This window comes from Carex rostrata, chromosome 3 (assembly GCF_964058835.1).
Source record: "Carex rostrata chromosome 3, lpCarRost1.2, whole genome shotgun sequence".
NCBI classification, from domain to species: Eukaryota; Viridiplantae; Streptophyta; class Magnoliopsida; order Poales; family Cyperaceae; genus Carex; species Carex rostrata.
In genome coordinates, this window is record NC_135920.1 from 6808494 (window position 1) to 6880582 (window position 72089).

Below are 72089 nucleotides of genomic sequence, written 5' to 3' on the forward strand. Positions count from 1 at the left end.
TTGTAGTTTCTTTATATGGCATGGCAATAGGGCATTTACAAACCTAATACAACACTGAAAATGATGGTGTTTGGAGCACTCTTGTAGTGTCTCTATATGGCAAGATAATAGAGTATTTATAACCCTGATATAACACTCAAATTGAAAGTGTTTGGAGCACTCTAGTAGTGTCTTTATATAGCAAGACAATAGGGTATTTACAAACCTAATACAACACTCGAAATGGTGGTGTTTTGGAGCACTCTAGTAGTGTCTCTATATGGCAAAATAATAGGGTATTTACCTCCTAATATAACACTCCAATTGAAGGTGTTTGGGGCACTCTAGTATTGTCTTCATATGGCAAGATAATAGGGCATCTAGAACCCTAATACAGCACTCCAATTAATAGTGTTTGGAGGACTCTAGTAATGTCTCGATATGGCAAGATAATAGGGTATTTAGAACCCTAATACAGCACTCCAATTGAAGGTGTTTGAAGCACTCTTGTAGTGTCTTTCTATGGCAAGACAATAGGGCATTTACAAACCTAATACAACACTGGAAATAATGGTGTTTGGAGCACTCTAGTAGTGTCTCTATATGGCAAGATAATAGTGTATTTACAAACCTAATACAACAATCGAAATGATAGTGTTTTTAACACTCTAGTAGTATCTATATGGCAAGATAATAGGGTATTTATAACCCTGATATAAAACTCCCATTGAAAGTGTTTGGAGCACCCTAGTAGTGTCTTTATATGGCAAGACAATAGGGTATTTACAAACCTAATACAACACTGGAAATGATGGTGTTTTGGAGCACTCTAGTAGTGTATATGGCAAAATAATAGGGTATTTACAACCCAAATACAACACTCCAATTGAAGGTGTTTGGAGCCCTCTAGTAGTGTCTTCATATGGCAAGACAATAGGGCATTTACAAACCTAACGCAGCACTCGAAATGATGGTGTTTTGGAGCACTCTGATAGTATGAGAAGATAATAACATATGTACAACCCTAATACAACACTCCAACTGTAGGTTTTTGGAGCACTCTAGTAGTGGCTTATATGGCAAGACAATAGGGCATTTACAAACCTAATACAACGCTGCATACGATGGTGTTTGAGCACTCTAGTAGTGTCTCTATATGGCAAGATAATACGGTATTTACAACCCTAATACAACACTCCAATTGAAGGTGTTTGGAGCACTCTTGTAGTGTCTTTATATGGCATGACAATAGGGCATTTACAAACCTAATACAACACTCGAAATGATGGTGTTTATAACACTCTAGTAGTGTCTTTATATGGCAAGATAATAGGATATTTGAAACATTAACAAAACACTCAAATTGAATGTGTTTGGAGCACTCTAGTAGTGTCTTTCTATGGCAAGATAATAGGGCATTTACATCCCTAATACAACACTTCAATTAATGGTGTTTGAAGCACTCTAGTAGTGTCTCTAGATTGCAAGATAATATGGCATTTTCAACCCTTATACAACACTCCAATTGAAGGTGTTTGGAGCACTCTAGTAATGTCGCTATATGGCAAGATAATAATTGGTCAAATACAACCCAATTACATCACTCCAATTAATGGTGTTTGGAGTACTCGAGTAGTGTCTCTATATGGCAAAATAATAGGGCATTTAGGATCCTTATACAACAGCCCAATTGAAGGTGTTTGGAGCACTATAGTACTACCTCTATATGTAAAGATAATTGGGCATCTACAACCCAAATACAACACTCCAATTAATGTTGTTTGGATCACTCGAGTAGTGTCTCTATATGGCAAAATAGTAAGCCATTTCCGATCCTTATACAACACACCAATTGAAAGTGTTTTGAGCACTCTAGTACTATCTGTATATGTCAAGATAATAGGGCATCTACAACCCAAATAGAGCACTCCAATTAATGGTATTTGGAGCACTCGAGTAGTGTCTCTATATGGCAAAATAATAGGGCATTTAAGATCCTTACATAACACTCCAATTGAAGATGTTTGGAGCACTTTAGTACTATCTCTATATGTCAAGGTGATTGGGCAATTACAACCCAAATACAACACTCCAATTGCAGGTATTTGGAGCACTCTAGTAGTGTCTCCAGATTGCAAGATTAAATGGTATTTACAACCCAAATACAACACTCCAATTGATGGTGTTTGGAGCACTCTAGTAGTGTCTCTATATGGCAAGATAATAGGTTATTTACAACCCTACACTCCATTTAAATGTCTTTGGAGCTTCCTAGTAGTGTCTCCAGATTGCAAGATAATAGGCCATTTACAACCCGAATACAACACTCCGATTGATGGTGTTTGGCTCTAATAGTGTCTCCGATTGAAGGTGTGTGGAGCACTCTAGTAGTATCTCCAGACGGCAAGATAATGGGGCATTTATAGCCGCAATACAACACTCCAATTGAAGGTATTTCGAGCACTCTTGTAGTGTCTACAGATTGCAAGATAACACCTCCTTTGCAACCCTTATACAACACTCCAATTGAAGGTGTTTGGACCACTTTAATAGTGTCCCTATATGGCAAGATAATAGGGCATTTACAACCCAAATACAATACTCAAATTGAAGGTGTTTGGAGCTTCTTAGTAGTATCTCTATATTGCAAGTTAATAGGGCATTTACAACCCTAATAGTGTCTCTATATGGCAAGATACTTACAACACTCCAATTGAAGGCGTTTGGAGAACTATAGTAGTGTCTCTATATTGCAAGATACTACAACATTTACAACCGTAATATAACACTCCAATTGAAGGTATTCAGAGCACTGTAGTAGTGTCTCCAGATTGCAAGATAATAGGGCATTTACAACCCTTATACAATACTCCAATTGTTGGTGTTTTGAACTTTCTAGTAGTGTCTCTATATTGCATGATAATAGAGCATTTACAGCCTTAAGACAACACTCCAATTGAAGGAATTTTGAGTACTCTAGTAGTATGTCTATATGGCAAGATAATAGGACATTTACAACCCTAATACAACATTCCAATTGATGGTGTATGGATAACTCTTGTAGTTTCTCCAGATTGCAAGACAATATGGCATTTACAACCCTTATACAACACTCCAATTGAAGGTGTTTGGAGCACTCTAATTGTCTCTATATAGCAAGATAATGGTGCATTTACAACATTGATACAATACTCCAATTGAAGGTCTTTGTAGCACTCTAGTTGTATCTCAGTATGGCAAGATAATATGGCCTTTACAAGCATATGACAATAATCCAATTAAAGGTGTTTGGATCACTTTAGTAGTGTCTCCAGATGTCAAGATAATAGGCATTTACAACCCTACTTAACATTCTAATTATAGGTGTTTGGAGCTTCCTAGTAGAGTCTCTATATACAAGATAATAGGGCATTTACAAACCTAATACCACACTCCAATTGAAGGCATTTGGAGGTCTCTAGTAGTGTCTCTATGTGGCAAAATAACAGGACATTTACAACCCTAATAGAACACTCAAATTGAAGATATTTGGAGCACTCTAGTAGTGTCTCCAGATTGCAAGATAATAGAGCATTTACAACCCTTATGGAACACTCCAATTGATGGTGGAAGGAGCACTCTAGTAAGTATCTCCATATGGCAAGATAATAGGGCATTTACAACCTAAATACAACACTCCAATTGAAGTTGTTTGAAGCACTTGAATAGTGTCTCTATATGGCAAGATAATAGGGCATTTACAACACTTATACAACACTCCAATTGAAGGTGTTTGGAGCACTATAGTAGTGTCTCTATATAGTTAGATAATAGGGCATTTAAAACCCTACTACAACACTGCAATTATAGGTGTTTGGAGCACTCTAGTAGTGTCCCTATATGGCAAGATAATAGGGCATTTAAAACCCAAATACAATATCCCAATTGATGGTATTTGGAGCACTCTAGTAGTGTCTCTATAGTCTCTGTATGGCAAAATAATAGGGTATTTACAACCTTAATACAACACTCCAATTGAAGGTGTTTGGACCACTCTAGTACTACCTCTATATGACAAGAGAATAAGGCATCTACAACCCAAATACAACACTCCAATTAATGGTGTTTGGAGCACTCGAGTAGATATGGCAAAATAAAAAGGGCATTTACGATCCTTATACAACACTCCAATTGAAGGTGTTTGGATCACTCTAGTACTATCTCTATATGTCAAGATAATAGGGCATCTACAACCCAAATACAACACTCCAATAAATGGTAATATAATTGGGAATATAATTGGGAATTTTCAACCCTTATACAACACTCCAATTGAACATGTTTGGAGCACTATAGTAGTGTCTCTATATGGAAAATAATAGGGCACTTACAAACCTAATACAACATTCCAATTGATGTTTGGTGAACTAGTAGTGTCTCGAGATGGCAAGATATTAGGGCATTTAAAACCCTACTACAACACTCAAATTATAGGTGTTTGCAGCACTCTAGTAGTGTCCCTATATGGCAAGATAATAGGGCATTTACAACCCAAATACAACACTCCAATTGATGGTGTTTGGAGCACTCTAATAGTGTCTCTATATGGCAAGATAATAGGGTATCTACAACCCAAATACAACACTCCAATTAATGGTGTTTGGAGCACTCGAGTAGTGTCTCTATATGGCAAAATAAAAGGGCATTTACGATCCTTATACAACACTCCAATTGAGGGTGTTTGGAGCACTCTAGTACTATCTCTATATGTCAAGACAATAGGGCATCTACAACCCAAAATACAACACTCCAATTGATGGTGTTTGGAGCACTGTAGTAGTGTCTCCATATAGCAAGATAATAAGGCATTTACAACACTAACAAAACACTCCAATTGATGGCGTTCGAAGCACTCTAATTGTGTCGCTATATGGCAAGATAATAGTGCATTTACCACCTTAATACAACACTACAAATTAATGTCTTTGGAGCACTCTAGTTGTATGGCAAGATAATATGACATTTACAACCATAATACAACACTCCAATTCAAGTTGTTTGATGCACTCTAGTAGTGTCTCTAGATGGCATGATAATAAGGTATTTACAACCCTACTACAACACTCCAATTAAAGGTGTTTGGTGCATTCTAGTAGTGTCCCTATATGGCAAGATAATATGGCATTTACAACCCAAATACAACACTCCCATTGATGGTGTTTGGAGCACTCTAGTAGTGTCTCTATATGGCAAGATAATATGGTATTTACAACGTTAATACAACACTTTAATTGAAGGTCTTTGGAGCTTTCTAGTAGTGTCTCTATATGGCAAGATAATAGGACATTTACAAACCTAGTACAACTCTCCAATTGAAGGCATTTGGAGCGCTCTAGCAGTGCCTCTATATGGCAAGATAATATGGCATTTAGAACCCTAATACAGCACTCCAATTCAAGGTATTTAGTGCAATCTAGTAGTGTCTCTAGATTGCAGGATAATACTGCATTTACAACCCTTATACAACACTTCAATTGAAGGTGTTTGCAGCACTCTAGTGATATCCCTTTATGGCAAGATAATAGGGCATCTATAACCCAAATAAAACACTTCAATTGAAGGTCTTTAGAGATTCCTAGTAGTGTCTCTAAATGTCAAGATAATAGAGAATTTACAAACCTAATACAACACTCTAATTAAAGGCGTTTGGGGTACTCTAGTAGTGTCTCTGTATGGCAAGATAATAAGGCATTTACAACCCTAATACAACACTCCAATTGATGGTGTATGGAGCACTCTAGTAGTTTCCCCAGATTGCAAACTAATATGACATTTACAACCCTTATACAACACTCCAATTGAAGGTGCTTGGAGCCCTCTAATTGTGTCTCTATATAGCAAGATAATGGTGCATTTACAACTTTAATACAATACTTCAATTGAAGGTCTTTGGAGAACTCTAGTTGTATCTCTGTATGGCAAGATAATATGGCCTTTACAAGCATAAGACAACAATCCAATTAAAGGTGTTTGGATCACTCTAATAGTGCCCCTAGATGGCAAGATAATAGGGCATTTACAACCCTACTACAACACTCCAATTATAGGTGTTTCGAGCACTCTCCCTATATGGCAAGATAATCGTGCATTTGCAACCCAAATACAACACTCCAATTGATGGTGTTTGGAGCACTCTAGTAGTGTCTCTATATGGCAAGATAATAGTGTATTTACAACCTTAATAGAACACTCCAATTGAAGGTCTTTGGAGCTTCCTAGTAGTGTCTCTATATGCAAGACAATAGGGCATTTACAAATCTAATACAACACTCCAATTGCAGGCGTTTGGAGGACTCTAGTAGTGTCTCTATATGGCAAGATAACAGGGCATTTACAACTCTCAAATTGAAGATATTTTGAGCACTCTAGTAGTGTCTCCAAATTACAAGATAATAAGGCATTTACAACCCTTATACAATACTCCAATTGATGGTGGAAGGAGTCCTCTAGTAAGTATCTCTATATGGCAAGATAATAGGGCATTTACAACATTAATACAACCTTCCAATTGAAGATATTTCGAGCACTCTAGTGGTGTCTCGAGATTGCAAGATAATAGGGTATTTACAACCCTTATACAACACTCCAATTGAAGGTGTTTGGAGCACTCTAGTAGGGACCATGGATGGTAAGATAATAGGAAATTTATAACCCTACTACAACACTCCAATTATAAGTATTTGGAGCACTCTAGTAGTGTCCCTATATGACAAGATAATAGGACATTTACAACCTAAATACAACACTCCAATTGATGGTGTTTGGAGCACTCTAGTAGTGTCTCTATATAGCAAGATAATATGGCATTTACAACCCTACTACAACATTCCAATTGAAGGCCTTTGGAGCACTCTAATTTTATCTCTATATGGCAAGATAATATGGCATTTACAAACCATATACAACATTCCAATTCATGGTGTTTAGAGCACTCTAGTAGTATCTCTATATGGCAAGATAATAGGGTATTTACAACCCTAATACAACATTTCAATTAAAGGTCTTTGGAGCTTCCTTGTAGTGTCTCTATATGGCAAGATAATAGAGGTTTACAAACCTAGTTCAACACTCCAATTGAAGGCGTTTGGAGCATTCTAGTAGTGTCTCTATATGGCAAGATAAAAGGGCATTTAGAACCCTAATACATCAAGGATGAATTAATACACTGCAATACAACATCATGGATGTGGTCATGAAAGCACAAGACACTGGATAGCTAAAGCATTAACTCAAGATTAAGGATAACGTATATGTAAGATTGGTAAAATAAGCTTGAGATTGACCTAAGTGAGGCCTACCGTTGTCATGGTCCAGTGACTGTGATAACAGAATAAATAAATCTTGTACAAATCCTGTGACGCTTAAAATAGTTTTAGAGTCACCTAACGCTAACTCTTCCAGAGGATTTTCGTGGTGGGAACCGTTGTCACGGTCATCTACCGTGATCAATAGTGACCACCGTTATACTCCAAACCACTCTGATTGACCTATCGTTGTGATGGTCCCCTGTACCGTTACAATGGTCAGCACCACTTACTTTTTTTTTATCAGCTCTCTATAAATAGAAGCTATACCAAGGTTTGGAGTATCACTCTAGCCGCCTCCAACTTCAATATTTCGTATTTACAGATCTAGAGAAAGTCATTGTTGCTTGTGCACTCTAACTTCAATATACACAATCAATCTCAAGCTTATTCAATCAATCAACCAACTCCTAGAGTGATCCTGCGTGATCAAATCATTTACTACTTCAAGCTTTGTGCTCACCTTGCAATCCTTGAAGTCCTTGCGACTCAGATTGTATTGTTAGGGCCGTGTGACTTCCCAGGGCTCACCAGTTCCACCTTGTACTCTTTTCTCATTGGGTAAAGAAAGATGCGCCATCTAGAAGGTCGCGAGCCCCGGAGACGTAGGCGTTAGTGCCGAACTCCGTAAACAACTCTCGTGTCAAGTGTCTCTAAACTCTACTATTTACTTTACATTTAAAGTTATTCTAGTTTCTGCCAAGAATAACTTATAAACACGCTAGAATATTATAACTTAGATCAAAAATGTAAAAAAGGCCTATTCAACCCCCCCCCCCCCCTAGGTGCTTTTGGGACCAACATACAAGTGTTATGCAATAACCTTTAAATGGAGTGTGGTATTCACTTCTCTTGCCATCTAGAGACACTAGTAATGTGCTGCAAAGGCCTTCAATTGGAGTATTTCGTTGGGGTTACAACCACCCTCTTCTCTTGCCATCTGGAGGCACTATTACAGGGCTGCAAACTCCTTCAATTTTATTGTCATATTAGGGTTGCAACCACCCTCTTCTCTTGTAATATGGTGACACTACTAGTGTTCTACAAAGACCTTCAACTGGAGTGTTGTATTGGGGTTGCAACTGCCTCTGGTCATCTACAGACATTACCTGAGTGTTGCAAAGACCTTCAGTTGGAGTGTTGTATTTGTTGGGTTTTGATAGTTCAAACCCATTGATTAGCTTAAGATGCGGAAAGAGAGTAAAATAAAAGTTTTACTTCTAACTTAAGCTGAGGATTAAATGAGGTATGTTGGAAAACTTTCCAAGGCGGTCCACCCTCAGCAGTGTAGTAATATTAGGTTTCTATGCGGTATGCGGAAGGGCACCGCATACCGCATATACGGTATGCGGCCGCATATGCGGATTTCTATGCGGATTTATATATGCGGATTTTAAAATAAGAATTCATATATATTTGAAAATTGAAATACATAGTAATACAAATAGGAATAAGAATTTATGAGTACAAATAGAAATACATAGTAATGACAACATGCCAATATCATCAGTAATAGTAAATTAGTAATACAGAGTAATACAAATAGTAATACATTTCCTTGAGAATTACAGTAACCTGTTACTGTTATTCCGATTCCAACATCAATGAAGTCCAATGGTTGGGATCTAAATAACAGGTTCAAGGAATAACAGCTGATTTATTATCAGTTTGGTCAGGTAAAAACCAACAAGTTCTGTAACAGTACAAATACATAATAATACATAGTAATACAAATACAAATACAAATACAAATAGTTAGAACAAATAACAGGTTCAAGGATTATATGCGGCCTGTTAAAACATATGCGGAACCGCATATTAAACCGCATATTGATTTTCTATACGGTTCGAAACCGCATACGCATATGCGGCCGCATATGTGCCGCATATTACCTAATATTACTACACTGACCCTCAGTATTCCTTTGGCATCAAAACCCAATTTAATCCTTTTACAGATCTACTCCATAATTGATTTGTAAAACTTTAATCTATTTACAAATTAAATAGATTAATATAACATATTTATACCTTGTCTCCAAATTCTAATTGGAATGCAGCCGACCGAGAAGACCGAATCTGAGGAACATCTCGCCTTTGAGTATCAGACGTCTGATAGCTCTATTGGTTATCCACCAGGACTAACCAGAGAGCGGTTTATTTCTTTTGCCAGAAATACCGTAAACTGCAGAATTCTGCAAAGACACTATTAACCAAGAAAAGGACAAAATAACAATATTTACGACCCGTAGTTATTCTGATTCACTAATAAGCAAAAACAAAAACACCACGACTTTCGCAAATATATTATTTCTGAATCCTGTAATAATCGCAACCGAGAAAGAGAGAAAATAGATTACTGAATCGATTTGATATCTCAGAAATTAGTGATCTTCTCTCTACCCCCACCCCTCTATTTATAGGCATTTGAGGAGGTTCGGCCAATGACCAAATACCCCCAAAGTTCGGCCTATTTACAAGAATGCCATGGAGGTGTTCAATTTGGTTTTGTGCACTTTGGTTAGATAAGAACAATGACATGTCATGTGGATAAGGATGACATGTGAAAATACCAAAATGCCCTTGGTCCAAATTCAATTAATATCCATATAATTATTCTGAACAATTATATTTCTTGTGGTTATTGTTTCGGTAACTTTTATACAACGTGTTGTGCACGTTTATAAATTAACCGTTTGTTTCTGCTTGTCATCTTATATGACATTTATAATTTAATTATAACACGTATAATTAATTATAACCATCTTAATATTAATTATAATTAATTTATAATTAATCAATAAGATTCTCCGATTAGCTCCTATACGGTGTGTAGGATCTGTGTTATGTTGATAAATAGAATTAAAATTGTTTTAACTTCTATAATCATAGGAGGCATCTGACATCTGCACTATGACCATCCAATTACATAGATGATGTTGTACTGTACAATACCACAATCCAGTAAATTATTTTACTCATGTTAATTATTTTGTCTCATAGCTATCAGATCAGTTTCAAGATAGGTGTGTGTTATCCTTGCAAACTTAATCTTTTCTTGATCTTAAGCAAATTATCAAATATAATTACCCTTGTAATTATACCGCTAGCAGATAATCTTACTCTACCAAGGGGCCCAGTGATGCTATAACTCGTATAGAGATACGAGGGACAATAGTACTTTTGGTAAACCACTACCTCAGCTAAGCTATATGTATCGAAGAGCTACCGTTGTGACTGTGTTTTACCAACAGCGTTAGATAATAGTCACACATACACATCTCTTAGTAGTAAAGATGAATACCTCATACTTTAGAACTTAACACTGAATGAAAATATTAATGACACGAACACAATTCCATTCAATATTTCATTCGGGGTCTGTCAAATACCATGTGTTGTTCTAGCAATAATCTTTTTAGTCTATTTGACTAATTTGCAAAAACATACAATTATTGAATTTTACGATTTCTTCTATTTTAGAATTATGCAGGTTCAAGTCAAATGGAATTGCAATATGGAATACTTGAACTGAAGAAATCATGAAGACTTATCAATAATGTAAATTGTAAAATCTAAACTTGGTAAAGTGTTTTTGATGTTGTTTCAACAGGATAAAAACGTTGGTAACGTTTGTAAAACGTTATAACGATTATACCTTAAGAAAACGCTGTGAAACAACTTGATCAAAGTCAAAAAAAGTCAAAAAAAGTCAAAAAATGGTGCTGTAACGTTTTAAAACGTTGGTAACGTTTTTGTAACGTTTTAAAACGTTGGTAACGTTTTAAAACGTTGGTAACGTTTTAATTAATTTCCAAACTTCAGAAATTCCTGATTTTGATCAAGTTTTTACAGTGCAAAACGTTTATAAACGTTGTAACGTTTTATAAACGTTGTAACGTTTTTGGAACGTTTGTGTAACGTTTTGGTGCAGCTCTCGGACTTTTGAAGGCTCATAAAACGTTACCAACGTTTCTGGAAAACGTTGTAACGTTTTAGCTCAATCAGCTCATTTTTGAGCTGCCACTATAAATAGACCGAAGGGATCACTTTCAAATCAAACCTAGCCGTCCCTAAACTTCAAAAAAGGCGATTTTCTGAGAGCTTGGTTCCACCATTGTTGATTGAGCTTAAAACTTCAATATCTCTCAATCAATCTCAAACAACCTCAAATCCACTTCACTAATCTCTAATTAGATTAGGTTAGAGTGATCTATTGAGTGTTTCTCTTGTTCTTGAGTAGCTCGTGTGACTTCCCTTGGTTGTAAGGGCTCGCCGGCGCTCATCTCTCGTTGGCCGTGACTTCCCGTTTTGTAAGGGCTCACGGTTCACAATTGTAATCCTTTCATATTGGGTAATAGAAAGGCGCACCTAGAAAGAGGTTGCGACGCCCCGGAGACGTAGGCCATTGTTTTGCCGAACTCCGTTATCATCCCGCGTGTCAATTTCTCTAAACTCATCTCTTTTACTTTCAATTGCAATTTATTTTCAGTTTTTGTTCAATTAGAGGTGCCCCTTAGTGTAACAAAGTGGTATCAGAGCAAGTTACTCAAATTAAGACACACTTAATTAGAGTTAGATCAACTTGTCAAATGGCACCCTATAGACCCGTGAAGGAACCCCTAATTTTTGGCAATTCGACCAAAAATTTTATGCATTGGAAGAAAACCATGATCAATTATTTAAACATTCTTGAGTTATGGGATGTGGTTAACAAGGGATATACACCAATATTCACTACCACTACCACCGACATTAAAATCGAGACTCCCGAATCCAAACAAACCAAGAAAGACAATGATCTTGCAATTAATGCCATAATTAACTTGGTTAGTGAATCGGTTGCCTTAATCTTTGGTAGCTCTTCAACCGCAAAAGAAATGTGGGATGCTCTTGTAAACCGGTATGAGGGAAATACCCAAATTAAACGAACCAAATTAACCGGTTTAGAAGCCAAATTTGAAACCTTTAAGGTTGAAGATGGCGAAAGCATTGAGGATATGTATAATAGACTTATGCATATCCAAAATGAATTTACCGAATTGGGAGAACCGCTTTCTAACAATAAAATTGTAGGAAAGCTATTGAGGATCATGCTCATGAGAGACAAATGGTCCGGCTTGGTGAGTGCGCTAGAAGCAATTCAAGGCACACATGACTCACTCACACCGGATGACCTCTATGCACACTTACGAAGCTTCGAAGAGAAACTTCGGCGATCCGGAAACCCAAAGCAAAGTTCAAAATTCAAAACCATGGCATTTCCGGCTCAAAACCGAAAACCTTCTAGCTCCTCAAATACTTGTCTCTTAAATGATCAATTTATAAACAAAATTGATCATGAGACCTCCAAAAATACCCTTCTCCTATCCAAAATGTTTCAAGACATGCTTGATCTCGAAATAAATTACAACAAGGAACGAGAAGAGAAGAACAAAAGAGTGATGTGCTTCGCATGTCATAGAAAAGGGCACACCACTCAAACTTGCTTCCAATTGGACGGGTACAAGGCCAAGAAAAAGGCTAAAGCCTTGCAAGCCTTATTCTTGGATGAGAGCGAGGCGGAGCAATCCGACAAGGAGTCGGAAAATGAACAAAAGACAAACCTTGCATTGATGGCAAGTGTAGATGAAGGTCTCTCGGCAATTGATGTCGACTCAATTATCGCAAGCAAGAATATCACCGATGAGACCACCATCGAATTCCTTAAAGACCTTGTCAAATCAAGAAACATCAACAAGGAAGGTGATGAAATTGAAGCCTCAACTAGCTTCGCTAATGAGGTACATTTAAATTTTGGTCTTAATGATTTTGATACCGAAGATGAATTGACCAATGAGGAAGAAGGTGGTGAAAAATATAATGATTCAATTGATGAGACCAAAATTGTCTTGTGTACCAATCGGTTAGAAACCAATGATACAAGCAATTTCACAAATGAGATTCTAACACGGTATGATGATGAACCTAGGTGGCAATCTCTCATTGATGAGTCCAATAGAATCTTGGTTGAAAAGGAAGGTATTATTCAAAAATTAATTGCTAAAAATGACATGTTAGAATGTGAAGTTAGGAATTTAAAAACATTGCACATAGGTGAAATAGGCATATTAAAGGTTAAAGTTCAAACCTTAGAGACCGAAAATAGGGCATTAAGGTCTCTTAGTGAATTTTCAAATGTCACTAGTCTAGATCCTTACTATGTGGATAGTTTGATCAATGGCCAATCTTATCGCAAAATGGATAAAATTGGTCTTGGATTCGAGAAGGGTCAATCCTCATTTGAATCTAACCACATACAAGGCCCGAAAGGAAAAGGGGAACATACTCAAACTTCAAACAACAAAAATTTTAAACTTAATTTTAATTGTGATAAGTATTCTACTTATCAATTTTTTACCAAAAAGGGTAATACTTCCTTGCAAAAGGAGTCAAACAAAGGGAATACCTCTCAAACCTCAAATGCTAAACCAAATCATGCATTTAGGTATAAGTATAATCATAAAAATCATAAGAACAAAAATTTTCAAAATAGTGATAGGAACACATTTAATCCAAAAGGGTCAAACAAAACTTATTTCAAAGGACCGGATGGATGGTTTTATGAACTCAAAAATAAAAATGTTTTACAAAATCAAACTCAAAGAAATGATTTAACAAAGTATGTTCCCCAACATCACAATAGAATTGAGTCTAACAACACCAAAAGTATCTCATCTAGAGTTGCAAATAAGTCGATTGGTAATCATAAGAGTAATTTGCATGAAGTGAAATACCAATACCGATCCACTTTCAAGCAAGGTTCTATTGCTCAAAAGCCATCAATTACATTTTGTAATTATTGTTGCAAAATTGGTCATACCTCCTTAGAGTGTAGGTTTAGGAATGGAGACAACAACCCAAATGTTGTTTGGGTTCCTAAAGCTAAAGTAGCTTAAGTTTATACTAAATCTCCCCTAATTTATTCAAATTGCTAAAAATAAATGGGGAGATTAAACAAGGTAGGAGCGTTTGATTAAATCTCGTAATGAAAATGCTTGGATCATTGATAGTTGTTGCACACAAATTTTATGGATTATCCAAACTCTAAATGATTATGAAATTCGCTTCCGCAACATACCAATTATGTGTGACAACACTAGTGCTAAAATGATTTTCAAAATGTGGTTCCTCACTCTAGAACTAAAAACTCATATATATCGACACCAAAAACCAAATTGTCAATATTTTCACGAAATCCTTGAATTGTTGAGTCTCATGAATTGTGAACTTGTTAAGGGTTTGAATGCAAAAATGTTAATTGCTTGAATTGCTATATCTTAGTTAATTTGGTATTTGTTGTTGGTATGTATGAGATGTATGAATTATTTGAATTGTGTGAATTGATAACTTGTCAAGAGTTAAATTGCAAAATTTGTGAATGAGTAGAATTGTGTATCTCAGAATCTTGACAAGTTGTGTGATATATTGATATGCATTGAATTGATTTGTCGATTGATAATCATTGCTTTAAAATTGCGACATTTAAATAGATTTGTAAAATGTTTGACATGAAGTATTAGAGTAATCCCTCAATTTTATCTCATTTGTGAATTATCGGCATCATATTACTAAATTGAGGGGGAGTGCATATTTTGAGGAGGAGCACTTTTAATTTGTGCTAATTTTTCTCCCTTTCGTCGATTTCCAAAAGGGGGAGAAATGGCTTGACATGCAAAATCACAATTGGGTGAACCAATTTCAAAATTTTTCAATTTATGCACTTACTCGCATTGTATGTTTTTGCAAATCGTCAAAAGGGGGAGATTGTTGTTCTAGCAATAATCTTTTTAGTCTATTTGACTAATTTGCAAAAACATACAATTATTGAATTTTACGATTTCTTCTATTTTAGAATTATGCAGGTTCAAGTCAAATGGAATTGCAATATGGAATACTTGAACTGAAGAAATCATGAAGACTTATCAATAATGTAAATTGTAAAATCTAAACTTGGTAAAGTGTTTTTGATGTTGTTTCAACAGGATAAAAACGTTGGTAACGTTTGTAAAACGTTATAACGATTATACCTTAAGAAAACGCTGTGAAACAACTTGATCAAAGTCAAAAAAAGTCAAAAAAAGTCAAAAAATGGTGCTGTAACGTTTTAAAACGTTGGTAACGTTTTTGTAACGTTTTAAAACGTTTTTGTAACGTTTTAAAACGTTGGTAACGTTTTAAAACGTTGGTAACGTTTTAATTAATTTCCAAACTTCAGAAATTCCTGATTTTGATCAAGTTTTTACAGTGCAAAACGTTTATAAACGTTGTAACGTTTTATAAACGTTGTAACGTTTTTGGAACGTTTGTGTAACGTTTTGGTGCAGCTCTCGGACTTTTGAAGGCTCATAAAACGTTACCAACGTTTCTGGAAAACGTTGTAACGTTTTAGCTCAATCAGCTCATTTTTGAGCTGCCACTATAAATAGACCGAAGTGATCACTTTCAAATCAAACCTAGCCGTCCCTAAACTTCAAAAAAGGCGATTTTCTGAGAGCTTGGTTCCACCATTGTTGATTGAGCTTAAAACTTCAATATCTCTCAATCAATCTCAAACAACCTCAAATCCACTTCACTAATCTCTAATTAGATTAGGTTAGAGTGATCTATTGAGTGTTTCTCTTGTTCTTGAGTAGCTCGTGTGACTTCCCTTGGTTGTAAGGGCTCGCCGGCGCTCATCTCTCGTTGGCCGTGACTTCCCGTTTTGTAAGGGCTCACGGTTCACAATTGTAATCCTTTCATATTGGGTAATAGAAAGGCGCACCTAGAAAGAGGTTGCGACGCCCCGGAGACGTAGGCCATTGTTTTGCCGAACTCCGTTATCATCCCGCGTGTCAATTTCTCTAAACTCATCTCTTTTACTTTCAATTGCAATTTATTTTCAGTTTTTGTTCAATTAGAGGTGCCCCTTAGTGTAACACCATGTTCCTGGAACATGTATCTATGTGATTAAAATGACATCTCTTGTCAAATGGTTTGTAAAACTTAACCATCTTTTAATCCACATACTAACCTTGTAACGGCTAATTAGTGTTCCTGCTAATTACCTTGGTTAGAGACTTTTAAGAATATATATCATCTATATTATGAAGTTTCACAATTCCAGTTATTGACTCTAGTCAGTAAAATAAATGATTCATAAATACAATAATACTCAGGGCAACAAAATGACAGTTTATTAATCACTCAATTCATGAACAAAGCTTTATATGATAATTTATCGTATTATTGACTTCTAGATTATTACAAACTAACAATATTAAGGTTGTAACTACTATCTTCCCTTGTCATTTGGAGACACTACTAGAGTGATGCAAAGACCTTCAATGAGCTAGACATTCCATTTGTATCGGGGACAAAGCATCAGATGTACAAACCCAAATTGAACCATTTCAAAACCATTGAAAAATAGATATGTCATACTGTCCAAAGAAGAAAGCTTGAAGGACCAGTAGATAGGGGTGTTCATGGGTTCGGTTTCGTCGGTTTTGAATTGAACCGAATTAGTTTGGACTAAACGGTTCGATTTTTTATGTTTAATGGCTCGGTTCGGTTTGCTTTTTAAAATCAAATTATAACTTTGGTTCAGTTCGGTTTGAAAATTTTCAAACTTTTATATATTATGAATTTGGTCCGGACTGCCCTGGTTTGTTTCTTAATCAATGCTTTAAATATTTAGGCTTATTTCTTGATACTCCAGTTTATTATAAATCAATTACTTTAAATATTAAAATTAATATATTTCGGTTTGAACCGAACAAACTGAAATAAAACTTTGATTCAGTTCAATTCCGTTGCAATGCTAAATCGATTCGGTTTCGATGAACATCCCTACCAGTAGACCACCATCAACAAAGCATTGAAATTATGAGGATACATAAACCCTTGGGGTTTGCATGCTGCTACGCCCGGTACACTGAGCCTGATCAAGAAAAAGTTGTGCATCCTTGAATATTGCTTGGACTGTAATCAATCTTATCCTCATAAAGTATGTTCACACGGACCTGGCCTTCAAGATTAGTTCTGATCCTTTGAGGTAACTCAAATTTTGAGTTTGGATCTGGACCGTTCGAGTAAAATGCATAGGACCCTTGATATTCAGAGCATCTACATATCTGAAACTATTAAAACTATTCGAGTTTTTAATTTGATGTGGCAATTTCTAATTCAGTTTTAGAAATGTAAGAGAATTTTTTATTTAGAAATTATGCAGTAAAGTTTTTTATTTATAAATTATTTATAAACTTCATTCTAACTAAATGACGGGCTTAAATTATTTCTCCTTTTTAATTTGTTGCTGATGTGGTTTATTAGAAACTCTAAAATAAATTTCAAGAATGTGAGAGTTAAAAACTTTAGAGATCTTAATTTCTAAAAAATAATTAACAGTTATTTAAAAAATCTGTTGAGTTGTTGGGATGCAGATGCTCTCATTTCGAAGCAGAATTGGTCCCTCGTGAGCTTATTGTAAACATCATTCAGAATTTTGTACCTGAGACTTGTTATTTTCAATTGTTCAGGTAACCAAACGGGTGCCTATTTTTACAATCCATATTTAAAAAATGGCATGCTTCTCTCAAACCTGGTGATGAATCGAATGAAATATCACGATTTTGTTGTTTTCTTCTGCACTGATGTCTCCAGATCAGCATCTACTTTACAAATTACCAAGTGTATTCTTTGCCAAAAAAAAAAAAAATCAAGTGTATTGGGAGTCGAAGTGAGAAAATGGCTAATAAGTTTGACTCTATCAACTCATTAATAATTCGCTTATTATCAACTCGCTTGTTAACTTAATAAACTGAGTATAAGCATATTCCAACTCGTTCATTAAAAATTGAGTTACATAAAATCATACCACATCTAATCCCAAATAGTTCTCAACCGGATCCAAACCCAAATTAAATTAAGTCTGATTTTACAACTCGACATGTCAATATGCCAATAGTTTTTATTGAAGGAATTAACTATCACTTATTAGTTTATCTAGTTCTGAATCAAAAAACTCAAAACAAACTTCAAAATTGCCTATAACCTTGATTTCTTAACAAGTCACTTAATAAGCATAAGTCAACTTGAGCATTTAACGAGCAGTTATCAACTCTCAACTCAGTATTGTCTTCTCAACTCGAGTTGACTCGCTCATTAACTCAGTATTGTCTTCTCAACTCGAGTTGACTCGCTCATTAATTTAATGAACCGAGCACAAGCATACTGGATCATTAACCACCACCCCCTCCCAGAATGCAATATCATCACCCTTTGAATATTATTAACAATCCAATAAGTACACAAAATCAAGCCGTAGTCAAAATAGGACCAAAGCATTTATGCTACATGAATATCACAAATCCGGTTTTGACACACAACTGGTTAAAATCTAGAGCCTATATCCGCAATCAAATTACTTTCATAAAATAAAATGTAATAAAAAAACTAACCTCATTGCCTGAGACTAAACAAAAATTCACTTTTCGGATATAAAAATGAACAAAGAGCTAATCCATAAAAATACATTACAATATTTTCACGATTTTTTTTTCTGAAAAGCAACTGAGAAATCTAGACAGTATATGAAGCATCCAACAAGGACCTCCTCTCTGATTTTATTTGTCTCCCAGAATAGCCAGTGCTCACATTCCCCTGCAAACCAAATAAATAAATTCATAGAATCACAAAAATTCCAAGAAACAAAAGATACAAAAAGATCCTGTACCAGGCATGACATCAGTGCGAGCACAAAACTTTAAACTACAGGAATCAATATATAATTATATACACAAAATTACAGATTACTTCTTCTTTTTCCTGAAAATGTATAGAGATCAGTTTCAGAAAATTTGCAAGTATGGGGTAAAATAAGTGTATTTGTAATATTTTTATCAAAAGTACGGCATATATAATATATAGGCGCCAATTGACCCCAATTCTATCTTTATCTGCCATTGCATGGCATCATTTGATTGGGCGTTACATACAGCCACACCTGTAGTGAACTAAGTTGGCAGAAGAATGTAGAGGTACCAACTAGAGTAAGAGGCCTCATAATTACTTTTTTTTCACATTAAAACTTATTATTTAAGCAAAAGTTTTCACTTCAAAAGAAATTTAGGAGAAGATTACACTCAGTTTAGTCACTACCAAGCAGTTGACATTGGACTTTACATAATTCAATGCAAAACATTTGACGGATTGCTTCAAAATTTAACATCTGACTATGTCAGAAATAGGTTCATGATGTCTTGGACATATGAAGATATGTAATAACTGCCCCCTTTTACCTTTGTCCCTTTAGACATCTATTATTTACAATTGGGATTCCATTATGATGTCTAAACTAAACAGCTCCACATTATCACATTTAACAGTAAACTGATAGGAAGAACTTGATCATTGTATAAAACAAATGTGCAGGGGATCAACTCAACAAAAAAAAAACGTACAAGGACCTAACAAGACCAAGGGTACAAGTTCAAACTTCAAAGGTCAATTTTATACTTGCTTCCTACGAAATCCCCAATTACCTGTTCCACCCTGATCTCTCCTTTCTTTTAGAAAATCTCATCTAAGTACAAGACACTACTTCATATTTCAAATTTGCCGATTTTATTAAAAAAAACCTTATTTTCTTACTATTTAGAATAAAAAAGATGCACAAGTTAATTTTTTTTGTGACAGACTTGTAAAATCTCCATTTTAAACTATGGTTGAAGTAAAATTCTATCTTTCCTAGGTATAAGCTAATGAGCAGAACAAGAGTTATTTATCTCTATCCAATGTACTCTCTCTCTCTTTAATACCTTGATGCTGACTCCAAACCAAAAGTATTCCCAAATGATCCTAATTCATCAAAAATCCAACTGCAATTATTCTTCCCACCTCAACAACTTGTAACTAAATATTTCACAATCAACGAACCTGATCTTCTTCACTAGAACGGAGCGAAGCTTGCGCGCCAGTTCCTGAGATCTGACCTTGAGCATGAGTTTCTTCTTCGCAAGCACCTTCTTCTCCGAGTTCTTCAGGTGATAATCGACCCGGCTCTTGATCAGACGCTCCATCCCGCTTGCGCGCATCCGCCGTTCCATCACTCCCAGCGCCATCTCCAAGTTGCCATCCCACACAAACACTCTTATCCCCCTCGCCTGAGCACTTTCGATTTTGTTCGCATTGGCGTTGAGGATCTCTCCGTGGCGTAGGAGGAACGGATGTGTCAGAGATGAGAGTCGCTGCATCACCCGGTTCATCGCCGCCGGTAAGTGCTTCTCTCCCGTTTCTTTGTTTTTCCTTGGTGTTGCTAAACGCGAATTCGGGAAAAGTTTTTCCTTGATCTCTGTTGTAAGCCCGTTTGCAATTGTAATTTTGTAAAAGAGAGAACTGAACCAGACGGGAGGTTTCAGGCTTGGTAGGTTTTCGATGGACTATTGGGCCGATTTGGGCCTTAATTTTAAAAGATTATTAGTATTTTTCTGGTACAGCGAGAAGACTAAATATATTGACAGAACTATTTTATTTCACGCAGCGCACGAACAAAATAAAAGAAGTATATGATTAGTAAAGATAGCCCTGTCGATGTCTTTACAAAAGAGTGACATTATGATCGGAACACTACAATTTCAATTCAATGGTACTTAATAAAAATAATTTCTAATTTAATTTTATTGATCAGAATAAAAATAAAAAAGAATTGAATTCATTTTAAGTTTTTAATTGGAATGTATATATAATAGAAGCAAATGATTTCACTTAAATAAAAATGACACTTTTATCCTTACTTGAGTGTTCCTTTTGTTGAAATAATTTTTAAGCTTAAATTAAATATGATCATAAGGCCTTATTCAAATCATTTTTTTCCTCGATTTTTTGACATGGATCAATTACCCACCGAACTCTGGCACAAAATGTGCATTTTTTTTTTTTTCTTAATTTACACAAAAAAAGGAAAAAAAAAAGAAAAAAAAAACATAAAATACATAAAGAAATGAAACAGAAAAGTAACTATACAAAAATTTAAAACCTAAAAAGAAAAAGAAAAATGACTAGTATATATGTACTGGTATTCCTGTATATATTGGTATTTTTACCAATATGCTTGATTTCAATGGTACAGTTTTGCATTAAATTTCAGTGGTATTATCCGGTACTAATACTGAAATAAACCCGGTTGATTTTGTGAGTTTCTGATGAAAGAAATTATGATGAAAAAAAGTATTTCATTGATTTGATTTTTACATTGTTCCTAGTTCTATTTGTAAAAAAAGGTATTTATTACCGTTACGGCGTTACCCACCTATTGAGTACCGTTTGCTACTGTTTCTATTTATGGTATGCCTTGTACCAAGGTACCAAGGTACCTTTTTACTTTATTACTAAATCTAGAGTTATGCTTGGTACAATCTGAGTCTTTGATCAATAATGAGAATTAATCTAGATCGTTCGTTATTTTCAACAAACCCGCTATACCCAATTTCTTCACTAACTAAACAAAATTTGAAAATAAGTAATGAGCAACATATCTCAACCACATTAATGTTGTTAATGTAGATTATTAGAAAGCTGACCCTTGAGTAAAAAAATCATTACCAAACTCAAATAAATAAAAATAATGTCAATAACTTGTCTTTGATCTAGTAGCAAAGGCACATGTTTTTCATATGGGAGGTTACGAGTTTGAAATCCACAAAGTGAGAAAATTCTCTATAATATACATAGGGATTTGAAAATGTATTAGCTGGCTTGACCTCCAACCCATAATTTCAGAAAAAAAAAAATGCCATCAAAAGTACTCAAGGAGCATGCATTATCAAATGGAATCAGACATAATACGAGTAACTAACATCCATATAGCGCATCTATATTGCATTAACAAAATACAATACTCAAAAGTATTTAAGGAGTTCACTGTTATTTAATTAATTATATGTCATCTATATATGAACAAAAAGACGACATCACTATCCAAAAAAGTACTATCCTTCTACTGTAAGGGCCTATTTGGCAGACCAGTAGGGAATAGAAATGGGTATAGGAAATGAAAATTTTGAACTAGATTTTACTGTTTACGTGGGAAAAAAAATTCAGTCTGAGTGAATTTTTTTTTTCCATGTAAATAGTACTTTCGGGATTACTGCCGAACAGGACTAAAAGTATCACTTAATCATTTGTCAAACTAAAAACTCATTACTTGCCGCTTCAATCTGTCTGGACAACCGAAAGAAGATGTCAGCCTCTTCATTATTAGCTTTGAGAAATTTTACAACAACAAGTAACTTCTAATCGGGAACCCGTGTTTCTCAAGTTCAACATAAATTGTAGTGGCCAAACAAATCATACATGATAACATTGACTAATTGGTGTTTTCCTAAATAAAACTAATTTAACTTCTGACTATTTCAGATACATTATTTATTTGCAGCAAATACAATAGATACCAAAAAAGTTAACAACAAATTAATTCATTTCTTATGATTATTATCAACAAATTAATAACAACTAAGACAAAAAAACGAAAAAATATTCACTATATAATTTGCAAATACAATTGATAAACCTAAAACTTGCTAAAATTGATTAATCAGATAGATTAAGTTAACAATAGGGATTAACATGACCACAGTAGAGTAGAAATTCACAAGATAGTAACCTTTTTAATAAAATATCATTCTAGAATCACCGAAACCTTCTTCAATAAGAGCTTGCCTCCTAGTAATTGCTAATCAATTGGAAACAATGGAAATTGCTAATCGCCATGACTTTCTCCCTCTTCTTTGCTGGAACTTGCCTTCACTTCTTCGCTTTGTAGAGTTTGTAGAGACTAGTTAGGTTGGCGAACATAATATAAATAAGAAGGGTACCGTTGAAAATAAAATACCACCAATTTGTTGGCAAATGAACTCTCGTCAAATCTCTTGATTTTTTTACGGAAATTTTTGCAAGGAAAAATTCCCTCCAAATCGCATCAAACAAAATTATTTCTCATCGCTCACAGCGTTCCAATCTGAAATTTTCAAAATATGTCAATTCTATTTCTCGTTTAATGAGAAAGTTTTGGTTCCCATCAGAGTATGAAGTGTAGAACTGTGACCCCGCCATTCAGTCGCTACTCGACTTTTTTTTCTTTTCTTTATTTTTTTGAGAGAAAACCCTTTTAGGCATTTACTATTACTTTTTGATCTAGAATTACAAATACAAACATCAGTCCTCGAGATTTCCAGTTTCATTCCCGCTCATCTCCTACTAGTAAATGAGACCCTTCTACCAATTACCAAATACCCATGTTTCCATATCTGTCACACTATGCATGTGTATATAGTGCTACACCTGAATAGTGCTCAATACCCCTACTTACTGAAAAATTAAACTACTTTTTTTTTTAAAAAGAGGCACAAAGCCCGTCCATTTATTTAAAAAAGGAAAAACTTACAAGTACTACTACCTACTGACTGAAACATGCATCAGTCACTAGCATCAAAATTCAATACCAAAACATAAAATCTCTTACTCCTACAAACTGAAACAAGCATCAAAATTCAGTAGTATAATGAGTAAGCCAATATCAGAAGAGGCATGTCTCACCAAATTTATTACAAGCAACAAAACTTTTTGAAACAATTCATAAGAGTAACAATAAAATAGTGAGACGGTCCATCTTTGTTTTAAAATCCCTCAAGCAGCAGTGGAGCCCGATTGAAGCTGATACTAGTAGCACTGGGAAGCAAGCCTATAGGGCTAGGCGAGAGCGTCTGAAGGGGAATCATATCCAAATCAACAGGGACCCGAAAAATTAAACTACTAAAACAAAGTAAAAATTGCTAAAATGAAAATAGGTAGAACTCTGATTCCCACTGCTTCATCCCAAATCTCTGTGTGTGTGGGGGGGGTGGGGGGTGGGGGGGGGGGACTTTTGGTGCCAAACCAAACCATTTGTGGGTGGCGGTAACTTTTTGAGATGCTTGGTCGGATAAGTGAAATAACGTAATGGCTCTTTTACCCAACATAATCATGTGGTAAAATCTAAAGCCGCTTAAAAAAACAAAATGAAAAGAAATCTAAATCCGCATTATTTTGTCAGATCCAATTTCAATATTTTCTTCTCGAGTCCAAGTAGAATTCAGATGCAGTGAAGTAACTCAATTTTTGAATTTTAGATTAGAACCATCTGATTTGAATCCACAACAATTCATTTGATAGTGGAGCGTACACATCTCAAGTGACGGATTTGAATCATGAAATGATCTTGAGCAACGGATTCAAATCCGGACCCGTCCAAGTAGGCAGAATGCCTACTACCATTTCAATAACACAGAGGGTTTTTTACAGTCAGGTTATCCCGGAAGCGAAAACGTTTTATAGTAAACGGTCCTGCAATAAGGCACCTTCTGAACCCAAACACCTAATGGCATGATCCGTATTCAAAGCAAAAAAATAATCCAATAACAGTATGATTCAAGTATCCAACTTTACTAAAATCCGACTCAAACTGCTACGCTTATTTACTAGCCAAAAACACTGAAAATCGAGGGCAGTCCGATGGACATTAGACCAAATTTGATCCAATATATGATCAGAACTGTTCAATCCGCATCTAGATTTGCACTGTCTGATATAAGATTTGTACGAATCTTAACGCGGATCCAACTGCTCCTGCCAAGCATCCCACTTCAAAACACTGCGTTGATACTTGATATTAGGGAGAAACCCGTCGAACTTCAAAAAAAAAAAATTGACAGCAAGAAGAAGTCAAAAGATTTATAAGAAAAAGCCCATTTTTTCTTTGTGAGGTAGAAGAAAAGGTCCAATTCCACTGGCGCATGTGCATCTCCTTTCTGACATCAAATCATATCCTTTTCACTGAGGTGTTGTTTGCGTTGCGTTTAACATCCCGGCACGCAAACTTTATTCAATTTGTGCTTTATTTACTTTAATTCAATAAACTCATCCCTAACCCAGCCTAATGCCAACTTTTTATAGTGGAATTCTCTCCACTAATACCATACTCGTTTCCTTTTCTGACCAAGTGACCATGATATTGAACTCGTTTCATGGCTTTAATTATACTGCCAGTAAGCATTTCTGATATGGAAATTTTGGCAACTTTGGGAGATGTGTCGAATTTTCCATGACTCAATTATTAGAGACTAGTTAAAGTAACTTTCGTGCAATCTTAATCCGTTTGTTGGTGCTTCATTATGTGTTGTCATTGGTCACTTTTTTATAAAATGGAGAATATTGACACCTGCATATATTATTAAAAGAGTTCGTAATATGCATATTACGGATCGAATCATGTTATAAATTCATATCTCTATTTTAAAGTTTAAACAGTTGATTCGAACTATTAAACATGATATCGATCTCCATATGAAAATGTACTTGGAAACCAAATTTTATATTTTCTAAATTTTTTTATATATTTTGTTTAATATTTTTTTATATATGTAAAAAATCACTAGTTTGGGATGGTCGAATTTTTTTAAATCTAAGTGATTTTCAATCAATCTTAAAACATAGTAAAAATGTTTCAAAAAATATATAATTTGTTATGCAAGTATATTTTATATATAAATTATGTTAAATGGTTAAAATTAATTATTTAACTTTTAAAAATTAAGATATGAATTGGCAGCACATACCACTATTACACATGTAATATGCATACTAGTATCGTAGCCGTGCCGTGCATTGCAACGGGAATATATTATAAGATTGAATAAAATATGAAGAAACCTTTTTATTTGACATTCACACAAAAGTAAGACAAAATATATTTAAATGAAAAAAAAGACACAAATGAAAAAAAAATGAAAATTCAAATAATAAATAAAAATAAAAGAAACAACAACAACAACAAATGAAAAAAAAGATCAAATATAACATGAAAAAAATTCTTGAAGTATCATTGTGATTTAATATTTAATTTTCTCCACAAACAAGACACGTCATTAAATGATTTAAAGGAGAAATGATCTGTAAAAAAACAAAAATGAGAAAGATATGATTAAATGATTCAAATAAGAATTCTCTCTACATATATATTTTTTGATAAAAATTATTTTAACAATAGAAATTTCTCTACACAAAAGTTCTAGATATTCTTCATTTTCTCTCTAGATTGAAAATATATTATTGTTTTCATCAGCACAAGATCTGTTATTCATCTATTCACAAAGATACAATAGCTCTAAAGAAAATTCAATAAGATATGATTGTTTCTATTTTTATTGTCGAAACTATAGAAAAAAAAAAGGAGAAATGAAACGGAGGAAATAGAGAAATAAGGAAATAATTTAATTGTAGAAATCGTAGATAGTTGTAAGGAGAAATAAGAAAACATATCGCTATGAATTCATTCAATTTTAATTGTGACAAATCATGTAGCAATCTGTGTGACGAGTATATTTTTAATTAAATTTATATTTTTACACATAAAATAGATATATTTAATCAAAAGAAGACGTATTATGTGATTGGAGGGCTGATATTAAATTTAAAAATTCATCTTTTAATCTCATTCGTTGACGGATTAGGACAACAAGGTGCATAATATTACCATGGCCCCCACTATTGTTAAAAATTGTAGATAAAGCCATTCCTTTTCTCAGTAAATTTTAGTTGCCCTAGAAACATCAGAAATCGTATCTAACTGATTGGATCCAAAACAGGAAGCACGTGTGGTTTTTTGTTGGTTCAACGAAATTTAATGTGAAGTATTTAATCGTTTTTATACTTGAAGAATTTAGAATTGTACCTAGCTACCTACTTCCAAATTATAATATTTTTTAAGTTTTCAAATTAAGCTATAAAATCTAACTGAAATTTATTTACACTTAAAACTTTCCAATATATCTTGATTTTAACAGCTCAAAGTTCCTCTTTATATCCTCCAAATTTATTTTTGGATAATGACAAATTTATTTTTGGATAATGACAAATTTATTTTTGGATAATGACAATTTAATTCCTTTCTATATTTGTAATGGCAAACGCAATGCACCTCTGCATGTCAACCTTATATGATGTCATACAAATCCTTCTAATATTAAAAACAGGGATATACAATTAACATTACATATTTTTCAAATCTTGATTGCTTCTCTCACCTTTCTTCTTAAGGAAAATAATTCTTATCATTAAAATGGATATACATAACATATATGTGACATATATATACTGACACTAAGGGTAATTTTCATATATATATAGAGAGAGAGAGATGGGCTATGGTGCATTGCAATGCATGGAGGGGTTTGTGCATTGGATCATAAATCTAAAATTCAAAATTCAAATGACCGATCCAAACCGTTCATCTTGTTCTCCATATTAATATGTGCTTGGAGACCAAATTTTACATTTTTCTAAATTGTTTTACTATTTATTAAGTATTTTACAAAATTGTTGATCCAATGGTGGCTTAACAAAACAGTAAAATCAGCAGCCACCGTTGGATCAACAATTTTGTAAAATACTTAATAAATAGTAAAAAAAATTCAGAAAAATGTAAAATTTGGTCTCCAAGCACATATTAATATGGAGAACAAGATGAACGGTTTGGATCGGCCATTTGAATTTTGAATTTTAGATTTATGGTCCAATGCACAAACTCCTCCATGCATTGCAATGCACCATAGCCCATCTATATATATATATATATATATATAGTATGGCTAAATTGCTACCGGTAACACTTCGACCTAAGTGCTTACGGGGTCATATCTTCGTATTTGATATTCAAACAACAAATCCAAACCATTAGATATTTAATTTATATTAAAATGTTCTTGGAGACCAAATTTTACATTTTTTTGAATTTTTTTTACTATTTATTAAGATGGTTTGAAATCGTTGTTTTTTAATGGTGCAAAATTTTAATAAAAACAGCGATTTTCAAACCATCTTAATAAATAGGAAAAAATTCCAAAAAAATGTAAAATTTGGTCTCCAAACACATTTTAATATAGATTGAACATCTAACGGTTTGAATTTGTTGTTTGAACATCAAATACTAAGATATGACTCTGTAAGTACTTAGATCGAAGTGCTACCAGTAGCAATTTAGCCATACTCATATATATATATATATATATGAGTAAAGCTAGCGTGTGACATGCTCACCAAGAAAGTTTGGTGAGCATAACTCCAAAAGTATATCGGATCGACGTCAAATGTCAAATTCAAACCGTTGAAATCCATGTACTTCATGAGTGATGAATATACATGCAAAATTTTAAAAGTTTCGAGTTTATTTGCTACACGGTCAAGTGGTCAAAGAAATGAACATTTTATTATAAGTTATTTTATATATTCAATTTTTATTATTTCTTTGACCACTTGACCGTGTAGCAAATAAACTCGAAACTTTCAAAATTTTGCATGTATATTCATCACTCATGAAGTACATGGATTTCAACGGTTTGGATTTGACATTTGACGTCGATCCGATATACTTTTGGAGTTATGCTCACCAAACTTTCTTGGTGAGCATGTCACACGCTAGCTTTACTCTATATATATATATATATATATGATTTGGCTAATATGTTATGGGTAGCTAAGAGGCCTCCCGTGCTACGGCTCAATATTCGACTTTTCGAAATCCTAACGGTCGATCCGAACCGTTTATCTTGTTCTCCATATTAATATGTGTTTGGAGACTAAATTTTACATTTTTTGGAAATTTTTTACTATTTTTTTAGATTTATTGAATATCGCTGTTTTTTATGGTCCAGATTTGTCTAAAAAACAGTGATTTTCAATAAATCTAAAAAAATAGTAAAAAATTTCCAAAAAATGTAAAATTTAGTCTCCAAACACATATTAATATGGAGAACAAGATGAACGGTTCGGATCGACCGTTAGGATTTTGAAAAGTCGAATATTGAGCCGTAGCACGGGAGGCCTCTTAGCTACCCATAGCACCGTAGCCAAGTCCTATATATATATATATATATAGAGAGAGAGAGAGAGAGAGAGAGATGGGCTTGGGTGAGATGCGGAGTATACGCGTTTGGTGCTCCATGGTACATTTTAGCCATTTTAAAAATCCAAACAACCGATCCGAACCGCTCAACACGATCTCCATATTGAAATGTGTTTGGAGACCAAATTTTACATTTTTTGAAATTTTTTTACTATTTATTAAGCCACTTTGAAAATCGCTAATCCGGTGGTTCATAAATTTTTACTGTTCACCCAGATTTTCAAAGTGGCTTAATAAATAGTAAAAAAATTCCAAAAAATGTAAAATTTGGTCTCCAAGTACATTTCAATATGGAGATCACATCTAACGGTTCGGATTGGTTGTTTGGACTTTCAAAATAAAAATATGACGTGAAGTACAAACGCGTGGTGCTCCGCGTCTCACCCAAGTCCATCTCTCTCTCTCTCTCTCTCTCTCTCTCTCTCTCTCTCTCTCTCTCTATATATATATATATATATATATCTCTGAGGAAATATTTTTAAAAAAAAGGAATATAGGCGAAAATCCACAGATAGCCAAATAGGTATTGGATTTGGGATTTGTTTTGTTCGGTGAACAAACCCTTTGAGACCTCTCCTTGACTTCGCCAACCCAAAAGTTTCCTTTCATGTTTCATCAAAACAGCCTCTTTGTTGCTAAAACCGCTATATAAACCTTTTCTTTGTCATTACCAAACTGACAGAGAAATTAGAAGGAGACAGATCAAATTTTAAAAGCACACACAACTCCCTCCATAGAGAGTACAGACCCCCAACATAACAATTTAGAGGATCGAGAAGCAACGACCAAGAGTGAAAGAGACGGGCTCAAATGGGGAACTGTCAGGCAGCAGAGGCCGACATGCTGGTGATCCAACATCCTGGTGGCAGGATGGAGCGATACTATTTGTCGATGACAGCTAGCCAGGTCATGGCAGCCAATCCGGGGCACTATGTAGCTGTCATAGTAACCGCACCGTTGTCATCCTCCTCAGCCTCAACTGATCCATCTGGCAAAAAGAAAGGCACTGGTGGTACTGGTACCACCTCAGTGCAGTTGCTCAAGTTGCTCAGCCCTGATGACACCTTGTGCATGGGCCATTTCTACTACCTCGTCTCCTTTGAAGGTACGTCACAGAGTTTGTATTGCTTGGCAACTATACAGATGTTTATTGACATTTTCATGTTATAATCAAGAGCGCTATATTTTGTTCAATATGTTCCTTCGAGATATCATTGTTCAAATTAAGTTTTCTTTCTCAATGTATGAACTCATGCAGATGTACTTAAAGTGTTCGGATCGAAGAAATGCGTAAAGCTGAGCAAATTGCTCGCAAAAGAAGAGAGAAGAAAGAAGAGTAAACGTGAAGATGGTGGCAGAGGCGGGAACGATGTAAAGAAGGACAGCTCGCCGGAGACGGTAAATAATTAATTAAATTTTTTTATCATTTATATTGTCAATATTTTGTGAATATCTAGTTGCTTTTTTCGGGGGCATGGTTGTTTGTTAGCTGTTCCATTAATTTCGCTTTACTCTAATCCTTACCAGTAAACCTTTGCTTCCAGCTGTTGCTATCCAAAACAAAAAAGCATTAAATCAATAACTTCCAAAATCTAAGACAAAACCTTTTGTTTGTGTCCTATGATACATAGTTAATTAGAATACAACAAAGAACACATATTACTTGTTGCATAATTCTGCTCTGTTTCATGATTTCATGAGAGCCGACAGAAAGGAAATTTCCATGTGACTCTAGCTACCTTGTTTTAAAGGTGAAAAATAAAATAAAATAAACCCGTGTTTTTCTTTTCTTTTCTTGTTTCTTTCAGTAAAAGGTTTAGACCTTTTCATAATTTTCCAGGTTTTAGGGGTAAGAGCGCTTGAATTCCAGGTTCCCGGTTCTATTGAAAGTCCAAAGAAAAAATTAACAAAAATTCATTTGAAGTAACATTTTACATTCACCAAAGTTCAAAACTTCAAATGAATAAAAGAATATGAAGTACATTTAGAGAAGTTAAAAAGGCAAATTTATCTCTTCAAAATGTTCCAAAATAATTCATGAAATCGTAAGATATCTCATTCGGAACAGAACATGATATGAAACAAAAATAGATAGGTAGAAATTGTAATTAAAGCATGTCAAATTATTTCTTGCCAGATTTACCAAAAAATAATAATATATATATAAGAAACAGATTGGCAACGGTAAAAGCAAAACACTGTAATCTAAATGACTAAACATAGTTGTAATTATTTAAAGACAACGTCAGAAATTTAATATTGAAGAGACTGAATAAATAAGTGCTCTGTAAATTATTTTATGAGATGGAATAGTAGTATAAAATTTTGTAAAAATTATTTCTTTTAAAAATAAAATATTTTCCCCTCCATTTCTTGTTCGGACTGGAGGGATGGGGAGTCATTTTCTTTCAATTTTAATTAGTTCCTTTCCAAACCGCGGAGCATATTAATCAATGAAGCAACCTTGGATGTACATAACTCGAGACTCTTTGCTTAGAACTAGGGATAGAACAGGGATAGTTAACCACACGGGGAACTATTGTATATTAATCGCAATCTTATTTCACAATTAGTGTATGTACTCGACATCTTTTGTAAATAACTCTTCTTATTAATACAACTGTTGCTCGGCAAATTGCCACAACCTTCAAAAAAAAAAAACAAAATTCACTTCATATATTTAACAAGTCCTGTAGTTTTCAAACGCAACTAAATATTTTTTTTTGAAGTACAAAATCAACTGCATTTTAAATTAAGCTCATTTATGTTTATAGGCCGAGTCATAGAAAATTGACTATGACACGGACACGGGACTGATTCGTCGACGTCTCCTATTTTCGGTGTCTCTGTCCCACTAGCTACCTTCTCTTCTCATTTTTAATTTTATTTCCACTGTATCACGCCATAATTTTCCAATGGTAGTTAATAATCCTGCACACACACATTTATATCCCGACGCTACCAACCACCTCAAATTGACGCACACAAATACAAGACGGAGAAAATAAAGTATCGTTGTCAAGTGCTATATTATAATATGGGAGGTTGACTAAGATTAAAATGATAATTTCTAAGTCTTGATGTCGTCAATTAGTTTTTATGATTTTAAAGTTGAAGTGATTAACATGCTTTTTTTTATATTAAAATGTACTTGGAGATCAAATTTTATATTTTTTGAAAAAAATTTTGTAAGAATTTTTAAAAATCATTGTTTCGGATAATAAAAAATAAATAAATAAATATGAAAAAACAGTGATTTTTAAAAATTCATAAAAACTAGTAAAATAATTTAAAAAATATAAAATTTGGTCTCTAATATATTTTAATATGGAGAACATGTTGAGAACTTCAGTTCGATTATTTGAATTTTGAAAACCGTAAATATAAATTGGTAGCATCTAGACTGAGAAACTATTATTTTGATCTTAGTCAACCTCGTAATATAGACATTAACAGAGGCAGAGTCAAACTTTCAAATTATGGTGGTCAGTTATATATATATATATATATAACTATTGTGAATGAGACTAATTTTACATTATCCGTAATATTTTATTCTAAACTGTATAGAAAATAAGGTATTAATATAAAATTTTGGAAAAAAAAAAAAACGAGAGTCAACTTATCCTATTTCTTAAGAATGGCTTATGTCACTGAACATTTATGTCATTCATGTGAGAGTCAATTGACTCCATTTCGAAAGAACTCATGTATTCCATCATGAGTCCGATTAGTCTGAATTTCTGATCGGACGGTCCGGATCAAAACTCAAAAAATGAGTTACTGAGATACAGACTTCAAGGACCAGGCCGATAATTAATTAAGTAGGTTAATAAAAAAAATTAGGTATACATGATTAATTGAATATGCTTTTATATTGTTTTTCTTAAATCAAGATTGGATCATTGGATATATTTTTTAGCCCACTTGCCCGAATAACGAAGGCGGTGGTGGGTCTTTGTTGTTAGTTTCCATCATCCAACAACACACAATAAAATATGACGTGAATTATATGTAAGCATTAATTATTTTTATTTTCATCCTAAAATTATATGTAGATATAATTTGATTCAAAATAATGTATTTCTCTCTCTAAATGTACATTTTCATGTTTATTCTTCTAAATTAGTTAAGACCACGTCACAATGGCAGTAATTATGTCTTAATTCAAATAGACAAATGTGTACTGATATAATATATGAAGGAATCGAATCTCATAATTGAAGTATGAGTTGTGTCTTCTTAAAATTCAGATACTCTTCATATTTTGTTTATGACCGTTCAAATTTTGAATGGATGAACGTATGGATCCTGTTAGAAAATTTCTTTTGCCCAGATGTGAGCAGGAGATTCAGTTCTATATACAAATGTGTATTAGTATGATACTGAATAATATTTGGAATTTATCCACACAACAACAAAAAATATGAAATGTGTAAAAGTAAATTTATGGAAAGTGTTCATAATGTGAGATCGTAACTGAGGTTATCATTCCTGTTTAAAAATATAAATTAATTAAGAACTATAACATCCTAGAAAAATCTTTAGAATAGAAAGAAGAATAGAAAGAGACAACATTAGTTGCTAAATGCCAAAGCAATGAATTGAACAGGATGACACGCATGTGGTCACATAGGATATATACTAGACGCGGTACCGGTCGGTTAGATCACTAAGCGGCAAATGAATAAATTGACCATCATCATCATCATCATCATCATCATTATTATTATTACTAGTACTAGTATTTCTTTGAAACCATTCATATTAAGTTATTAACTGAAATTAAAGTAACGTAACAATGTGGTTATTCATTTTTTTCCATACCCTTTTTTGTGGAAAAATATGGCCTGATCTTTTAATTTATTGTTAGGGCTTAAGCTGTTATTTATTTATTTATTTGGCAACCGTTTTTTCAGATTTTTTTTTCCATAACCTTTTCAGATTTTTTTATTATAAATTATATATATATATATATATATATATATATAGAGAGAGAGAGAGAGAGAGAGAGTTGGGCTATGATGAGTTGCGAAGTAAAGCGACTATTTTACTTCACACTCATATTTTGCGATTTTAAAGTTCAAAATGTCGATCAGAACCGCTCAACATGATCTCCATATTGAAATGTGCTTGGAGACCAAATTTTACATTTTTTTGAATTTTTTTACTATTTATTAAGCCACTTTGAAAATCGCTGATCCAGCGGTCCATAAATTTTTATTGTTTTTACTGTTCACCCGGATTTTCAGATTTTCAAAGTGGCTTAATAAATAGTAAAAAAAATTGCAAAAAATGTAAAATTTAGTTTTCAAGCATATTTTAATATAGATTAAACATCTAACGATTTGGATCGGCTATTTGAATTTTGAAAATGAAGATATTGCGTGAAGTAAAAACGTGTTTTACTTCACAACTCACCGTAGCCTTACTCTCTCTCTCTCTCTCTCTCTCTCTATATATATATATATATAGATAGATAGATAGATAGATAGATAGAGAGGAGGAGGGGGGGTAGCACAATTGGCTAGGAAAGAGTCATAGGGTTGTTGTACCCAAAGGTCGATAGTTCGATTCTCTCTCACGACTTCGCAGCTTCTGCAAATGTTTTCAAGAGAGAGAGAGAGAGATGAGACATTGCAATCTATAGACATACATCTTTGTGCATTGGACTATAAATCACTGGATTTAAAGTCCAAATTGCCGATTCAAACCATTCAACTTGTTCTCCATATTAATATGTGTTTGGAGATCAAATTTTATATTTTTTGAAATTTTTTTACTATTATTTTATATTTATTGAAAATCGTTGTTTTTCAGACAAATTTAGATCATTAAAAAACAACGATTTTCAATAAATCTAAAAAAATAGTAAAAAAATTTCAAAAAAATATATAATTTGGTCTCCAAACACATATTAATATAGAGAACAAGTTGAACGGTTTGAATCGACTATTTGAATTTTGAATCCGATAATTTATAGTCCAATGCACAAAAATGCTTATACATTGTAATGTACCGTAGCCCATCTCTCTCTATATATATAAATGAGAATTAATTGATCTCTATTTATTGTTTATATATAGATCTGTCTAATAAATTATATTTTATTAGAGAGATCTAATATCAATAGTTATTGGTCAAACTTTTTATTTTTATCATTAAAAAATATAAAGAAATTAATTATAAATTTTGATAAATTTTATTTTTGATACAACCGCAACCGCATTAGAGGGCGGGCACCAACATTTTTTGACTGAAAACCAAAGCTTTGACAAAAAAATTGTTTTGATTGGCCAAAACAAATTGTGGAGCCCACAAAAATCAAAGAATTTCTTTTTTGCTTTGTAACAGAGAACCTGCAGCTGGGACCCATAAAAGAGGGTTATGTTCGATCTCAGCTTTGATTTGACCAAGGAAAAAAGAAAATACTGTGTCCGCTATTTAAAATAACGGACACTCAATTAATATCCGTTTTCTAATGTTGCAGCTATATTAAATATGAAATTGATCAGAATTCGTAGTTAATTATATATATTATTTTAATAGTAAAAAAAATTGGAGTTATTGGAATAAAATATTATAGAATTCTTTGATTTTTTACTTAAATTAACAAATTTAATTGTTAGGTATATTTTATACCATCCTAATTCCGTGACTATAAAAATCATATAATTTTTACTTCATTTAGATCGCCCAAAAAAATAAATTAAACTGTTAATTCGATTTGTTAATTTGTTAACTCTTACATACCGAAATGAATTTAAAATAGTACAATTTTGTATGTATACATAAATGTATGATATGTATAATGAAGACTCAAATGCTCTATTTTTTTCATGTCACACTCATATTTCACATCTTTATCTCCGATTTTAAAGTTCAAACATATAATCCGAACCACTCAACATAATATCTACATTAAAATGTTTTTGGAGACTAAAATTTATAATTTTTTTTTTTTTTTTTTTTTACTATTTTTTAAGATAAGTACAAGATCACTGTTTTTCAGAAGAAAAAATTTGGACCATCTAAAAACAGTGATCTTGTATCCATCTAAAAATAGTAAAAAATATTCAAAAAAATAGAAATTTTGGTCTCCAAGTACATTTTAATATGAATATAATGTTGAGCGGTTAGAATTGTGCCTTTGGATTTTAAAATCGAAGATAAAGATGTGATATGCGATTGGAGCATGAAAGCAGATTCCACCAATTAGTTTTGTTATTTATAAAATAGTTATTTAAAAAACAATTTAAGTAGAACTAATTTGGCACCAAAATCTTTAATATCAGATTCCACCTCGATTTGTTATTTATTTTCTTTACCAGGAAAATATCACAAATAGAAAGCAGCTTGACCCATTACCTACCCAGTACACGTCTATCAATCACATTGAAATGTAATGCATTTATTCACCAAACTAAATAGAATGTCTATTCCAAGTCGTAATCATAAAAAACTAATAGAGCTTTTCATGCACATGAGCATTTTATTTTATCATGCAAAAAAAAAAAATAATAATAATGCTCATGTGCATGAATAGCTCTATTAGTTTCTTTATGATTACGACTCGGAATAGGCATTTTATTACTCCAACTTTTAGAATTTCTTTAAATGGAACTTATTTTATTGTCAACCTTTACAGTCATTTATTTACTGATACTAGTTTGAAAAAGACTAAATACCCAATTATTAAATGTGTAAATTGAGATTGAATTGTCAGCTTCAAGTTAGCTTTGGTATCAAATGTCATATAAAAATAGCTTTCAATAGGGGTGTCAATGTTATAATTCGGTTTAAAAAATAGAACCGAACAAAACCAATTTAGTATTGCAACTGAATCGAATCGAACCGAATCAGAGTTTTATTTCGGTTTGTTCGGTTCAAACCGAAATATATTAATTTTTTTATTTAAACAATTGATTTATAATAAACTGAAGTATATTTGGTATTAACAAATAAAGAGAATATTTAGAGCAATTGATTAAGAAATAAATCAGGTATTAAGAAATAAATCGGAGCGCTCCGGACCAAATTCATAATATATCAAAGTTCGGTCGGTTCGGTTTTGAAAATTTTCAAATCGAACCAAACCGAAGTTATAATTCGGTTTTAAAAAGCAAACCGAACTGAACTATTAAATAAAAAAAACTGAACCGTTTGGTCCAAACTAATTCGGTTCGGTTCAAAACCGATTAAACTGGAACCAATGAACACCCCTAGTTTTCAAGATGTTAAATGTTAAATTTTATATTTTACATTTTTAGTTATTAATTGGGAACAATTTCATTTTCTCTAACTAAAATATGTTTAATTTGAAACAATTTTAAGCTCCGGATTCATAGGTAATATATTTTCAAGCGAATGCATATTCTCTCAATATTATCACCGATTTATGTTTTGTTTCTGGATTTTTATTTATTTTTATTTTAGTTGGTAATATATAAATCCGTACTACTTTCATGCTCATCGTTATTATTTTTATTTAAATCAGAGCAATTTCTATGAACACGTAATTCTAAAAATTGACATGAATTTGACAGAACATATTTAATTAAAAAATGTTCATTGAAAAATTATGAATTTGACAAAGCTGCATTTTCTCCCGTTTTAATGCTGATTGGGCCTACCATCCAAATTCTGATTGAAAAATGACCCCCAATGAAAAATATTGATAATAATTATAATTACAAGGGAACATAAAAAAATAGAAATTTGGTATAAGACAAAAAAAAAATGCAGATGGTTGATACGTTTTAACAACCGTTTAATGTAAATTCACAAGTGTAAATTTAATAAAGGAGAGCAATAATTGAAGTCTTGTTATATAATTTGCAATTGCAATGTACCAGAAGTTTTGGTCATATGAACTTATGTCCTAACAAGAGCTTAGATCCCCTAAAGTGAGGGATCCGGACTGTATGATCAGAGTTTCCACAAATATTAAAGAGATTGCGTGACTTTTTAACTTGAGTTAGTTTGGTTCAAATTTTAATCGGATGGTCTGAATCTAAACTCAGATGTTGTGTTGCTTTAGGAGACCCAGACCCCCTAACAAACTCGGGTCCAGATCCTCTAAAGTATCTCAAATTTTGAGTTTGGATTCCGGACTGTTCGATGAGGATCTGAGTCAATTCGGCTCATGTTGAATTTTACATTACCTCATTAGTTCATGCAGATTCTGATAGAACAGTCCATATCCAAATTTAAAAAACGCTGGCAAAATAAAAAAGCTCTTCTGAAAGAAATTCAACACCATTTGATGCAATTACTTTTGTGTAGGTGGAAGAATCAGAGAAAAACGAAGATGAGGCTTTGGGACTGGAAATTGGCAATGGAATTGGTGTTAAAAAGTGTGGCCAGTGGAAACCAACTCTGCAAAGCATAGCTGAAGTGGGGCAATAAATGAATTTAATAGCTACCAGAGATGCAGCTACATATATGCTCAGAGTTTCTCCAATTATGAAATTTAGGCTTAGTATCTATTGTAAAAAATGTCCGGTTCACGGTTGTTTGTTATGTGACCTGAAAAATGTCCAAATTAGTTTGTAGATCTGTTGTTGTATTCATGTTTTCGTTTACTTCAATATTTACCTAGGTTATTTTACATGTTTAACAAATTATATATGTTTTTTTAAATCAATTTTAAATATCTGTGAACTTTAGTCACTAAATTGAAGATTGATCCTTACTTCCTTATAAATACCACATGTTTATCTTAGATATACCTTTTTATTTGTCTGTCTGTTTGGTTTATCTTCATTAAATACTATTTCATCTCTATACTATTAAAATTGATTATAGTCGTAACTAAAAGATACCTATTAGCCAAATCAAGATTTTTTTTATAAATAAGGCTCATGCTGTCATGCAGTCATGCTAGTACCAAGAGCAAAATAAAATAAAAGGTAGATTTTAAAAAGGAGTCAGAAAAAAGAGGAGTCATGTGCTGCAAAGAGTACAAAGCAGCAACTATATCAAGTGCCCATGAGGACACGAATCTCAATACAGCCCTGCGGCTCTGCCTGTCTCTTCGACGACCTCTCCATCGAATCCGTATCCTCTCCGGTATTGCAGATGATCACTCTCACTTTACGGTTTGAGATTAAATTTCAACCGGTTTGGTATTCGGACCGCAATAGGGGGCAGTATTTTTGGGCTTTGAGATTCGTGCCTAGTTAAAAAGAATGGTTCAGATCTAGTAATTGTAAAAGATTCCCTTATCAGGTATTGGAGAGGATGTGAATTCCTCTCCATCGGCGCTCAAAAGTCAAAACAACTCCATACGAAGGATACAATGGACCGTGATGGCACATTGACAACCAACTACCGTAGCATGGGTTTTTATGGGCCGTCAGTGAAGTTTCAGGAAAGGTGAGTCTAAAAGAGAATATCTCTCGGAAATTTACAAGGAACGCAAAATTTAGTCCAAAATTTTGCGTGACCAACGTGTCCGGTCCAATTTCAGAAGATATCTCTTGGAAATTTACAATGAACACAAAATTCAGTCCGAAATTGACAAGGAAAAGGTGGGTATAAAAGAGCCCATCTCAGAAATTTACAAGGAACACAAAATTTAGACCAAAATAAGATCTGATGGACCAGTTACCATTACCAATGACAAATTGATAATATAGGCGGTGGCGCGGTGCCAGCCAGGCAAGATTGCACAAAAGCAAAATATTTGGAATGGGGAACGTCGGTGCGATGCCCGTTGGAAGTTGGAACCATTAGATTTGCATCAAGAGTTGTTCAGACAGATTCAAGATTTGTGTGGACCAAGTGCGCACGAATACTGATGCAAATTTAACGGTTCCAATTGAACATTGGATCCAATTTGATCCGATGCCCATCGGACCGACCCGTTTTCTTGAAAATATTCATTCCTTGCGGGTATCTTCTTAAAAAAGTATAAAACGAGGGGGCCATCTGCAAAAGGTAGTTAGCTTAGCCTTGCAGACAAAGCCCTGTCGTCTTTCTCGAGAAAAAAGGAGAAAAAAAAAACTCACTCTTCCCTCCATTTCAAATCTGCTCCCGCTTCTTCTACCAGTTTCATTCTCAACTTTTTCACTACCACACCGCCTCCATTAGAGATGCACCGCTTTCTTCTTCTTCTCTTCTCTCTACTCCTCCTCTCCTCCGCACCTCTCTCTTTCTCCGTCGAGTTCACAGGTAAAACTTCTACTCTAAAAGAGCACAAAACCCATTTTGATTCATCTATCAGTACCATTTTATTCTTACCTGATGCAAATTTTGGAACTATTGCAGTTGATTCTCACCCTTCGAGTCTGGTACTCCCCATTGGAGAGTTCATTGAAGGTTCTCCTGGTTCTCGACCTAGTGCTAAACTAACGTGTAATCGGGTCCACATACGTGGCTACTCCAGGCTTCGTTACTTATCCAAGTACGCCAATGCGTTGAAAATTGGGCTCTCTGTTTCCGAGAGTGATGCTATTTTTCGGCTCCAGACTATCGAACTCTGCCTCCACAGGTCTTAAGATCTCCAAAACCCTAGATTTTCATGAAAAGAAAGAAAAATTGATTTTAAATTGATAATAATGTTTTTGTGCAATCGTAGGAATGCTTCAATTGAGGTGGGGATGTGTCCTGCTTCTCGGTGGCAGAAGCTCTCGAAGAGTTCTTGGGTCCAGTCCATCTCACCTTATGAGCATAGAATCTTGGACATACGAATGCCGCCTGATCCTTCAAGAACAATTGAATTGACTACATCAGAAGGTATATCCCTTTAATTAGTATCACTTAGATCTCTTAAATTGATATTTCTCATTAAAGTTTGGTTGTTACCAGCTAAATAAAATAAGAGTTTGATTATTGTGGAAAATGCTGCCACTTTAGTCCCTTAACAATAGGAGCTTATTTTTTTTCTATTAACTTAACTGAGCTATAACATAGCACAATTATTTGGCTGATATATATGTGTAAACATGTACTAAGGCCAAAAGAATAATATCTATGACTATTGAAGTACCAAATTTCCTTGTTTTGTTAAATTCTGGATGAATGAATACATCCATCGGTATGGTCACTACCAGTACAACTGTAACCAGCATCATATTGTAATGATTTATATCAAACATTGTTGCTAATTGTGCTGATATTTTTGCAATTTGCAAACCACACAGAAGATTTATCATATTTCCAATGAAGACTACCATTTTTAGTTATCTGCAAATTGAATTCAACTATAAGATGAGGGAGAAGATGGGCAAATCTTCCCTATTTATTCTATATTAACTCAATAGCTCTATTCGCACACAGTATCATGCAAACTTGTGCAATAATGGGCGCTGTCTATATTTATTTCATTGATTTTTACATCTTTTTGGATAGGGAAAATAAAAAGAGCTTAATGCAGTAATAGGAAAGTTGTTGATATTTAAAAGAATGTATTGATACCTTCATAGATCAAACTAAGCTAACGGTCCGGTACTACTTCCAAGTGAACCTAAAAGTTTTGGATGTCACTTTCAAATTGCAATGTTGCAAAGAGATGCTACAGTTGATCAGCAAAAAGTCCCAATTTGTAATCACTGACAGTTTATTTAACTTCCTCTGTTGCCAGAGTTTCTCCTGCATCGTGTGATATTTCTAATAGTAGGCGTTATTATGATGCTGTTGGCCCATGCACTCAGCGAATCATTGGTTTTCTACTATGGTGGTGCTATGACAATTGGTATCATCCTTGTGGTACTCATTGTTCTCTTTCAGGTAAGACCTTCATATGATTTATTATATCACGAATGGTTGCTGTACAAGTTTATGTAGTATTCTTCTTTCTGTGTCTTGCTAGTAAATCCTGTTATTTGTTTGCAGGGAATGAAGATGTTGCCCACGGGTCGAAAGAGCTCTCTGGCAATTTTTATGTATTCATCTGTTGTAAGTGCTTTTGAGCCTTGAAAATCATATTCCTTCTCTTTTCTCTTGTATCCTTATTGAATTATATTTTCTTTGACTACAGGTCGGGGTGGCGACCTTTCTGCTTCATTATTTGTCTGGATTTGTTCGAGCACTCCTAATTGAGATGGGAATTGGCGAAGACCTGCACATTCCTGTATGTATGTTTCTATGCTTCTTTTAGGGATTATTGCAGAAAGCACCCATTATTTATCTGCAATTTCAGAATGTACCAATTATTCTTATTATTTGGAGGAAAATGTTTATGATTAAAATGGGTTTATCTGGGTTTTGGGAGTGAACATAATAAGGTCCATTTTGTTCCTGATTAAGTTATCTGAAGATAACTTTCAACCCATTTGGACCTTATACCAATATATGGTATTCTCTTCTAATTCATCACTTCTGAATTATTGGTTCTTTTAATTTTGACTCTTTTTTTCTTTCATTTGGACCTTAATTCTTATCACTTATTTGATTGCCAATTATTGAAATAAGCAGTGGTTTTCTGAAGAACAATGGAGAAAATTTGTCCAAGAAAAAATAAATCTATGACATAAAACATTTGATCCCCTAATAATAGGTATTTTTTGCAATTACCAAAATTTAGGGGATTATCTGCAAATAAAAATAATTAGTTCGCCAGTGCGAATGAAGTTCTGATACCTGTTAACTTGATTCCATCAATATACTTAAAAAATATCTTCCAAATGTATATTACTTGCAGTTGGGCACATTTCTTTTGTTGGGCCTTCTACTAGTTGGAGCGTGGTTTGGTTATTGGAGTGTGCGTAAGCTGGTTCTGACAGAAGAAGGCTCGATCGACTCAAGTGTAGCATATTTTGTTGAATGGTCTATTCTAATCGTTTCTGCCATAACAATTCTCCAGGTATATTACTCATACTCAATGGAAAGCATTTGATATATCATGTATAGCATACCGTTTGTTGCTTCTTGAAAGATTACAAAAAATATATACCTCTCTCTCCTCATATTATAATTATCGGCCATGGAGTCTACTTTGTTTAATCTTTTTGAAATGAAAATTTACTTACTTTCTACAAATATAAAAGGCATAAATCATAAATATTGTAAATATTATACTTCGATGTCTAATTTGGTCATTTTAATTCAAAACTAAGCATGCAGTTGAATTAATTCACATGAGTGATTTACTTTAGAAATATAACAAGAAAAAAAATTCATAGTTATAGTCTAGAATTTGAAATTTTAATTAGTTATAAAAGGAGTGGAGGTCATGATGGGGCACAAAAACTTGGGCATCGGACCCCTTATCTTTGATATATTCCTTTTGGGATGCACTTGGAATCACCCCTTGTATTAGTTTTATTGGTATATTTGAATGATATGTTGCTCCTACATTCAGAGTTCTTTAGGTATAATTCTTTACATTTGAACGAGTTGTTTTATACTGAGAAAAAGTTATCTTTACCTCATGCAGAGTTCCTTAGATATAATCCTTTCAAGTATGGCTTTGGCACTCTCTTTTGTTGTCTTAGCTATATCAAGAACTGAAGGGAAGTTAAGATTTTTGCGTCGCATTTTCAGGTATGTCTGTTTTCATTTGTATAGATTGTTTGTTCTTTAATGGAAATAGGAACAAATTTTATGAATTGTGAGAATTCAGTTGACAGTGTAATCCAGTTAGAACTTAGAAGTAAGACTATCATTTAAGTATGTGATGATGGTTAAATTTAGATTCATAGCTGTTGTGAGCTTATTCATTTGCAAAGTTGTGTTTTCCTAAAAATAAGTTAACAATAATAAGATAAGTATGAAAATGCAAGTCTAAAATTTATCTATACCCTTGAAACTTTTGGACCTAACTTTGAATGATTGAACCTACACATCGTGCAATTGAGAATAGTTAAAATTTGGGCAAACAGGCAAATTCATCTATAAACTAAACATGAGAACAAACAAGTGACATGAAAAAAACTATTACTTACCTTTATCTGATAACAGCTTTAATGTTTCTACTTTTTTTCTTTGCCTTTTTTTTCTGTTACTTTTTTGTGACTGCAGGAAGATATTCAAGACTACTAAAGGAACTGTTGAAACATCCAAGTACTCCTATTCGCAATATTCAAGTATGTTACACAGCCCAGAAACCGAGCCTACTGACCTTTACAGCTCATATCTAAGGCGTGCTTCGTTCAGGTCACCTTCTTCAGGTACAACTATCCCCTTCTCCATTTGAGCGCACCTCTGCACAATTATCACCGATTTTTTTATCGGTAGCATAAACGAATATCAAAATTAACCTTTACCATCGATTTCGGACAATTTTTTTTTATACCACACTACTGAATTATTCATCTGTCAAAATCTGTGTTATGAGAGGGTTGGTTCTTCTATAGATGATACCGCAGGTTTCGGCTGCTGAATAATTCAGCAGTTGTGGTATAAAACAAAATTATCTGAAATCGATGGTATAGGTAATTCTTTTTTCTTTTTTTTGCTTCGAATATTTTTTTTGGCAATTATCAGCTGCTTTTTCTTTTTATTTATAATTTTATTGTCTTGCAGGATTGAAGAAACCCATACGAAAACCAGCCGGGGAGGAAACCTACTATTCCAGCTTCCATGATACACCGGAGAGGAAACAATTGTCGAAAGAAGAATGGGACTCATTTACAAAAGAGCACACTGACAGAGGCATGAAGGAACTGGTATCATCGCCTGAGTTCAGCAAATGGGCTCTCGAGAATGCTGATAGGATCTCAGTGACACCACGGGAAAAAAACAGCAGTCAGAAGACGAAACAACAGCAGCGTCTTTTCAGTTGGTTTTAAACAGGTGTCGAGTTTCACATTGGGTTGTAGCCCTGTAGGTGTAGGCTGTAGGTTAGAAGTCAGAACTATTTGACTGAGATTATGTAAAGCCATTGGCGTCTAGGCTTTTCTTCTTCTTTATTTTCGTTTTCTTTTTGTTTATAAATTTGTGATGGGTCTGTATTATAGAGGGCTGACTCGTGAGCTCAAGAGGTTTTTCTGAGATTTGTGCCCCAAGGTATGTGTATTGATTATTTTGAAATACACGATGATGCTTTTAGAGGAATACTAAGTAACTTGGTAACTTGTATGTTTGGAGTTCTTTATTGTCTCAGAGGCCCGTAGGCTTTTGGAGTTATTAAAAATATGTATCTTTTGAAAATTGGTTGGCTCTAATTCAAATGTTTCATGTACATGGATAACAGGATAAGACATGTATGGGTAATGCCTTTTTGTTTTTCTCATCGGGTGTGGATATGAGTAATTTTTTCTTTTTTATTGGGAGAAAGTGTACGGATAAAAATTTATCATCTCTCTTAGTCTTACCATAAATATAAATGGATAATTAATAAAAAATAGAATTATATATAGACGTATATTCATATGGAAATGAGACATGACATGATATAGGTTTATTTATGATTAAAATATATATTATGATAAAACTATTAATGTTTTTTTTTTTTCATTTTTCTCATTTATTTTTTCTTCATCGTTTTTTGAAAAATATTTTATTGGAACCACAAATAGGTGGTGTCAATGGCATCCTCTTACTGCTATTTTATTGGGCATATGAGTAAAGATTTTTTTTTATTAGTTTAATGTGTATGGGTATAAAAATATTTTCATCCTATCCATATCGTACGTACCAGTCAAATTGGGTATAAAAATATTTTTTTTTATTTGTTTGTTTATGAATTTATATCCTCGAATAAGAATTCGCGTCTTCACAGTTAAAATAAGTTAGTTTCAGATTAATTTTCTTAATGTTAGTTAAGAGCACTTCTAGATGGATTTATTATTTGTGTCAAATTGGAGAATTTCAAACCTACCAAGGAAGGTTCCTATAATCCTATCGGACCGGAATACAACTTCCCCAGTTGATAGCAAATTTCAATTCAACTCTGGATAGCCCATAAGAAAAAAGAAAGAAAGAAAGGGACAACCCGTAACTGGTAACTCGGTTCCCAGCAAATAATTTAATTCAAACAATTACATCTAGTCAAATCTAAATTTTGCAATTAAATAGCATCAAATACAAGGATCCTTTCAAGAGAGTTAGGTCATGAGACTCATGACCCGTCAACTTAATTTAGGTATTAAATTATTAAAAAAGTAAAGGAAAAGTTAGGAATTCATTATTTTTAATTTTTCGAACAGCTTAATGCGGGTCCAGTGTACACAACATTTCTTTTTCTTAAAAGCTGAAAGGATCTTCTGTGACATTTCCCCGAGCGATGGTTTATATCGTTGGATGTGAACACGCGTACTCTTGCGTTACTTCTTCAACCAGATGATTTTTTTTATTGTTTAATTGTTTATCTCCTTTCAATTCATTATCCAACAATAACAATTGTAAATGTTTACGAAGAAGGCCTGACCTCAAATCCTTTGCTGTGCTGCAATCTTTTTGACCGTTTGATTGCTTTCAGATTCACACAACAATACATCAAGCTCAAATTTTTTTTTTGTAAAGAGTACCATAAATGACGGAGATTGTTTGACCCCGCAACACACGGTGATTTATGCATCTTTCTTTTCTAACATACTCAAAGACTTACTATGTACAAAAAACTTAAAGATAAATATAAAAAATAAGAGGCTGATAGGAAAATTTTAGCTACCTGGAGATTAGGCCTCTTAAGTTTAGAAGCATCATTCTCAAAATAGAGGACGGTTCAAATGCCTCCTCCATTTTTAAAAACTTAAATAACTCAAAGTTTAAAACTTAAATGTTAAAATAAAATCGTTAGATGTGATCTATGTTATTTTCTCTATGTCCTCATAAAAAATTATCACATTTTGATTTTGCTTTTATGTGAATAAATAAGTTAAAAAATGAACGTCTAGAAATTATCCACATTAATATACATTTTTACAAGCTCAAGATGACAACCAAAACAAAATTGAAATGCCATAATTTGTTATACATGCATAGATAAAATGATGTAATTCATATCTAACGGTTTTATTTTGAGTTTTAAGATTTAAATTTTGAGTTATTAAAGTAAAAAAAAATGAAGGTATGATGGAGGCACAAAAAATAAAGGCATTTGAACCCTCCTCAAAATAATATGTTCAACACGGAGCGCTTTGCTACCTTGGTTTTGTACATTACAAACCGTGGCATAGAAAAGCGCGAGGAAAGATGGGGAATTTAAATTGACCATATTTTTTAATTATAGTAATAAAAATATCAAATTATAGAAAATAAAATAGATTTTTTTTCCTCTATCTTACGGATAAGATCGAACCAATAATTCACATCCATCGGATATCTACTGGAACAAAATTAATCGTTCAATCTCAGTAGTTTATGTAAGTTAGCACGTTATCACTATAGGAAACCCTAAAACCACTGAATGGTCCCAGTAGGGAATGAAATACACAAGTCACCATTGAGAAGAGAACAATCACTCTGATTTTTCACACAGTGTGGTTGCTGGTAAGATTAATTGTAAAAATCGAAGAGACCATAATAGTTTGGTTCCATTCATTTATCAAAAATAAAAAAGTCATTTTGTTTTCAACAAATTAATTCTTGTTGTAAAATTAAAGATAAAGAAAGTAAACAAGATATTGAGAATGCATAACAATGGCTATCTTTTATTGATATGTTTTTCTTGTGTGTATCTCTTTCACATGAGAGGGAGAGAAGAATATATAGAGAAAAAGAATAACAATCTTAGAAACAATCTTCTAAGAAAATCAGGAAACATTATTATGAGAGAATCAGGAAACAATCTTATGAGAAAATCAGGAAACAATCTTATGAACATCCACATAAATCATAATTAATTTGATTTATAACACTTTCCCTTGGATGTTCATATTTCATTATACGCTGTTAATATAATACTTCAGGATCAATATTAATATGATACTTCAGGACCATGCCTCATTAAAAACGTTACCAAGAAAAATCCATTGGGATAAAAACTCGGTTAAGGGAAAAAGAGTACAGTGCGTATAATGCTTCCCCTTATTTTGATATCATTAAACATCCTTCAATCGATGTAGACCTATCTTCTTTGCGAGTTGTACAAAAACCTTTGTCGGTAAAGATTTTGTAAATAGGTCTGCCAGATTGTCGATTGATCGGACTTGGCAAACATCTATTACGCCTTCCTTTTGTAGGTCATGTGTCGAAAAGAACTTGGTGCAATATGTTTAGTTCGGTCTCCTTTGATATATCCTTCTTTCATTTGTGCAATGCATGCTGCATTATCTTCATGTAGCGGAGTAGGATTTGCCTTGATGTTTTCAAGTCCACATTCTTCTTGAATGTTTTGAATCATTGATCGTAACCAAACACATTCTCGACCAGCCTCGTATAAGGCGATTAGCTCGGCATGATTTGATGATGTTGCCGTAAGAGTTTGTTTTGTCAATCGCCATAAAATTGCAGCTCCACAATAGGTGAATACTTATCCTGATTGGGATCGTGCTTTATGTGGATCCAACAAATATCAAGCATCTGCATATCCAATTAAATTGGATTTTGTATCCTTTTGATAGTATAACTCCATATCTCTAGTTCCGCAGAGATACCAAAATACTTGTTTAATTCCATTTCAATGTCTTCTGGTTGGTTTGGAACTATATCTCGCTAACACATTTACTGCAAATGAGATATCGGGTCTTGTATTATTTACAAGATATAATAATGCCCCGATTGCGCTTAAGTATGGCACTTCAGGACCAAGCACTTTTTTATTATTTTATTGCGGGCGAAAATGATCATTTTCTGCATTTAGCGATCGTACGACCATTGGTGTGCTCAAACGATGAGCTTTATCCATATTGAATCTTTTTAATATTTTTTTTCAACATAATTTGCTTGATGGATAAATATTTCATTCTTTAGATGTTCGATCTGCAGGCCGAGACAAAATTTTGTTACAACAAGGTCTTTCATCTCAAATTCATTATTTAACAATTTTGCAGTATTCTCAATCTCTTCAGGAGATCCAATAATGTTTAAATCATCAACATACACTGCAATGATTGTGAAACTTAGATTTGATCCTTTAATGAAAACACACGGACTAATTACATTATTTTTATATCCTTCTTTTAGAAGGTACTCACTCAGTCGATTATACCACATTTGACCAGATTATTTTAGTCCATATAAAGATCTTCTTAATTTTATATAGTACATCTCTTTAGGTTTTGATTTATATGGTTCAGGCATTTTGAATCCTTCAGAGATTTTCATGTATATGTTACTATCAAGTGAACCATATAAATATGTTGTTACGACATCCATAAGTCGCATTTTTAGATTTTCAGTAACTGTGAGACTTATTAGAAACCTGAGAGTTATCGCATCCACTACAGGTGAATACATTTCTTCATAATCGATTCTAGGTATTTGTGTAAAGCCTTGCTTTATATCTCACAATCTCATTTTTCTCATTTTTTTTATGACAAATACCTATTTGTAACCTACAGGGTTAACATCTTTGGGCGTTTGGACTACAGGTCCAAATACTTGTCATTTGTCTAATGAACTTAATTCTGCTTGTATGACATCTTTCCAATTAAGCCAATCATTTCTATGTCTACACTCTTCTAGAGTTTTGGGCACATTATCTTCTTCGTTTATAACATCGCTTGCTATAGCGAATGCAAAGATTTCATCAACATGTGTTGCAATTCTATTTAATATAGTACCATGTGTTACATAATTTATAGAAATCTCATAATCATTTGGTACTTAAGTTTCTTTTGAAATTTCATTAACCTCTTCTGCGGTTTTATAGATCTTCGAAAGTTTTACCATTAATCTCTTCTGGGATTTTATATACTTCTTCAGGAGTTTACTGTCAACCTCTTCTGGGGTTTCATTGACTTCTTCAGGAGTTTTACCATCAACCTCTTCTGGGTTTGGACCAACTGCTTTATTCTGCTCTTTCCTTTTACATGAATTTACATCCTTAGAACTAAGTAATCTTCCACGTTTTCTATGCACATTAGATTCATTAGATATTTTTGTAATGTCAATTCGAGCAGGTACGTTTATAGCTAAAATATATGATTTAGTAACTCTATTCATATCTGTCAATGTATCAAGCAATTCATTTGCAATTCTTTGCAAATTTATGATCTTTTGAACTTCAAGTTCACATTGACTACTTCGGGGGTCAAGATAAGATAAGGATGAATTCCAAGTTACTTGTTTATCGAGTTTTTGTTTTTCTTCCCCTAAATTTGGGAATATTGACTTAAAATGACAATCAGCAAATCTTGCTGTAAAAACATCTCATGTTAATGGTTCTAAATATTTAATAATAGAAGGAGAGTTAAAACCAATATAAATTTCCAGTCTTCTTTGAGGTCCCATTTTTGTGCGTTGTGGAGGAGAAATTAGAACATATACAACACAACCAAATACCTTTAGATGAGACAAATTTGGTTCTCTTCCAGAGACCAATTGTAACGGGAAATACTTATGATCGGCAGATGGTCTTAATCTAATGAGTGCAGTAGCAGGTAATATGGCATGTCCCCAAGCAGAAGACGGTAAACTAGACCTCATGAGTAATGGTTTAGCAATTAATTGTAATCTTTTGATCAACAATTCTGCCATACTATTTTGTGTATGAACATGGGCCACTGGATGTTCTACCATAATTCCAATAGACATGCAATAATCATTAAAAGTTTGAGAATTGAACTCACCTGCATTATCAAGCCGAATTCTTCTGATTTGATAATCCGAAAAATTAGCTCTCTGATGCGCGCAAAAGCGTATGCACAAAGTTTCAGTACAATGAGATGTATCTTTTAAACCTTTAATACGTGTTTGAGTTGAATTGCAAGTGCACAATTCTATCAAAGTAGTATTTGGGGTGTCGAACCACAGGGAGTACGATAAAAACTTAGTTTAAACTTTAGTAATAAATTTCAGAAAATAAAAGGAAAGTAAAGTGCAACAAAAGTAAATTGGGGGGGGGGGGTTTGTTCTAACAATTCCTAAATTTGGGTTCAATACCCGAATAGAGAGTTTTTAAAACAATAAGAGTAAATGAATGAAAGAAAGATTAGATTGCTTTCTAGATGAGAAGATCTAGGGGTCTTTGGTCTACATTCTCTTGCTAACTATATCTATTCGGTATTTGTTTAAGTTCATGTATGATTTGATGAGGTTTCTAACCTAATATGTCATTAAGGGTCACTTTCGTGAATTAATAACGTGTCTAAGTAATTCGGACTTCACGGTTAGGTCCTTCACCCTAGCTACTTAGACCATAAGCTCTTGTTAGTCTCTCCTCTCCTCAAATATTGATACTTCACGATTAAGTCCTTCATACCAATACCCGATTCGATTTGAGATGTCCTAATTAGGGTTTGCCTTCACGGTTAGGTTCTTCACCAAATTCCTAACCTTAATTTCTATAGTTCTGGTTTAGATCACAAATTGGTTACAATCCTAATCTAAACCTAGGGTATTTGCATTCATAAATGGTACTCTCCTCTCGTCCTAACTTCTTTGGATCCTTTGACAAAGAGATACCAAAGCGGGACTACAGCGATTTCAAGTACTAATTATGTAATTAACACAAATGATAAATCACAGAAATTAACATCAAATCCCAATAAAACAATCATAACAAAGACAAATAACCGAATAAGATACAATTAAACAAGTTCATGCATTGACCTAAACCCCTAGAAAGAGGACTACTCCCTCATGGAGAGATCCATTACAAAAATTGGCAAAGTAAGAAGAAATGAAATAAAGGAAGTAATTACACCCTTTGACAAATTAAAAACCTCTATCTTGCCGACTTCTTGCTCAGGAAACTCTTCTTCTCCTTGCTTGAAAGCTTTCCTTTTCTCCAGAATTTATCGCTAAGTATTGTGTATAGAGAGAGAATGAAAGAGATAGGGATGATGTGTGAGATGGGAAGAGATGATCATGTGTGAGAGATTAAACCCCCTATTTTATAGCCAAGGATCATGCCCAATTAAGAGGCTAGGAAGTGGAGTTAGTGGGTGTTATATTTGGATTGTTTTCCAGGATTGTATTGTCCACATTTGGCTGTAAAAACGTGTCATTGGTGCGCCAAAAATAGAAACCGTGTTGAAAACGTGTAATTTTGGCTGTCTGCGAGTTTTGTGCGTCCAACTGACTCCAAATTTCCTTTTTTAGTTTCTCATGTTGTAGATCTTCTTCCTAGCTTTCCAAAAAGTGGTCGCAAGCCTAAATCGGAGTTACGAGTCAAAAGTTATGACTATTTTAAGATCAGGCTCCAGTTATGCGTTATGCTACAGTGCGGTCAGGCCACCCGCACTGCTACAGTACCATCCGCACTGGGATCCGCACTGCGGCTGAACCACCCGCACTGCGGTTGAACCACCCGCACTGCGGTTGCATCGAGATCCGCACTAGGCTCGGACTTTTCCTGTGCGACCAGAGTGCGGCTGCATCGCGATCCGTGCGTCCGCATAGATATCCATGCATCCGCACGGATTTTGATGTATAGCTTATTATATCTTTTTAAAATTGGCGCGCGTCCAGAAATCCATCTAAGTACTTATTTTGGCCATATCACAAACCGTGTGTCCGCAATGAGCAGTTTTCTTCGGTTTTCTTCATTTTTCTTCATTTCCTACAAATTAAAACCAAACAAACGCAGTAACTTGATCCAAGGTGTATTATATTCACTTTATATTCAAAATACAAGATATTTGGTGTTATTTCGTAATAAAAATCAGATCGAATATGTATATAATTTAGGCCTATCACTCTCAATTGGATAATTTGTGCTAATAGTCTAGCAAATGCAACATTTCTTGTTGCTAACAAACTCATATGTGACTAGTGTGTTGATGCATCAATTAACACCACAAAATATCTAAACGGTCCACATGGAGGTGTAATAGGTCCACATATATCTCCTTGAATTCTTTCTAAAAATGAAGGAGCTTCAGGTCCAACTTTATTTGGAGATGGTGTAATTTTCCAAGAGAGCATGCTTCGCATGTCATATCTTTTGATAATAGAATCTTCAGGTCCTTTAGGGGATGCCAATTTGCACTTTCAATTATTCTCATCATCATTATATTTCCTAGATGACCTAGTCTGTCATGCCGCAATGTAAATAACTTTGGATCAACTAACTTCTGGTTAGTAACCATATTTGATTCTATTATACTTGTATAAGTACCATATAGTCCAGAGGACATTGCTTGCATCTTTTCCATTATGATTTTCTGGTTATTCTTAATAGATGTGATATGAAGATATTCGCAATTTCTCTCATTTATAGTTTCAATATGATAACCATTCTTTCGAATATCTTTAAAACTTAGTAGATTTCTTCTGGATCTACTTGAATATAATGCATCATCTATTATTAATTTTGTTCCTTTAGGTAATAAAATACAAGCTCTTCCGGAGCCTTCAATTAAATTACTTGTACCAGATATAGTATGGATATTAGTCTCACCAAGATGCAATTGTGAAAAATATTTCTTACTTTTCAATATGGTATTTGTTGTTCCGCTGTCTACTAGACATGGATCTTCTTTACTTATCATTGCGTCAGTCATTTTCATTTAAAATAAAAGAATGCAATAATAACTCCCACTTATTCATTAACTTTATTTGCATAAAGAAAAATTAAAATGTAAATTTAAACCTTTATTAAACATAAACATAAAATTGTACATTTTATTTTTCTCCTTTAATAAAAGTGTTTATTTCTTCATCCACATTATGGAAGAAATCTGACACATCAAGATGTGTATCCATATGGCATTAATTTCTGGGGTCATTTTCAGTAAAGTTAGTTTTCCCATTTTTCTTAAGTGGCATACAACATGTACATAACCAATAATTTGTCATCCCACATGTGTAACAAACATTTTCAGGGTGTTTTCCTTTCTCATTTCTATTAATATGTATTTATAACAAAATACAACTTCAGGTAATTAATAACATAACTTCAAGTTATGATAAATGAAAATGGAGATAAATTCAAGTTTTGTGAGATTTGCCATATGTACTACAAAATAGATACATATTAATAATTTCAGATTATTAATACCATAACTTTAGGTTATTAATGCCATAAGTTCAGGTTATTAATATCATAACTTCAGGTTATGAAAAGGGAGATAAATAAATATAAATAAAAGAATACGTAAATGCATGAATAAATAAATTTAAATATATTAATAACTTCAGGTTAATATTATATAACTTCAAGTTATAATAAAATATTTTATTTAATAACTTCTGGTTGTTGTTGTTGTTGTTGTTGTAACTAAAGGCTTGGTTGTTAAATTGCTTGGCTAAAGCCTACCCCAACTCGTTTGGGACTAAAGGCTTGGTTGTTGTTGTTGTAACTTCTGGTTATTAAATTGCTTGGCTGCGCAATTATAAAATTTAATTTGAAATAACTCCGGGTTATATTTTCATCCAATGACCTATAATAACTTCCGGTTATTATATTGATTTTATATAAAAATTTCTAATAAAACTTCAGGTTTTTTAATTGAGAATAACTTCAGGTTATTATTCATCTAGTGGTTTATAATAATTGCTGGTTATTATATTAATTTTATACTGAATTTCTAATAGAACTTCAGGTTCTAAATAAACATTTAGTTTTGATAATAACTTCAAGTTATTATTCCATCATTCACTTCAAGGAATGATTTTTATAAACTAAAACAAATATAATCAAAAATTTAAATTAATGAAAGATATACAAATTAATGACATAAATTACTTATAGGATTACTTTGCAACTTCCGAGCAATTCGTGCTGATAACGTGTTGTAAAATTAAAGATAAAGAAAGTAAACAAGATATTGAGAATGTATAACAATGACTATCTTTTATTGATATGCTTTTCTTGTGTGTATCTCTTTTAAATGAGAGGGAGAGAAGAACATATAGAGAAAGAGAAAAAAAATCTTAGAAACATTCTTATGAGAGAATCAGGAAACATTCTCATGAGAGAATCAGGAAACAATCTCATGAGAAAATCAGGAAACAATCTTATGAACATCCACATAAATCATAATTAATTTGATTTATAACAATTCTTCAATTTCTAAATATATAAAAAAATGTAAATTGAAGAACAGGTGGTTTGTGATAGTGAAGAAAAGGTGCTCTAACACGGAAGGCATCCGTAGATTGCCGAGGGATACGACAGCTACAAGCTTAACAAAATTATTGCACCAAATAATAGGCAAATAATCAGAATCGCCAGAATATTACAGCTATTTAATATTATTAGTGTTCCGTACGTTCTTTAGATATATGATCGTGCGTTCTTCTTTTTCAATATTACAAATGTAGTATCTTAAAATAGCAGTACAAAAACCATTCAAAATATTTGGGGTATCCCCGTATCGGGCACGTCTTTGACTGTGCAAGAATTAATGCAAAATTACTATACGGAACAGATCTGTTCAAAACTGAATTAATTTACCACCAAAAGAAGTGCAATGATCTTCTTTTCTATGGCTTAAAAAAAAAAAGATCTTATTTTCTATTTTTTTTATTTCGAAATTTTTTCCTTCTTTCATTAGAATGATAAACCATCTATACAAATCTTCAAAAAGATATTATTGGATTGAGATAATTTATGTGATAATAAACTTTTCAAAACCTTCCGTACAATAATAGTAGAGTTCATAATTCTTCGTATTGTACGACATTTTTAATAATTGGAATTGATAGTATATCATTCAACAATATATATGTATAAAGTTTTCACATATGTACGTAAAATATTTAGTTTAAATTTTTCGATATCTTGTAAAAATAAAAGCATGAAGGAATAATGAAAAATCAGATATTTAAATTCTTCTTATTTAAAAAATAGTTGTTGAACATGTTTGCTGAGGGAGTTTATTGATGAATCGTTCATCCGATCATTGACTAAATCGATGTTGGTTTAATTTTGATAATATTTGTTTACATTGTTTGACGGTTCAATTTTTGTTTTTTTTGTCAAAGATCATTATATTTTCTCCCAACTCCAAAAATAAAGTGCTCGATATATATATTTTTTGAAAAGGCTTAGCTACTAAGTGATAGTTACATTAATCTCAAAGCTACATCCTGCTTTGAGTTGTTACAGCAAAAACCTCAAATTTGAAACCACCAGTTTTTTGGAATATGGCTTACGAAAAAAACAGACATCCTCTCTAGACTAGCCTATTCATGTTCTTTTTGCTGCACCTGTGCAGTATCTCAATTCTCAACCATAGAGATCTCTCTGCTAAAATCCTTTCAGCCAGCAGTCTCCACATCAGGAGTCCGCATCGTCTGCATTAACTCAAAAGAGCATTTTTGAGTTAATAGATATCGACCGTCCGATTGTAAACGGAGTTCATCCGATTTCTTCTTGAAACATAAGAAGTTTTTAATATTTGTGGATTTAATTCGCACGAATCTTAAAGCTTATCGGACGGTCCAGATGTATTAACTCAAAATATTTCTTTCTGAGTTGATGCAGAGGATACGAATTCCAAGAACCTGAGCAATGACAGCAATCTAGTTGACCATTCCTTCTTACTGACGGCCTCGTGCGGCAATTGAATGACTTGTCCCATGTCTCCTCAATTGAATCTCCTGTAACCTAAAGTCCTCAATTATGGAGAGTACCATAGGCGCCTCTACCGTTTAAAGCAACAACTTTAAAAAGCGTACGCGATATTCTAAAAAAAGATCCACATAAAAAAGGAAACAGGTCCTTTGTAATTCAATTGGATCACGTATAGAGTCATTTGCAAGTGGACGCATGATAGAAAGTTTTATTTTATGGTTCACCACACAGAATGCCTAATTCGTGAAGTTCACATAGAATCTGAATTTCCTTTCGTTACACGTTAACAAGTTAATAACGCGTCTCGCCTCCATACCTGACTGCTCTGCAGTCTCCAAAGAAAGTTCTTCTGCAATCATCCTCATTTCACCTCAGTGGAATTACAATCTTCAAGTTAAAAAATAGACCTGAAAATGGGCTATTAAATTTAGCAAATGACGTACTCGCCATTATTACAATGAAAAAATAATATTTCTAAAAGGTTAAAATATCAAGGTACAAAAATATAAATTTATACATTCAATGTTTAGACTGACATCTATTTTTTATTCATGGCACAGATAAAAATGGATCAATCCGTGTGCAATGAATAAATATTGCAGGGTACATGTACATAGTTAGACTCAAAAGACCGATTTGGTTCAGTCTCTAAAAACGAAAAGTACTTGCTCTATAAAAACCCGGACAGCCCATTCTGTTTCTCCATTGCTTCTTTATCTTCTTCAACTTTTCCCTTATAGTTTCTTTTTCACCATGAGCTACTACGACCAGCACCAACACCCCGTCGGCGTACCTCCTCCCCAAGGTACTTTAACGATTCTTTATCTCTCTTCCTATTAATCCTCTCAAATCTCGAATCTGAGTTCTTTATTATCAGATCGGGTAATTTCTTTTCTTTTTCTGACTGATTGATTGGCATTTGTTTTGATCTGGAATTAATTAGGGTATGGGAAGGATGGTTATCCGCCGCAGGGTTATCCACCACAGCAAGGGTATCCGCCTCAGGGCTACCCGCCACAGGGATATCCTCCACAGCAAGGGTATCCTCCACAGCAAGGGTATCCTCCCCAGCAGGGGTATCCTCCTCCCTACGCGCAACAACCTCAACAGCAACAGGGCAAAAACAATGTTGGATTAATGGAGGGATGGTATGTAATCCTTTATCTCTCTTTGCCTATCTCTGCCCGAGAGCAGAACGATCCAAAGTGTGCATGTTTATTTCCAGATCTAGATTTCTGTAAGGAAAAAGTTTTTTAAATTGTTATGGCGTTCGATTAGAACATGCTATCGTGCACCTGAGTTGTATATCTCCCTGGATTTATCCTCACAAGTCACAACAGAAAAATCGTGCGTCAGAACATTCGTAATTCGTTGGAGATATTTTGGTTGCAACTTGCACGATTTAGGCGTTTCCATGGATAGTGAACTCTTGTTTATTTGGTTAGTGTCCGGTGTATGAATTGTGTTAATTTCCAGTCCAAAATTAAATTGCTCTGGTTTATTCGCCCGGTATTCCCGGTCCATCTAATTTCTATTGCTTCGGACTTCGGAGACATCCCTGGCGCACGATAGCAAATTAACGTTTGTGCTAGTTGGTAGCTTCAACCAACCTTTAAAAAAAAAAAATTGAGCATTCCCTGCACTCGGTGCACATTGCTGGTGTTGCTTTCAGTGGGACCAAAATTAGAATACCAGTCTCTACTCTCTAGCGGTAAACCTAAGCATCTTTTGGCAGGGTGGGTGGGTCCCGTTCGGCGGCCGATGCGACGTGATAACTACTAATCACGTTCATTTTGTGACCTACAAGAGTGCGTAACCAAAACACAATTAGTTTAATGAAAACTTACCTGCTACGGTTCCATAAAAATTTTATTATTCGTCTCCTAGTTCTTAGGTTACGGTTAATACACATACATAATTTCCTCAATTGATTCGTTGTTAAGCAATCGAGTTATGTGGATTTTGGACCTATTTAAGAGTTGTATAATTTTATTTTGAACATTTTAGATCGAACTTAAAGCCCTATCAAAAACCATAACTGATCCAGTGATCTGAATTCATCATATATTTGGTCGTGTTTTGACCTTCAACTAAGTTGTTCTTTTCATTTATTTTTGTAGTTTGGCTGCCCTTTGTTGCTGTTGCCTCTTGGAAGCATGCTTCTAGGGGAGAAATAAAGAGCTTTGGCTGAGTCGGGTTCTTTGTTAGGAGGCAAATTAGAGATTTTATGCTATTTTATATTATTTTCTTATTGGAAGTGATCCCTCTTCGTGAGGTGGTTAGTTTAATGTTTATAGTTTGATGATATGATTTGTTGCCGTGTGGAATTCTTCTCTCAAGCTGTTTGATTCTCAATTTTTTTTTTGTTTTTTTTTTTGGGTTGTGTCAATTCTTTAATTATTATTTGTTTATGTTATATTTTTACTTCTTTTTAATATATTTCGTACGTCATGCATAGACAGGCGATATCATAGATGGAGTAAATGTTATAAATTTCTGAAGAATATGCCGGAATATAACAACATTATAATATTATTCCATATTCGTGCATAGATAACCAGGTCCTACGAAACAATCGGCTTTACCAACAAAATCTATCAATCACACATTTTGACATTTTGTTATCCGGATTCCTGAGGGAATGTTGTTCAAGGGTTTTCACTTTTCAGATAGCTGCCTCTTTTGAAGAAAAGTATATATGAAGTTAATTAGGTCAAACAGCATGAAAGAGTGCCCTAGTTTAATTTGGTTTTTCATTTTCGTATCATTATAGTTTCTTTTATTTTATGAAGTTTTTTTTTTTTCTCTTTTTCTCTTTCATCACTTTTATTTTACTTTTTCTATTTCTTTATGAGTTATGACTCAAATGTTTTGAGTCTTTCAAACTTATGTTTTATCACAGGTATTATTTCAAATCTAAACCTTCTCCTTCACCCAATCAATTTATTTAAATAAGAGCTTAACCCTTATTTTTCCTAAAAACAGAAAAGAATATTGTTGCAATCTGATCAGATAAAACCTGAATCCTTGACTCAAACTGCTCTCTTCTAGACCATGGACCATGCAATTTTATTCCAGTCAAGCATGGATTCAAAGAAAAATGAACCTGCGCCTAGAATTCAAAATAAACTAAAGAAATATGCTGAAAATATATGGCTAGAAAATGAATAATAGTTTTCTTGACAGCAAGAGATTTGCATATATTCTGGAGATTTACCCTTTCTAATTTATGACAATGATACTCGAATACCTCTAGAATATTTGGATAAATGTTGGTGAAAGATGATGATTTATTGTTTTAGTAGCAGCACAAGTTAGTATGTTTTCCCAATTATTTTGCTTGTATTTTTAATTTTAATATTATTTCTACGACAATTTTCTATAGCCTTATAATTTTTTGTGGTATCTGATTTGCTGAAAAGGCTGAAAGATTTTTTTGTTAAGAGTGAAAATTGGATATAAATTTATGACGATTCATTTCATTTGAATAAACTTCCATGAGATTCCATAACCATATGCGACAGACTTTGGAAATTGAGTTCGCTATCTGCTTTGAAAAGAGAGGGATCGATTGAAGACAAGTCCTTACCCAGTGGGATACATGAGCACTCTTTCATGCTGTATTTCTGATTTTTAGAAGAAAAAAAAGATGATAGTGACTGCGTTTGAAAATTTATACAAAAGGTTAAATGTGGTTGATGTGTTTAACTAAAAAAATTATTGATTTGATTTCAAGCAATAATTTTAAACTGTTAAAACTAATTTATTTCATGAGTGATATGTTTTATTTTACAGATTATAAGCTATTTTAATGTATTTGTTTTATTTTTATCATTTTTTTACTGGTTAACTTTATATTAAACAAAATAAAAATTAATAAATTTAACATATAAAGTATAACACATAAACAAATTTCAATGGCCCTGTTCAGTATCTCCATTACCCATGGGTTTTCATGGGCAAAAAGCAAATTGTAGGTATTTTACCTAGTTCCCGTTCGGTGGCATGGTTTTTATTCCTATATAATTTTCTAAAGAAGGTTTATTTCTCATCCAATAGTGAGATTCCATGATAAAAAAAAAAAAAAAAAATCAAGTCTGAGCTCCGCTTTTTTTCCCAACCAATGAATCATTGGCGCTGCTTAAATTAATTACATCTACTAGTGGAACATTCTTATATGATATATAGAATATTCGCTGTTTGAATTATATACTTCCGTTGATGAAGCTTGCAATATTAATTACTTCTTGATTTCATGGTACTGTGAAGTAATTACTTATTTTAAATTAAAAAAAACTTCAAAATATAATTTTAATGTCCTCTAGAATTAATTATTTTTTAAAAATTAATTACTCCTTATACTGTGAATAACTTCTTACTTCTTGTACTATATTAAACAAAACTTTACACTAAAATTAAACAAAGTTTAATTGTAAAAAGGAAGAAAAACAGCTTTCTAAATACACGATCATATTTTTTTAAATCTAAAAATTCCTATTCAATCATACTTAAACTTAAAATTCAATTATAATTTTAACTTAATTGAATGTAACAATCAAGCACAAAAATAAAAATTAAATGCATTTCAACAATACAATAATAATTGATCAATGACGAAATTAAAAATAATTAAATAAAACATAATTAAATTCAACAAGAAATTTTAAATGAACAAAACATAAAACCAATTTTTAAGTTAACATCCTAACAAATTTCCCATGCATTTGCCGAACACCTACATTCTAAAAATTCCAATAGGTTAAATGTCTTTGGTTTTGGCAAATTAAAATTCTCATTCCCATATTAAAAATTCCTATTCCCATAAAATTTCCATGTTCCTGAACAGCCCCAAGGTTTTAAAGATACCCTCAACAGCAACTTTAGTAAATTTATATTCATACAAATTTTATTTGAAAAATGATAAATTAGACCGTTGGAGATGCTCATAGAAAATTGTGCTATTTTGAAGGAACACTGACAAATCTGTTCTACCGGTGGCTATTTGTTTCTAACAATAATTTTCTCCCAAAATAAGCGTTTTGTCTGATAGATGACTATTTTGTTTTATCTCATTTTATGCCTGTATCTTGACTTTGTGCTGGATGCCAGACTGTTAGTGGGCTCATCACATTCTACCCACTAGTCAATTCAAATATACAAATAAATTGCTCCTTAATGAGCAATGACGAATCCATCACTACCCCCACTTGTTTCCGGAAAGACAACCTTTTTCTTTTCTTTTCACGGAAAAGGTAGACAGTCACCTCCCGTCCGGATCTCATGAGTGAATAGAAAGTTAGATACAATCATACAACCAATTTCCTAATCAATATTGAGAGAATAATTACCGAGAAAAATTATAAATATTTTAAATACCGAGAAAAATTATACCAGTCCAGAACAGGAAAAAAAAATACTCTTCTATTTTAAAAATTTAAAACTATTCACTTATTTTGGTGGTGATTTCTTTCTTTCTTTTTTTTGTTCTACGGGGAGAGGGAATCCAAATCCAAAGTAACTCAAAATTTGATTTTGAATCCGGATCGTCCAATCAGAGTCCAGGCCAATCCAGCGAGAGATAGAATTCACATAGTCTCTTTAATATTGGCGCAGATTCTGATCGGAGGATTCGGATCCAAACTCAAATTTAGAGTTACTTTAGGGGATTGGTTGTTGGTTGGGTTACTTGGTAGCTCAAGTGCTCAACTGTTCCCTTTAATGGGCTCGATTTATATCATAATATTAGAGCCGATAATAGCATTAAAGCCCATTTAATTGCAGTATACCAGAACAAAGCTAAGGATAACTGGATAAGGATTTCACGAACGTTTATTGAGCAATTTTCAAGCAGGTTTTATATGCCTTATTTCAGAACTCCAGGATACGATAACAGCACAGCCATATCTGTCATATGCTAAACATTTTTTGAAGTCTTATAGCTTCAAAAGAAATGCAGGAGAGATGCTACTGAGTTTGAATGCTATTAATAGCATAATCTGGAATTGCTGTACCACCAAACTCAGGTTGAAGCTCTTTGATGTAATACTTTGATCCACGCGAAAGATCAATCCTCTCTCTTCTTTCTCCTGGAATTGATTCAATTGAGCATTCAGTGAAGCCACGCCTTGCAAACCTATCATATATCATTAGTAAGCCCATATATTACAACGTGTTTTCCCTAATAATTCTCATGTGGCTTGTTACAGGGGTAACAAAATGGATGTTTTCAGCAAGATGCATGAAGTACATGCATGATTTATAAATAGGCATAGAATTCCAAATGGAAACATCTAGTAATAGTTGTGAATAAATTTTAACTAGCTCTCGTATGATAACTTGAGGTAAATTAATTTGCAGAGAGATAACCTATGTTATCAAGAAATTGCAGCCTGTGTTATTACAAAATCGCAGAAGGGTCCCTCTGTATTAATTGCAGGCAAATATAATTTTTTACAGACTAATTCAAAATGAAATTTTTACCGTTTTCATTTCCGTGGTTAGCTATAAGCTATTAGCAAAATTACCCTCATCAAACACAAGTTGCACTTTGGTTATATGTTATGGTGTTGAAATTCTTTTATAAGCTAGCGACACTGCAGGTTCAAGTAGCTCAAGTTATGGTAGGAACTAGTTTTTCAAATTCCAACATAGAACTTTAATGGAATGAAGGAGATTTTTCATGAATTTCTGGTGAGGCTTTCTCCTATAAGTTCCTTACAACAATTATGCAACAACAAGACCAAAATCAGTACAGTATAGTGTCCAGGTACATACCAATCAGCGGTACGGGTCGTGAGAAGGAAAAGTTTATCCAGACCAAGAGATACTGCTTTCTTCTCTATATAATCTGTATCCAATTAGATAACACTTTATTAAGTTTATTATTACTGTGGCAGCCTATGGATTATTTTTATGAAAAGTAAAGTGTACCAAGTAATTTGTCCCCTTGGCCGTGGCCGCGGCATTCCGGTGACACTGCAACAGCTGCTATTTCTCCACATTTTTCCTCAAAATATGGAAATAAGGATGCACAAGCAATTATAGAGCCTTCTCTCTCTACAACTATAAATGTGTCCAGTGCTTCAAGAAGCTGAAATAACCAGAGAGAGGAATGAATGGCTTTACTTTTTGAAAAAATAGCAAGTCAATATGCATCTTTATTCCTCTATTATTTTTCTTGTGCATTTGACAGGCTTGTCTAATCGAGTTTCTTTCAAAGACCCAGATATTTTTTTGGTATATATGGATAGCATATAAAACCTCTCATACCATTTCATTTATTTTTTATTTTGGCAATTTCAGGTAACATACAAAAAGAAAGATTGAAAATTGGGGCCCTTTAATATTTGGTGTTGGTTGGGACTAAAAAGGCTTGGTTGTTGTTGTTGTATAACCATACAGTTAAGGACTTGGAAATTGATTCAAATGTGGGGCTAATGTGTTATTTGAAATAATAGTAAAAATTTGTTTCTAGGTTGCACAAGACCCCCAACAACTCTAGCTTCAGAGTTAGATAAATCTTATCAGTGGCAAAGACCTCTTCATCGGTTCTTTGGATAAAAACACCAGATTCTTCTAAGGGGCGTATTAGTCCTTTTATGCCAGCGAAGTCAGACACTCTGGCCACCCTTGTACCCTCATAGACATCCCTGTAGTACATCACAAAGAATGAAAGAAGTTAGATGGTTCAACAGAAACAAAATTATCAGGAGATGAAATTAAAGATTGTTACTTTCATTGCCAAAATAAAATAAACTCTACTTTTAGAACAGCACAGATATTTCAAAGGAACAAACCTAGCTATCATTGTCCCAACACCATCTCTAGTAAATAACTCTAGCAGTAGGGCCCCACTTGCAGTGCCATTTATTATGTGGACCCTTTGCACACCACCCTGAAAAGTATTTGCTTTTACTTTTAAGTAAAAAAGGAAAATAGTGAAATTCTGTACCAATTACAGCAAGTGCGAGTTCAAAGAACATGTAAAATTTATTTTTTTCCATATTAGTAATTCTTATTGTAGCTCCTGATTGAATTCTTTTTTGATTGAACTCTTGATTTGATAGTGGAATTTGCAATGCAAATTCTATATTTTCTTTGCTCATTTGTTTTCCCAATTCTGTTTAATTTTAATGTTTCGATGGTAAACAAACAGCCCAGCAGGAGTACAAACAGCTTAGCACACAACATATACAAAACAAATGAAAGAGAGAGAGAGAGTGGGAACATACCTGGCAAACATATGCTGCTGCGGCCAATTCAGATAGGTAGCCATTTAATCGATTAAACCTCTCCCACCCACCAATGGCAAAACCGCGATCAGCAGATAAACCATTCCCATTGTCAAACCCAACACCATTATGAAATGCCCCTCTATTCAAAGAAGAATCATTAACTTCTACAAACTTGTTCCCAAAAGATCCGTTGCCTTTTTCTACAGATTCCACATAATTTGCAGCAATTTTGCTCAGCTTGGCACGCTCCTTGATGAGTTGATCAGCTTCAGAAAGCGTCATGAAACGGATCAGTCGTTTGTGCTCATTGAAAATGTCTCCATCAGTTATGCAGATCAATTTGTCAGCTTTGACAGCCAGAGCACAAGCTGTAGCAACTTCATATGTGCTGGAAAATTATTTGGCAGAAAGGGAAATCAGCAATTACATGTCAAGAATGTTTTTTGTTTTTTGGAGAAAGAATTAGAGAGTTTGAATCATGTTGTCAAAATTGTCCAGCATAAATTGTGTTTATACACAGTGGCAGATACAAATGAGAAGAATGGGAGTAAATTGACCACCAATCTTTCTCACTATCTCTTTAAAATTATACTACATATTAAAGTATCTCTCCTCCTTATTAAGGAGCTTAATGTCTTGATTTTTTTTTTTTTTTTCGGAAGGATGCTCAGCTGTTGAATTTCCAGATCGCACATAGATGAATTATGCGCTTCAACACTTAAGCATGCACTGGTCGCACCGCATATGATCCCAGCGCCCGTAGACGGCGCGCCGTACCCGTGGACCGCACCTCTGAACCACGCACGGTGCCTGCGGACCGAGCCTGTGCACCACACACCCTTTTTTTTTTTCTGCTGAAGGCGGGATTCGAACCCAGTTGGGTTCTGTTGATGCCAAAATTCTTACCACTACACTAGAGTTCACATGTGTTATCTTGTAGATAAATATAGTATCTAACTATTTTTCTCTACAAATTTGATTTAAATTATAATTATATAAATATCATATATAAAATAATAAATATATATATATTAATAGCCGTATCGTATTCTTTATTTTTGAAAATTGCTGTATCTGTATCGTATCAGTATTATTATTGCTTTGAGATTTGTCCAGCACGTATTTGAACGGTTGATTTTCAAAAAGGTCACGCAAATAATGAAATAATGAAACGCTTGATCTTCTTCATTTTATAATATTTTATAATGAAATAATCTGTTTCCGTTGCAACGCACGGGTACGATGCTAGTTTTAAATTAAAATGCTATCGATACACTAAATTCGATCCCCATACTCTTTTATAATTTTTTTATGACTGACCCACATACTCTATGCTAGAAAAAAAAGTTACCGTTAAATTTTTATGTGTATATCAACCCCCATAAGCTATGATCCTGCCTCTGCCCCTATTTATAGCCTATAGGGAATCAAATTTTAATATTTTATATACTGTTTTTATCTATTATACCTTCTGTACCAGCGACACATGTCAATTTATTGATGATTCTTTTGAGCAGTGTTTTCGTTTTCTTTTTTTGGCAGTTATCATGTTTGATTGGAATTAATACATGAAAAAAATGCAAGTAACATGACAAAAGAAATATAATTTATTATCCATTAACATTTAAGGATGAGAAGGAACTAACTTGCAATTCAGAACTTCTCCAGAACTTGAATACCCCATATTGCTCATGATAACTATGCAGTCCCTATCAAGCCTTTCTTTTATCGATGAAACATCTATCTTTTTTACTTCACCAGTGAAGCCATAATTGATGCCATCTATGACCCCTCGTTTCTGTCGAAATCAAGGAGAGAAAAGCATTACAATTGAGAATGTAAGAAAAAAATTTAATGAACTATTTTTTAATTGCTGTAGCGGATTTTACAGATAAATCCCCAATATTTTAGGTTCTTTGCAAACGACCCCCACAATTATTGTCATTACAGACCCATCTTTTTTTTCTCTGATGAGTGCTTGTGCTATCCACCATTACTAAGACTTGTATGGGGAAGGAAAAGAGGGAGGGGGTGGGGGCGATAGAATGTTGTTATCCTTGCTCCATAAGTAATACACAAGAGAGGGGAAGGTGAAGAGAAGATTAAATTCTAGTTATCATGAGCAATATGGGATATTCAAACCGTAGCAGGTAATTGTAATTCAGATGACTGTACAAAAAAAAAGAAATATCCATAACTATGAACTCCTTACTCAACATAGTAGGTAATTCTGATGACTGCACAACCCTATTGTAGGGTATTGGCAAATAAATTAAATGTTAATCTTGATTTCAGATCCATCTTTTATTTTTGTTCAGAACACATAGGTAATGTGAAATAATATAACCAAGCTATTAGATTAATACAATAGACAGAATAATTTCTTTTAATGTTGACATTTTTGCCCCTGACTCTAACTAGACCTTTAGGTCTAATTTTCTTTGTATGAAGTAATAATGAAAAGTGAAGCAATGTCATCCAGTTAATAAAAAAATTACAAAGGCAATTTAAGTCGGCAATTTATCATCTCAACCATGTCTTCACTCAGGTGTTACTTGTTAGTGACCTCAAATATTTGGTATTAAGTATTAGAAATGTAGTGGCATTTGCAAGAAGCGATACAGGTATATGTTTCACAGAGGTATATATTTCGAAAGAGCAAACTTTGCTTGAGACAGCACACATGGTAAATGTTTTTACATTTGGACATCATTGCCCTTAATCCCAGGAAGGAATGGAAAATTTTAACCACTTATCTAGCCTCCTGACACGTAATGTCTGATTATATTCATGCACATTGCAAATTAGTATGAAATTTTACATAGAATTACACTCCTAATTTACTTACAGCACTTTATATTAATAAAGAGATACTAATCTGCTATGTTAAGGATTGTGCACAAAAAATGCATTATTTATACACATCCTATCATGGAACCTAGATGTGATGAGAAGTACAATATATGAACAACAATGGACAACACAAACTAAATACAAAAAGAGAACATTTGAATAAATTTAGTAATTAATTTTACTCTCTTGATAAGATGAAATTCTAAAAATGTTGGCATCCATCCGTTAGGCAAAAATGCACAAATGAATTGAAGTATTGCATGCTAAATGAAAGTTTATAAAAGACATAATAAAAAACTTTTTTTTTTTGGAGTAAGCAACATCAACAGCTAAAAGATTTTAAGTCATGTTAGGCAAGCATATGGAGCAGATATCAGATTATCTTATTTTATATTTAGTGTCATATATGTTAATTTATTACTAAATAATTTATACAATAAAGGCATCTATTTAAAACAGAAAAATCCATGATTGAGTTCACATGCATTAATATCAATGACAAAATTGAAACAAATACAAAATAGGATGAAGTATTGATGAATAAATACTGAAGTATAAAAGAAGCATTATTTAGAAATCCTTGTCTACCACTTATATTACAAAAAAAGTAACAATAAGATTTAAGGAATTGGAAATACTAGTTCGGAGTGCATGTCATGTCTTGTCTCATGTCCAAAAGAGGGAAAGAGAGGTTCTCAGGCTCACAACAGCACACCAGATTATTATTATTTTTTTTCAGTAGTTGTAGCATTTACAAGAGGTCGTTCTTATTTGGTACAGCCTAAAATGGAAATTGATTATGATAGGGCAAAATAGTCTTATTAGAAAGATCTTCAACTTGTGCACTGTCTCAAGTCTAAATTGACCTGTCAATATCTGCACCTGTTTTCAAAACCAAAAAGAGAAGAAAAAAGAAGAAAAAAAAAGGGAAAGGGAAATATTTGGAAATTACCTTTGCTGCTAGAAAATTGCCACTTGAAACACTAACCGCAAGCCCATGCCAACGGCTATTTGTGCCATGTCTACGGAGACTGAGCATTGGGGGACCAGGAGAAAGCTTTGTCTCTATGATGAGCCGTACGCTTCCAGAAGCTTCCGTTGCTGCTTCCATTGAGTCAGAATCAGTCACCCTATACCGACCAACATACTTTGGATTTTTCCCTGAGGTAAAACACTAGTTAATAAATCAAATGAGTGATAAATATATTATAATTTTCAGGTCCTGTTTGTATCAGCCAAATCTGGTGCTTGCAAGCCGTGACATTTATGCCTGTACCAGTTGAATCTTGTTCTATTGTCCCTTTGTTATATTGTTTGATAAGTCTACGATTTAGGTCATAGATCAACTGTCAAGTTCTGGCTGAATAATCTGCCAGATTTACTATTAGTATCACAATTATTATTTACAGTCTTATTTATATATTTTCCTATGCCACCGAGGCACCGACAGATTAGCAGTTGCAGTGTATAGTTCCATAATAATTCCATAACAAAAGTACTTATTTCTCTACACAACATGTACTATTGGTATCACAAATTTTGTAAGAAAATAACCTCTTTCTTTCAATAGCTTGTCAATTTGGATATGCGTTCCTGGGACGAGAATAAACCTAATACCGAGACCATGAAGAAGCGAGACATCCTGCTAGAAAAAAGAGTCAAAAATACAAATAAAAGCAACAACAGGTGGAAGTAATCTGCACTTCACAAAAACAACTGAATTAAGTGTTTATATTGAATTTCCAAATTTGAAAGTTTTCACACTAAAATAGGCCATAATTAGTATGAATACAGTAATATACAGAATTAGAATGAAAATAGTACTGTTCTTTCTTACCAAATGGAAGTACTTAGAGGGGATCAAAGTATGCCAAGTTGGTAAAATGTTGATGTTACAGTAATTGTTTGTGGTGTTATTACATCTTGCACACCGCACAGCCAGTTTTGTAAACAATGTAAAATAAATATTAAAGAAAAGTACTCTACTAAAATCAAATGCAGCTCTTAGTTGGCTTATTAGGAGAAATTACATGTTTATGCATATGCACACTAGATCCCAAGGTGAGATTAAAATATAATTGTCTACACAGTCAATATAATTTGCTTAATTGAAGATTTAGTACATGAAGGTTTATGCAGTAGATTAAAAAGCTTACTGACAAGAGCTTTTTTATAAATCAGTTGGGGCATCCTATTTATATACTAGGAAAAGCAACTAGAAAAGCCAAGTTAAAACATAAATCAGAGATCTCCCATATGCAATTACACATTTTCCTTCTATCAAATTCACTCTGATCTCAAATCAATCACCTTTTTCTCGACTTAAATATGTGAAGGAGAATTCCCATGGATGCGCATTCAAGATTGTGTGAACAGAAATGCAAACAACTTAATTTATCCAAACCCAAAGCTAAAATTGAATAGATGAGCTCTCCATCAAGTAATTCCGCTTCAAATTGATAACATAAGCCCATCTTTTTTACAAGCACACGTTATAACTATTGCTAAATCGCATACCGTACTTTCTTTTCGTAGTAAAAATCAACATTGATCAAAATAATAACTACCTTTAGAATGCTGTCCAGGAAAGAACTGGAGACGATCTCGGCCGAGATAACCACAACAAAGGTACTGCCTCTGTGGCCCCTGATATACGGCCACGCCTTTCTAAACCACCCCACGAAACCATCTTGCTCCTTTTCTATAGAAGGGGAGGCGTTAAAGCCACAGTTACAAATAGAGAGAGTCTTACGATAATTTGTAGAATGTTTGTTGATTAGATTGGAAAGAGGAATTGTAATGTGATTTCTACTCAATGTCTCTCCTCCAGTGGTTCCAGCGAAGGGCAGAGGTGGCTTAGAGCACGAAGTACCCGCCATGAGAGAGAGAGAGAGGGCGGGGTGGAGCAAATGAGGGAGAAAAGGCGCAAGAGAATACAAAAGGGACGCGGCGCGCACTGAGAGTGAACAGATTGCTCCTGGTGAAGGAACTGTAAGGAGGTGGAGGATATTTGACCTCGCTGATGTTTACGTGCAATACAGTGCTTGTATTTTCAGAAAATCATTGATGTAATTTTTTTTTTTTTTTTTGGAGATGATTGATGTAAAAATTTCAATCTACAGTGTTTTACAAAAAAACTATTAACTCCCGGAATGGGGGCGGTCCGATAAACATAAAGTTCGTGTGCTTCAGGTGCGTAGAAATTTTGAGATGAATAGACAATTCTGACAGTCTATTGAACCCAATATAATCCGATGCCTGTCAGATTGACCCCACTCCATACCTCACGTTCCATGAAATTATAGTTACAGAATATGCCTGTATCTTCAAATAATCATGGTTTTAAAATTTAAATAAATATATTAACAGAGTTATTTTAACTTAACACAAAATATCTTTTACAATATTTTTACCCAAAATTTTCTATTTCTATTCACAAGAATCATGAAGTCTCGAACTGTATACCTCCACGTTATCACTTATCAGTTGTTATCCAACTTTACCTCTTTCACCAGAAATCGTTTTTTTTTAATCCTGATATGATCGATCCAAAGAAATTTTACAATATCTTTTATATAAACGACAAATGAGGTACAATTGATATGATTGATGCAAAATCAGTCGATAGACTTTGTAAGACAACTCCTAGAAGAATAACCGAGCTGTAAATATCTAGAAACAAATATTTACATTGTAATTCTTTAATGTTATCTTGTAATTTAATAAAGGATTAGAAAGGATTAGAGAAGGTTGTAAATCTTTTTCTTCTAGTAGACAGGAAAATTGCACTTGAGTGCGACTTGTAAATGACTTTATTAATAACAGCTACTGTCAATTTCCTCAAAAAAAATATCTTGTAATTTAATAAAGATAGAGAAGATGAAAAACTCCAATTTTATTAATCAAATAACAACAATGATGATGTGAACCATTGCAAGTGCATCAATAACATTTAGTAAAGTTAAATTAATAACAATAAAGCTACTAATATGCCAATTGAATAATTACAAAAATTGTAAATGTATCAATTTTACAAGTTATAATGACTGTACATGAACATATATTTGCTTTTCAATTATTTTTCTTATATAATAATTAGACGATTAAAAATCTGTTTCGTATTAGATTAAGACCAGTAAAATAATATTTTA

The 72089-nt window shown here is 33.5% G+C and overlaps 5 protein-coding genes across 6 annotated transcripts; 3 read left to right on the top strand and 2 right to left on the bottom strand.

Annotated features, from left to right (window-relative positions):
• Positions 1 to 18602: 18602 nt before the first annotated feature.
• On the bottom strand, positions 18603 to 20718 carry LOC144551188 (Ribosomal protein S21 family protein). The gene is made up of 2 exons (XM_078299054.1): positions 20280 to 20718; positions 18603 to 19004 (listed from the first exon to the last, which is right to left on the bottom strand). Exons 1-2 carry the CDS (start codon positions 20606 to 20608, stop codon positions 18995 to 18997), a joined length of 339 nt encoding a protein of 112 aa, XP_078155180.1. The 5' UTR covers positions 20609 to 20718; the 3' UTR covers positions 18603 to 18994.
• Positions 20719 to 29895: 9177 nt separating this feature from the next.
• Positions 29896 to 39014, top strand: LOC144551192 (DUF4228 domain protein). The gene is made up of 3 exons (XM_078299060.1): positions 29896 to 30442; positions 30596 to 30735; positions 38623 to 39014. Exons 1-3 carry the CDS (start codon positions 30148 to 30150, stop codon positions 38743 to 38745), a joined length of 558 nt encoding a protein of 185 aa, XP_078155186.1. The 5' UTR covers positions 29896 to 30147; the 3' UTR covers positions 38746 to 39014.
• On the top strand, positions 31700 to 59206 carry WIH1 (cysteine-rich TM module stress tolerance protein). Its single transcript, XM_078299061.1, has 4 exons — positions 31700 to 31704; positions 57590 to 57656; positions 57795 to 57999; positions 58972 to 59206. The coding sequence occupies exons 2-4, from the start codon at positions 57605 to 57607 to the stop codon at positions 59015 to 59017; spliced, it is 303 nt and encodes a 100-aa protein (XP_078155187.1). The 5' UTR covers positions 31700 to 31704; positions 57590 to 57604; the 3' UTR covers positions 59018 to 59206.
• On the top strand, positions 40276 to 45338 carry LOC144551191 (transmembrane protein (DUF2215)). Its single transcript, XM_078299059.1, has 10 exons — positions 40276 to 40512; positions 40609 to 40831; positions 40919 to 41076; positions 41924 to 42069; positions 42175 to 42237; positions 42320 to 42412; positions 42983 to 43144; positions 43718 to 43824; positions 44302 to 44450; positions 44806 to 45338. The coding sequence occupies exons 1-10, from the start codon at positions 40434 to 40436 to the stop codon at positions 45069 to 45071; spliced, it is 1446 nt and encodes a 481-aa protein (XP_078155185.1). The 5' UTR covers positions 40276 to 40433; the 3' UTR covers positions 45072 to 45338.
• A 3451-nt stretch (positions 59207 to 62657) lies between the features above and the next one.
• LOC144551190 (putative amino-acid acetyltransferase NAGS2, chloroplastic) lies at positions 62658 to 70907 on the bottom strand. 2 transcript variants are annotated; one of them, XM_078299057.1, is made up of 10 exons: positions 70506 to 70907; positions 69493 to 69583; positions 68891 to 69099; positions 66732 to 66883; positions 65083 to 65473; positions 64648 to 64745; positions 64389 to 64500; positions 63782 to 63941; positions 63626 to 63698; positions 62658 to 62984 (listed from the first exon to the last, which is right to left on the bottom strand). In XM_078299057.1, exons 1-10 carry the CDS (start codon positions 70815 to 70817, stop codon positions 62816 to 62818), a joined length of 1767 nt encoding a protein of 588 aa, XP_078155183.1. In that variant the 5' UTR covers positions 70818 to 70907; the 3' UTR covers positions 62658 to 62815. The 2 variants fall into 2 exon arrangements, with proteins under 2 accessions (XP_078155183.1, XP_078155184.1); XM_078299058.1 differs by having other exon boundaries at positions 69493 to 69580; positions 70506 to 70906.
• Positions 70908 to 72089: the final 1182 nt, after the last annotated feature.

Bases quoted from the DNA above. Each gene is read 5' to 3' on its own strand.
- LOC144551188 (XM_078299054.1), bottom strand. From the start codon at position 20,608: ATGAACCGGGTGATGCAGCGACTCTCATCTCTGACACATCCGTTCCTC.
- LOC144551192 (XM_078299060.1), top strand. From the start codon at position 30,148: ATGGGGAACTGTCAGGCAGCAGAGGCCGACATGCTGGTGATCCAACAT. The intron at 30,443-30,595 runs GTACGTCACAGA...GAACTCATGCAG, and splicing joins CTACCTCGTCTCCTTTGAAG to ATGTACTTAAAGTGTTCGGA. The intron at 30,736-38,622 runs GTAAATAATTAA...ACTTTTGTGTAG, and splicing joins AGGACAGCTCGCCGGAGACG to GTGGAAGAATCAGAGAAAAA.
- LOC144551191 (XM_078299059.1), top strand. From the start codon at position 40,434: ATGCACCGCTTTCTTCTTCTTCTCTTCTCTCTACTCCTCCTCTCCTCC. The intron at 41,077-41,923 runs GTATATCCCTTT...CTCTGTTGCCAG, and splicing joins TGAATTGACTACATCAGAAG to AGTTTCTCCTGCATCGTGTG. The intron at 42,070-42,174 runs GTAAGACCTTCA...ATTTGTTTGCAG, and splicing joins TACTCATTGTTCTCTTTCAG to GGAATGAAGATGTTGCCCAC.
- WIH1 (XM_078299061.1), top strand. From the start codon at position 57,605: ATGAGCTACTACGACCAGCACCAACACCCCGTCGGCGTACCTCCTCCC. The intron at 57,657-57,794 runs GTACTTTAACGA...GGAATTAATTAG, and splicing joins CGGCGTACCTCCTCCCCAAG to GGTATGGGAAGGATGGTTAT. The intron at 58,000-58,971 runs GTATGTAATCCT...TTATTTTTGTAG, and splicing joins GTTGGATTAATGGAGGGATG to TTTGGCTGCCCTTTGTTGCT.
- LOC144551190 (XM_078299057.1), bottom strand. From the start codon at position 70,817: ATGGCGGGTACTTCGTGCTCTAAGCCACCTCTGCCCTTCGCTGGAACC. The intron at 69,100-69,492 runs GTTATTTTCTTA...GTTTTACCTCAG, and splicing joins CAAGCTATTGAAAGAAAGAG to GGAAAAATCCAAAGTATGTT. The intron at 66,884-68,890 runs GTAATTTCCAAA...TGATTTCGACAG, and splicing joins GCAATTTTCTAGCAGCAAAG to AAACGAGGGGTCATAGATGG.